The following is a 64,180-nucleotide window of genomic DNA, read 5'->3' on the forward strand; positions in this document are numbered from 1 at the left end:
ACCAAACATCTCTCACCTGAACCATACAGCATTGCTCAACACCAAAGTGCAGAGCAACACACTCTGCTTTGGTTTGTTAAGGTGCATCAAAGCGGATGGAGGACAGATTCCTCACGTACCCATTTGTTCACTTGGCAGACAACTCACAGACCTGCAGACCACGGTGCTGAGCTGTGGCTTGAACACTTCCCCAATGCAGAGCCAGCAGCAGCAGGTCACTGCTCTTCCTTGAGATGCTGGAGAACTGGATTTGCACCTTGTTGGAGTTCCTGGGGAATGAACTGATGGATCCATACAAATCACTGCTCCCTTCCAAAGACACAGCCTCTAGCAGAGTGTGCACAAAGGAAAAGGCAAAGCCTGTTATTTCAGAGATGCAGAAGCAAGGGAATAGCCAGAGTCTCAAGGAATTGTGCTACTACACACACATAAACCCACCAGAGAGACAGCTCTTTAATGACATGGTGCTTAATCTCTAGCAGCATTCACAAGACAGGTTCTCTGCATGCAAAGTGCACTCACCACGTTTGTGCACCAGGGCAGAGGGAGGTTTGGTTTGCATCACTTGTGGTACCCATATGAAACAGGATCATGTTCACTGCGGCTCTTTGCATTGCAGCAGGTGAGGTCTCTTTGTGCTGACTGCAGTAGGAAAGCTAAAATCCTTGTGAGCTCCCTCTTGCCAGTGCATTGGGTCACTTCTGCTTCTGCTCCCCCCAAAGCCAGCGAGGAACAAACACCTTCCCTACAGAGCAGCCCCAAGGCTGGGATCTGGCAGGCTCTGCACACCACTGTTCCTCTTGGATATAGGGATGGGTTTCAGTCACCTTTTGCTCCTTCAAATCCTTTGAGTTATTCCTCTCTGTGAGCAAGGACCCCCAAGCATCGCTCCCTGCTATGGGCCCTGCCTGCAGAGCCGTCAGACTGGGGCCTCCATGGGTGCTGGTACCTTACTGGAGGGGTTCCAGTGGCACCCAGCACTCAGAGCATCCCCAGCACCTCCAGCTCCCTGCAGCCCTGACCCTGCCAAATGCTTCACCTCTCGCAGCACCAGCATGGATGTGGGATACAGGGGTTCTGATGCAGGGAAACCTTTGGTCCAAGCCCTCTGAGAGATGCTGGAGCTGGGTGGGAAGCTCCACAGCATCCAGGGATGCAGGCAGCAGAGCTTTGGGATCGCATCGGCAACGGTGATGAAGCAAACAGCTTCCATCCAGCCTGTAGGAAACCTACTGGCAGGAAAAGGATTTCATGCTTTGAGTTTTCTTTGCTCAGTGACCCATTTGCTTCGCTGAAGTCAAAGAGGGAAGGAAAAGGATTCATCCACTCTACAATCCCCAGGATTGATTATTTTTGCTGCTCTTTATGTGTTGACACAAACCATGCTGGAGAAGGTGAAGAAAGTATGTTTATTTCTGCTTGAAGACTGATTACATCACTATCATGGGTAATGTAATAGAATAGCTTTATACCCTCGGGAGGAATCTAAGAATAAATATGAAAAAGTAAAAGATTCTGTTTCCACTGTCTCTGTAGATGGGAGATGATTAAGTGCTGTATTTACAGGGGAGTTATCATACTCTAGACTCTGTGCTGAATAAATATTATCTTGAAAGGCTAAAAAAGTCCATTGAAATCGTTTAACTCACCACAAAATTGGAAAAAAAGCCCCAAAAATAATATCCATGTGTTTGTCCCAAGCGAAGGTTAGTGACATGTTAATAACCGGATCCCTATGGGATCATTGTCCAAGAAAGGAGCCTCTCCCTGCTCTCCAGGTCCCCTTGCAGAAGCAGCCTCTGTGGTTTGCCTTGTCTTGACTGATGGACTACTACTGGTTCTTCAGGCTGCAAGACACAAGTGAAGCATAAGTCACTCCGTGGTCCAGAGCTGGGCTCTGTGCACTTCCAGCCTTCCCAGCAGCATCCATCCCGATGCTCGTCCCATCAGATGGTGTCACCTCCCACCCACTGCTTCCAGCAACTGGAGCTCCAGAGGAACCAGCACTAAGGCAGATCCAAAGAGAATGGGTCCTAAGGGAAACCTGCAGCTTTCCTTGCAATGGAGCATGGAATATAGAATAATGGAATGGTTTGGGTTGGAAAGGAGCTGGAGATCATCCAGTTCCAGCCCCTGCTATGGGCAGGGATGTCTCACACTGGACCATGTCACCCAAGGCTCTTGAACACTGCCAGGGATGGAGCAGTCACCACTTCCCTGGGCACCCTGTGCCAGCGCCTCAGCACCCTCACATAAAGAACTTCTTCCCTATGTCCAACCTGAACTCCCTGTTTCAACCTGAACTCATCACCCCTTGTCCTATCACTGCAGCCCCTGATGAAGAGATGGCTAAAGCCAATTTTATGTGAGGGATAAGGAGACTTCAATGCTAAATAAAACATATGGAAACTCTTTGTATCTAAAACATGTTGGCGAGTTTAAGGCCAGTTTTGTGTTCTATGAAAGAAAACTGCTGTAAGAGGCTGAAGGAAGCATACTTTCTTTAGGTCCTCAGCATTGGTGAGCTCAGAGTTACACTCTGGGCATCAGCCCATTGCTTGTGCTTCACATTAAATAATCCATATACCAACACCACGAAACAAAGATGCATGAGGCATCTCGGGGCTTCCAAACCATGACCAAACCAGAAGGTATCAGAGATACCTCTATTTGCACTGACATTAAAAGGGAACAGAGACCATTTAATCCTATAATGAGAGAAAGTATTACACACTCTCTCCTCATAGGCAATGTAGTTATTCAGCTGTTCTCTGGCACTGAAATAATGACAGATTAAAATGCCTTTCAATTCCATATACCTTTTATAACTATTCATCTTCTGGAGTTATTATCTCTCTAAAGGCTTCTTTACATTGTAGGCATCAGTCACTATATGCTACAGAAAGCACATGGAATTTGTTACTGCTACCAATAAGAGTTGCATTCATCAAGAGAAGAATAAAGGCATTTGGCTTGGTTGTAAAACACAGAGTACAACTCAAATATTGACTACCAGCTCCTGGAATGTACTGGAAATCTTGCATCAAAGAGTGCATTGGGTCAGGCTGAGGATGTACAGAAGGGAACTCAACCTCCCACCACTGAGGATGGGGCTGGAAAGGTCCAGGGGGAACAGGAAAAGCACAAAGCAATGAAATAAAACACAATTTGACATAAAGAAACAACAAAATCTGACACAGAAGTCAGGCCAGGAAGCACCAAAACCTTCCTCTAGTCCAGGAAATAGCCCCCAGGAAACATCCATCATCACATCCCACAACCAGGAGCTGTCACAGGCTGTACATACTTGTTTACTCCAGCTAAAATAGGTTGAAAGCGCAATGGGATTGCAGTCGTGGTGGAGGGGGACACTTCTCCGGGTACCACAGTCACACTGCTGTGATGAGCTCTGATTTCTGACATCATAAACATGATGCCAATGAGACATCTGTGCTCTCAATCAGGAAACAAAAGGGAAAAGCCTTGCCCAGGCACCAAGCCTGCTGTCATTTGCTCCTCAGTAAACCTGGGCTTTCACCAGGTAAAGGGCTGTGCAGAAGGGTCTTCAGAGCACACCCTCCAAACTAGGAAGGACCATTCTCAACCCCCAGGAATTCACTTGGACTGAATATTTCACTCCTATCACAGGTTGAATTGATTTTAGCCCAATGCTAGCTGCAGGACTGGGTTGTCTTCTCTGCAGAAGCCCTAAAACTAATCAGAAAGCAAGAGTTTGAAAGGGAAGCCTAGACATGTATTAGCATCTATGAATGTGTAAATGAGTGGTTATGAAACCCCAGAATATATTTGTGAGCTCTAGATGTGGCAGAGAGGTCTGGCTGATCAAAGAGACAAAATAAAGGCGAGAAGACAAAATTCCTCTGTATGGAGGTGGGAATCATCATCCCCATAGAGTCAGACTCTTAATTACTAGGGCTGGAGCTCAGCCTCCAACTGCTGACAGCCAAGAGGGTGGGGGACTGCTCCCAACTCTCACTCCCCAACACATTATTATAGCCCAGAGATGGCACTTACATCAAACGTGGGTCTGGGCTCTGGTGCTCTGCCAACAGCATCTCTGTTCCTTTCATCCACAAGCCCCTGAGGAGCTGCTTCAGACCTGGAACCAGAGCCTCTGGGGCATCTTCCCCAGACACAGCTCCTCTCTCATGGGTGCAGTGATGAACACAGCATCCTGTCCCAACCCCACACCTGCATGTGCTGATCAGAGGGCAGGGATTGTGCAAAGCCCTAAGTTAGCATTCACACACTTTGACCCCAGAATCAAAGCAACCACAGCAATGTGGGGCTTTAGCTCTCTGTTGTGCATTACAAATCACTGTCAGCAGTGATTTGGGAACTTCACCCTTTGCATAAACCAGGAAAGAGGGAAGTTTCTTTACTTCACAAGCAGTAAGGGAAGAGGTTGGCATGTGATGCTCTCCTGGTGTTTCAGAGATAACATGAGCTGGTGTTCCAGATGCCACTGGAAAGGGATCAAGTGATGGTGCCTTGCACCTTGCTCCTCATCCTGCTGCTCCCCTGCTCACTGGCATGGAAAGCAATCAAACAATGGTTCAAGCATCTCCACACATTCATAAATCCCTAGTTAAAGGTTTAGGGCTCCTGCAGATATTCCAGCATCCAGTCCCATTCCAAACCTGTCCCAGTGCCCAAGCTGGGGCAGTGCAGACATTCCCATCGGAGCCTGTGTGCCCATTTGTGATGTCTTAATGGAGAGATTACCCTGTATCCAGCTCTCATCCCAGTTCTTGGCTCTGTGTCAGGATAAAAACCAAGGATGCATTCCCCTTTATTTTCAAATATATGGCTTAAAGTACCTGCACCTTGGATTAACAAATGGGAGCTCATAGACATTATCTTGCTTTGCATATTCACTGGCCTGAGGGATGAGAAATACCTCACTATCAGCCACCTCCTCCTGCATCTTTCATTCCACATCCCAGCCAAGACACTTTCAGTTTCCCCTCTCTTTTCCCAATCTTCTGCTCAGACAAATCCAGTTGGAAGCATCCAGGCAAGCACTGAGCTGCAAGGGAAGAGCTCAGCTCCAGGGTACCCAGCCTTGATCTCTGCTCTGCTACAGGAGCACCATTGGTGGCCATGAGCAGTGAAGGCCCAGATTATATAGGCTGCTAAGCAGCAGTTCAAGGGCTGCTGCGTGCTGGGTTATTTAAAGCTACTCCAACCATGAGTTGCTCTCTGGAGAGCTCTCAAGGACTATAATAAATAGCCACAACTTGACTCATTCCTCATAAACATCCTTCTCTCCTAAAGCAGCTTCTCCGAAGACTCATCTGATTTTGGTGCTTCCAGCCTGTGATCACCTTCCCTCCAACCCATTCCCAGAGCAAAATCCCTGCTCTTCACAAACTGATCCCCCTTCTGCTTTTAATCTTTTAATTAGATGAAGTATGACACTGACATAAAGTGGTTTGTTGCCTTGGCAACCGCAATGCACTGGTTTCAGACCCAGTTACAAGGAGTTGGACAGTCTTGACACTAACCAGCAGTAATGAGAACAGCCCAAGCCAGTGGGTGAAACGCTTACAGGGGTAGGTGGAAGGGCTGCATGGGGGATGCACTGAGATAGAGATGATTCTTGTAGCTAGGAACATGAGCTGTATCAACTGCTTTACCTACCCAAATTCTACTGCTTGCTATGATCACAAGCGCCCTGTGCAGCCTCCAAACACCATGTACATCATTGCAAACAGAAGAACTCTAGCCATGAGACCCCATGGCTGCATCTCTGGGTCCAGCCACATTCAGCATCACCCTGTTACAGAGCCCTTGGACCTGATTCAGGATGAAAGATCTGGGTAACTCATCCCCTCAGTCCCATCGAGAGGACAATGAAGCTGTAAATGCAGCCTCAAACAAGGAGAGTAAAATCTGGTTACATCCTAATTACAGGGTGGGAAGAGCTTTTGTTGTGCACAAGCCCAAGCTGCCAGTCTATTGTCTCCCATGCTCCTGCACTTCCTATAGGCCTGGGGAGAGATCTGCCCTGTGCTCAGCTACTTGGCCTCACAGAAAATTGTGTAACAATGAACAATGGATGGAGGAAATGGAATAATCGGAGCAATTTCCCATAGAAATTGGTCAGACGAATGCCTCTAATTGGCATTCCATTATTACATTTGTAGCATCCTCTCTTTTGAATGTATTACTTTGTTTCCTCTGGTGCTCAATGCCCATGAAAATCTCCGGGGACCAGATTTAAGTCATTATGAATAAATGATAAGAAACTAAATATAGAAAGACTGATAAGAATATTAATTTGCAGAAGAGGAAGGTCCTTCCAATGAAAGCAGAGTCCTGTGCTCACTGGTGTTCCCTGCACAAGCTGGCTTGATCCATCCCAAGATGAAGCAGAAACGGGGCTGTCTAAGGGTGGAGATGACACTCTGCTAATTGCAGGAGCCTGAACAACAGCAGCAGAAGGTGTGGGGATAGAACAGGATGTGAAGCTCCCTCCTGACGCTGAAAAGCATCAGTGCATCTTTCCTGCACATCTCTATCTGCTGTCCGGGAGGCTGCTGTGATTTGACAGGAACTCCTCTATCCTTTGTAACAATACCAATGGCAATAATAATGCAAACTCAAATGGATTGGCAGGGGAAGGATAAATTGCAGCCTGTGCCCAGGCAGTTCTCATTGCAGGTTTCTGATGGGAAGAGCTGTCAGTTCTGTTTCCCAATGGGGGGAATCTGTTGCAGTGGGTAAGGACCCCAACCCGACCTGCAGCATCCCACATGCTGTGCATGTAACCCAGTGGAGCAGGGATACCCCATCAGGGAGCTGTGCTATAAGAGGAAGGGAAACAGAAGCAGGAAACTTGCTGAAGGTCCTTGTTGCTGGTTCTGATCATCCTGCCTCATCTTTCAGACTGTCCTTAAAGGCACCTGAAGTACTTCAGTAACTAATGACACCTTTTATATTCCTCTTCTCATCTGGGCAGTCCTGAGATGGGTTCCCAAAGCTCACATGTAAGTGAATTAAGAGAGATTAGTTCATTAATCTACTCTCTGGTGCCATGTATCTTTATCACTTCATTTTAATAAGTTGTACTAATTGACAGAGCAGACTCCCTCCAATCTCAGACTCCAGTAACACATAATTGCTCTAAATCACAGCATAAACATTTTCACTTGGAAACACTTCATCCCATTATACTCCCCATGCAGTGTGCAACACATTGCTCTATATCCTGATCCAGGCACAGACAGACAGGGAAAGCAGGAAGATACCCACTTGGTCTGATGTTTGGAGCCCTTCAGGTGTGCGTGGTACTGCTCTATGGAGTTCAGGGTGACGCTGCAGATGTTGCATGTGTAGCTGCGTTTCAGGCCTGCAAAGAAAACCCAGAGCCATTAACAGTGTTCCCTTTACAGTATCCCATCTATTTACTCTCCCAAGCCAGGGTATCCATGCATTAGGGAAGCCTAAAGGGGTATTTTAAAGAGGTTCAAAGGCAAATCCCTCCAGGAGCCTGTGGTCCCTGCAGCATCTCATCACTCTCCTGTGAATTCCCATAGAGCATCCCTGCTCTCCCACTATGGAGCACAGGAGGCTCAGTTCATTCCTCTGGGGGGTTTTGTAGCAAGCACAATGCAGAGAGAGCAATTCCTCATTAGTCCATTTAGGAGACAGAGCTTAGGAACTTCATTTCCCCCTGCAAAGGGATGCACTGTGATTTATCCACTGATCGCAGGCAGCCTTGTCTGAAGACCAGAGCTGGATCAGTGCAGGTACAAGGTGGCCTGAATGCTGGAAGCACATTCCTGATGGATTTACTCTTGGCTGCTGTACCTGTCTCAGTCCCTACCCACAAGCAGCCTGCACTTGGCTAATTTTAGCCCTTTGCAGCTACAATAACAAACAACTATTTATACAGCCGCTGCTCTTGCTGCTGGCCAACTGAGTACCACTGAACTAGAAATAACAGCTCAGTGGCTTCACAATAGGTGTTGGGTTTGGTTTTGGGGGGTGGTTGTGGGGTTCTGTTTGATTTGGGGTGTTTTTTACCTCCCACCAAATACTCTGGGCTGCCTCTGCTACTTCCCATTTCATTGTTTGTTTGATTGCCACAGTTAGGAGTGATTTCCTAAGTAACTACACTGCCTTTTATTGTATCCTGATGCAAATTGCAGGGGACATGATCTAAGCTGCTGAGCAGGTTCCTGCAGGAGCAGCCAGGGCAGTGACTGTGCTGGGCACAAGTAAAGGTCATACCCATAGAAGGTTTATCTCCTGCTAGCAAAGAGGAGGCAAATGGCATCAGCAGCACTGAACCAAGCCCCAGAGCATCAGCAGTGGGGACCATGGCCTGTACTTGGCTTGCAAGAGCTGCAGGACCATCAGAGAAGCCACAACCCACAGCTCCCTGCATGGGGAAAGAACTGGGTCTGAGCAGCATTCCCCTCCTAAATCACTGCTCTGCCTCTGGGCACAGATTGCAGGGAAGGAAAAAACGCAGGCAATTAAGGAGATTCATGCACATCTCAAAGAGAAGCTGCAGAGCAGTTTATAACCAAGTCACAGAAACAGTCTCCGAGTACATTGACTGCAAAACATCCGAGCTGAAGGACTCAACCCAACCAAACCAGGCTCTTCCCATCTCGGGGACATCCAGCAGGCAGCAACCAGAATGAGAGGTGAAGGAGAAAAGCCATTCCCTAGGACAGGCTGCTGCCCATCAGCTGCTGGAATGGACTGGGATCAGCTTTGATTCCTCTCAGTTTAGATTGGAAAAAGGCACATTTTGGTCCATTTCTGAGGCATTTCTTCTTAGCACCCTGGTGCACTCCTCCCTCCCCCTCCTCTGGAAGGGATGCTGGCCTATTTGCACACTAATGTTCTACTTTGCCTTTCTAGACAAGTTTTCACCCAAACATTCCTGCATTAGCATCACTGACATTACACACACATCAGCATTACCATGACCATTGATGCTAAAGCAATCCCTCTCCTGTCCTCCTAGGAAATAAGGGAATTGCCTATTTAAAGCCCCTGCGGTCAGGTTTTGGCTTTGCACTGATTCCCATCCATGAGGATGTGAACAGATAGTTTCAAGCTTAATTGAAAGGCTCTGCTTAAAAATAACCCGAGTTGGGGGATTCTCAGCACTGGTTGCTGCGCTCCTAGGGAGCGGTTTTAATGTACCATGTAATAGTCTCTCTTGCCTTTCTACAGGACTATTTCTCTGCAGAAATTGCTAGAACAATTCACTTAGAACAAGTGATGTACGGCAATCCTCAAATCGGAGCAGTTTATGCTTACCATAATTAACTGCAGAGGCTGTAGATACACTTAGCAGTGTATCTACAGACTCCCCCCAAAATCACTTTCTGCTGAGCTTCAAGCATTAGCTGCACTGACAGCCCCACTTCTCCAACACCTCATCCATCATCTCTCATGTAGGCAACTTGACCCCACATACAGCGAAACAGCTTCCTTAACAAAATAGTCCAGAAATATTGGGATGAACACTTGAAAATGGCAAGCAAACGATAATGCAGAAGTATTGGAAGAGTCAGCCCTGTTTTGATGCGTCGTGGTATGGTAAGGGACAAAAACCAGATTGCAAATAGCTTGTGGATGCTCTGCTGACTTCATTCTTGGTGCTGCAGGACTGGTTTTAGTCAAACCCTCTGTCCATGATGCAGGGGAAAGGCTGACATGGTGCAGCAGCACCGTGCTGCAGTGTGAGCCCTCAGACCATGCCGCAATCACTGCAAGGCAGAGATGGGAAGGGGGGGGGGGGGTAAGAAACTGGAAATACTTTAAATTAAGGTAATAAGGTTCTAATGCTCAGCAACTAATTTAACAGCACACATTAACAGCAGCCTTATTGAATCTTAATTACCTGTGTAGGTGGAAACGCCATCAGTGATTACAGTTCCTAACTGGGGACACCGATTGTATCCCACCAGCATGTCAAGGCTACTCATGGGGATGAACAAGGGGCACTCCTGTCCCCCCTCCCATGTCCAGCCTGGGAAGGACTCAGGCTCCTCCACTGCAGCCGCTCTTCCTGACGGCTGGAAAATGCTGCCACAGAATGGGCTGGTTCCATGAACTCCCTCGTGCTCAGCAGAATCACACATCTGCCAACGCCAACAGCCCTATTTTAGGTGGATGGAAACAACACCCGGACTGGAACAATGTTGGAAAGACACCAGGAACCACACCACTGTGTTTCCCAATCACTGCCCCGGAGCAGCCACATTCCTGGGGCAGGACAAGGGCTGCATCCAACCAAAGGCGGTTGGATCAAGCATTAGAACCGTCTGCACTAGGAAACGTCTGTGTTCTCTGTTTCCTATCGCATTCCCACAACACATCACCATTCCTTGCCCTGCGTCGTGGTGTGCATTCATGTAAAATTGAATGGGCTCCTATATCCATCAAATAAAATATAAACCAGTCAAGTCATTAATGTCATTCTGCAGAAAGTGCATGAAAAGACATTCCAGGGGAGTAGTTGTTAAATCACTTTTCACTAACCAACAGTGGCAGCAAAGAATGGGAAGTATTTATAAGGCATACAAAGAAATTAGGAGCTGAGAAGGAAAATGAAACTCAGCACTTGGCCTGACATTGCCAGACACCGTCTGCAACTATGGCATTTGCAATGGCTTCAGGTGACAAATCCCTGTGCAGCCATCCCCATCCTGCTTGCTGCAGGTTATAAGCAAGGATGGGATGAAGAAGGGTCTGTGTGTGTCTTCTGCTCATTTTGTTCATTCAAACAGATGGGAAAGAGCACATGGAATCCATGGAATGAAGCTTTCAGTCACTGCACCAGCCTTGAGAGGGAGCGAGTGTTTTGCTGTGGGTTCTGGCTCTGCACCAGCAATCCGCAGTGCCCAGCATCAATTCAGTTCCCTATGGATGAGCTCGGACGGGCTCTGCTGTGAGGCCCCTGCAGAGCCCACCTGCATCAGAGGAACCAGAACCCTCAGCACTGGGTGATGCCAGATGTGAACCAGGACCTGACGGAGCAGGGATGCAATTCCCTCCATGCCAGGCACAGGCTGCGGGAAGGCAGGAGCTGCCAGATGGAGCTGCTTCTGCTCCTTGTTGCTGAACAGGCACAAGCTGTCAGGGGCAGAGCTCAGGATTCAGGCTTGGCACCACAAGCTCTTTATGACCTGCTCCAGGATGGGCTGGATCTTCCTGCTCTTTCAGGCTATCTCCATGAGCTCTCTCCTAACAAGTAGGAACAGCAGCGTTCCTTGGAGCAGGGATCCTGGACCAGTTCTGCTGGAGGCTTGGGAAGCCACATGAGGATGCTCAAAGAGATGGCTCTGGACCCTAGGTGGTTGTGCACTGCAAACAACCTGCCAAGCACCCTCTGCTCCACCAAAGCATATGGGATCATGCACCTACATGGACCACAGCATCAACTCAACACTCGCTGCAGAAGCAGTGTTGATAGTGTGTTATCTCCCTTTGGGGTTGTTTTTTCTCCTTCTCTTTCTCATTTCCAAGAAGAAAATAAGACTTCAAACTCACAGGACGAGCACTTGGCAAGAAGAACCGATGCTTTTGTTTCCTATAAATATCAGTTATCCCAAAATACATCTCTATTCTTGCTCCTCCAAATACACATTCATATTTATCAATAAATATTTTATCATAGCCATTATCAGAGCATCAAAGGCTGCTGAAATGTTGTACTGCAAATGACACGGCTCGTTCCAGGCTCACACAATGCATCCAATGTTTGTCTCCCACAGCAGTCAAAATAGAATGAATATTTAAGTTGTGATGGGGAGAGCATGGAAAAGGAATGAGTCTGTGTTCTAGTGCACACCGAGGCAGTGCAACAAGCACAGGGGCAGGGAGAGGGGCTGTAACCTGCCATGGGAAGTGGTGTTCGGACAAGATGTCACTGCCAGCCTGGGTACCACTGAACTCAGCCACTGTCAGCATCCCTCTTGGAGTCAGACATGACTTCATCTGCCAAGGTAAGGCTGTTTTCTTGCACAGAGGCAGAGCTCATCCTATGCTGGCTATTGCACACATCTGCCTTTACATCTGTAATGATGGGCTCTGTCCTCCCAGTGAAGTTGAAAACCAACAGGGGCTGATGAGTACACACAGCCCTCCAATTCCAACTCTCCTTCGGCACAAGCTAAATGAATAAAGCACTTCACAACTGATTTATTTACTGTTAATGACAACCTCAGCCACTCTTGAGCTTGGCACAGTTCAAAGTACTAAGCACTTCCATGTTATTGTCCTGGGTTTTATTTCCCTGCATATTCTCAACAGCGGGCAGTGACTCAGCCACATGAATCATTTATGGCATTGTGAGTCACACTAGGTAGCACATGAAGGATCTGGATAACCATTACAGGGTTTATTTCAGAGCAAGAAATGCACAATATGCTGCATAGTCATTAGTATTTACAGGGAAATTATTTCATTTAGCAAGGTAAAAAAGAAGGAAGGTAATTTTCAAGTGTTAACACAGTGCTGGCAAACCAGACCTCCTCTCCTGCATGATGCTGAAAGTCAAACCTGCACTTTCTCCCCTGCCTACTTCACATGCATTGTGTGCACACGGGATTATAATCAAGGCCATAGAGAAAACTTCCAACAGGAGGCTCGTACCTCTCCTCCTGCAATCACACCTCCATGTGAACAATGGGCCTAGATCAGCACTCAGCCTGAGCCCCGTCCCCAGCATGGTTCCATCAGCAGGCACGGGGTGATGGAGCTGGTCCTTCATCAGCACCAGGCAGGACTGACCCCTTGGAGTGACTGGGGATGCTCAGGGGCTCTACACAAGGGGGTCCTGCAGAGGTGCAGGGTTCAAACCTGGGTGATCCTGAGGTGCAGTTCTACAGGGAGCCCTCTTGATGGGGCTGGGGTGGACAGAGGGATGGACGGATGGATGGATGCATGGATGTATGGATGGATGGATGGATGGATGGATAGCCAGATGCATGGATGGATGGATGGACAGATGGATGCATGGATGGATGGACAGATGCATGCATGGATGGATGGACAGATGGATGGCTGCTCTGCCTTCAGCAGGAACACAGAAAGCTTGTGTTTAACATACCCATAGGAAATGCTCAGTTCCTCTTTGCTGCTGCTGACCCAGGGCCATTGCACTGTTTTACAAGCACTGATTAAACCACAGAAGACAGTTAATGCCCCGCTCTCCATCAGAGAGATGAAAGGAGCGCACTCTGCCTCCAGCATCATTCAGCCCCATCCCTATTTCCCTGCAGGGCTGAGCGCTCCAACATGTTCTCCTCTAGCTCACAGGGGTAGTCCACACTTGCTCAAGGACACAAGTGAGCACTAATGGAAGGGACTATTTTAGGAAGAGGCAAAGGAGATTTTGAAGGATGCTTCTAAACCATCAGACTCTTAGAGCAGGGAGGAGCAGCAAGAACATCACCCTCTCCCCAGCATCACTTAACCAGTGGTGCGCAAGGGCAGCATCACTACCATCACCGCATCCCATGGCAAGCTCACCCCAGTGCTCTCACCTCTCAGCTCACCCAGGTCCAGGGTCTTCCCCAGCTGCTCCAGGAGGTCAGCCCTGGCCGCGTTCTTCTTGTGCTTTTTGCCATCGTAGTGCTGCTGAGCCATCATGGGGTTGTTGAACCAAGCGGCACAGAGCTGGCAGTACCGGTCCGAGTCCCTCCGCTGCGGTGGTGACGGCACCACCGGGGCACTGTCCGTGTGCGGCTGCTTCAGGGGGTTCAGCGTGGTTCCTATGGAGGGAGATGTTCGGATGTGAGGTGTCAGCACGACCCGAGGCTGAGCCCATGGGTCCCACTGGGTGTTCTGTGTGATGCTGCTCGGACATGGACCGTTTCCCATCCAACAAGCAGCATGGAAGGGTAGCATGTCCCCCACCTCTTGCATTAGCCTAGCTGGGAAAGCAGAGTGCTCTCATCGCAGTTACACATCTCCTCACTGTTGTGACTAAACCTGCTAAACTTATCCTGCTTAAATTGCTACTTACTGCCAGCAGAGAATAAACAAATCGTGCAAAGCCATCTACTCCTCAAGACAGAGACAGGTTTATCACTATCTAAGGGTTCTTCTTTTCCAGTTGTTCTCAGAAAGAACAGGGAATGCTGCAGGAATTGTAACTCATCACCGATGGAAAAGAAATGATTCAATAGTCAGTCCCCTCATTCCAGTATCTTCACACTGTGGATTGATAGGCACCAGCAACCCCGACCTTGATTTAATCCCATTGTCCTTCAAGAGGCCATTTGGGAACACAAACACCATCCCCGCATGGTTTCAGAGACAAATGGGTGATTTACACTATGGAGCCAGAGTTTTCCTGCTTTGTGCAATGTAAGCACAGCAAAACAGGCTCAAGTAAAAGAAAGTTCAGATAGATACAAAAATACTCAACTTCATTATCTCACCTGATTGAAAAATTCCCTTTTATGTGCTTTTCCTTTTCTTTTCCAGCCTGCGACCTAAATAATGAACAAACCCCTCCCTCTGCCATACAAGAATAGGCAATGTTTTAGGTGGTGATGAGGACCTCATCCCTCTGCTTTGATCAGGAGGCCCCGTGTTGCTCCAGCTGAGCCCTGATGAGAGCTGGGTTGGCAAGTGATGAACCCACCTTGGTACCTGACACCGGGAACGGCAACAGAGAGCAAAGCAGGGATATATTTAGCTGTACAATTAGGCCTGAAGCTCACTGTGATTGACTTCAGGGCTCAAGATAATTAATATTGGTATAAATCTTCTGCTGACCTGCTCGGGAAGAGCCATCGATTAACTTCCCTCAAGGAAATTGTATCTTACATCTGAAATTACTTCCAACCTTATCAGTTTCAGGGGGATGATAAGCGTCTATTGTTTTTGATGACAACTGCCAAGGTCTGAGAGTATGAGGGCATCTGGACTGTTATAAACAGCCAGTGCTTACAGCAGCCTGGGAGCAATGTGATGTATTGGACTTGCTGCTCTGCAAGGCCCCAGGCTAGAGAGTTAAATCTATCAGATCCTTTGGTCAGCTTTCTCCTTGTTCATATCCTCAGCTGCTGCCAGAGGGGAACCAGGGAGGCTGCAGCTGACAGAGCTGGTGGTGTCCACAGGAGTTATATCTCCCACTTGCTAAAGGAATCTGACTGGAGCATCCTTCAGGCATCTGCTGGACCAGCGGCCCCACAGCAGAGACCTGTGTCACCCATCACTCCCAGCTGGGTTTCCTTGGCACTCACATCCATATTGTCCTATAAAGCCACATTCCTATACTCCCTTTACAACTATGACCAGTGCTAAGGGGCGCTGAACCCCTGGCAAGGGATGCAAACATCCCATGCCTCCCATCTATTCCTCTTCGGGAGGATTTGGAAGTTGACGACTACACCAATGTGGAGTTCTCATTTTGATATGCGCTACAGAACTACAACAGGACAGAAAATATCCTCATTCCCTGAGCAGCGACACGAAAATGAATAATAAACACTCACAAAACCACCTAACGTTAAAAATGTTTCTCCATCGAAAACACAAACATAAAAGCTGCTGGTTTGACTATTTAAAGCATCTCAAAATGCTAAATAGCTCATGACAGTCTGCCTTACGTTCCCTTTTGCTGTGGGAGGCAAGTGAGAAAGTCTTACTTTGCTGCAAGAAGCAAAATATAAAGTTAGAAACACTTTAGCACTCTGGCAATGAACTAATGTTTGACTTATTTCTTGCAGGCAAAGCTCTTTATTCATAGCTGCATTTAAATGGCACCCAGCGTTTTAGCATTGCCACTCTCGGGGGCTGAGCATGAGAACGTGACTGAGCCAGGACCAAGGGGTGCGGGAGAAATCCCGTTGTCTTTGGAACACAACCTGGGACTAAGGGGATTCCAGCTGCGGCTTGGATGGATCCTCATGCCCAAGCCTGAAAGCCATTGACTCTGTCCCTGTCACCATGCCTGAAACACAAGCCCCACACTAGGAGCTAAAGGACGAGGTAGAAAAGCCAAGGTGACTTTTCCTGCCAGCAGAATCATCCCCTTCTTCCTCACCTCACTCCCAAAGCCAGTGCGGAGGGACCAGTTCCCACCTTCCTGATGTGGTGATGCCTGCAGGTACCAGCACTTCCATCAGTGAAGGCAGCAGCTATTCCCCCCACATACACACTATTCTTTGGGTTATAACTCACAGCAATGACTGGATGCAAGCTGACAGAAGCTGCTGGAAGTGACTAGAGACAGCAGTGATGTGAAGCCTCTGAGGGCTACAACCTTGTGCAGCAGGAGCATCAGAGAAGATCACAAATGTTTCTGTGTGGTGATGAGATATCCCTTTCCTATTGTGAACAAACCTGATTGTTCAGGCACTTCTCTGTCTCCTGAAAGCACCAGCAGAGAAATGAGAGCTCTGCATCTCATTAAGATGGCAAAATTGAAAGGGAAGGTGCAACTCCATAAGGGGACTGTGAATAGATGTGATTTGCTATGGGACTGGTGAGACAGAACCCTGGAATACCAAGCAGGGGCCTGTTTGGAGGCAGAACTCATCCACATGAACCTCCAAACCCTTACAGGATGCAGCAGCTTAGAGTGATCAGAAAGAGCATCTGGGTTACCTGGTAGGAACGGGGGACACAGGGTAGGATGTACACTGATGGTGCTTTAGACACACTACAGAGCACAGGTTGCTCAGAATTTAGGCCTGATGGTGACAGGAGGGAATCCTGCTCTTCCCTTCACACACAGCCCCACCAACCACACAAAGGCTCAGCACAGTGATTTAAGGTGCAGAATACGCTCCTATGCAAGGCTGAAACTCAGGCATCACAATCTGGCTCTCATTACCCATTTACTTGCCTATTGCCACTAAAATCCCTTTTCAGATTGACTGTGTTTAATCTCCTCCCTAACAAGAGCACTCGGGGAACTGGGAAAACATTTTCAGCTTTCTTTTTCTTTTTAATTACAAGATGATGAGAGCTCTAATATTTGTAGAGAGCTTCTCTCACTTGTTTTGATCACACATGAAAGTTAACACAGATTTTACTCTTAAGAGTGCAGGGCAACACCATGTAAAACACTCAACCCATTCAACCACCTGAAGGATTATGGTGTCATGATCACAACAGCAGCTTGATCCCTTTTGAAGGTGCTAACCCATCAGCACCCACTGGCTGCCAGGATCAGCTTCCAGGTCCCTGGAACATCAGAAGGGGCTGGAATACATCAGTGAATGGCAGCACCTCTGGATTGCTGCAGGTTAGCAGTTACTTACATCCTTTCTGCAAGTCAAAGGCAGAACAAACCATTACTCATCCCAAAGTGCCATGTCCCTGTCCTGCAGCTCCAGCACCATCAAAGGGGCTCCAGAACAGCACCCAATAGCCTTTTAGCTACAGCAGCCAGAGCAGTGAGCACTCCACCACCAGCACTTCAACCTCCATCACACAGGTCTCAAAGCTGGCATCAAAACCTAAACAGGCCTTCTGGCAATGAGGGCTGTAAGGGTGATGTATGAGAGCCTCTGGAGTAGCATTCCATGGAAGGAAAACGGGTGGATAATGAATTCTCCCATTGAAAGCAGCACAGAAACCACTCAAACCCTATACAGCCTGGCCACGCTGCTGTCACAGACACATGTCCAGGACTCAGCACACCAGAGCCTTCAAAGCTCTGTCCAAGGCACCGGAATCTCCCCAGTACCAGCCATGAAGGACTGGGACAAAATCCCTATGGAAAAACACTGGGTGACCCCGAACAAAGCCCAGAAAAAGGCAGTGTCCAAAGGGCACATCTGTGAGAAGCACTCAAGAGCCAGAAGGTGCTTATTAATGTATTCCTGCAGCTCAGCTTCGTCTTCCAGATCAAGTGTCTGGGAGAGCTGATGAGTCCTTGAGTTACTCTTTCCTAGTGATTGCTGCTGCTCAAGAGCCCATTACTGCGGGAGCACGTGGCACAGCTCACTTGGAGCCTCTGGGAGGCTCATCCAGATGATGAAAACACTAAATCCACATGGAAAACCTCTGCCCATGGGTTGTCCGACTGCCTCCGACCTGTGGGGTCCTGCAACCAGGAGAAAACAGCGAGTCTTTCCCTACTGGTAGCTGAATCTGAGTCATTGACTTACATGGGAACAGGTCCATGGGCTGTTCCCTGAAATCCAGCACGCTCAGAAACTGGCCTGGATTGAAGCAGAAAGCACAGGTTTTGTGATGGAGGAGAAAACCTCCCGCATTGGAGGGCTATGCACAAGGGATGGGGTTTGGAGCACTACCGTGATTTAATCACATCTAGGATACATGCGCATCATGTTGGGAAGGATGCAAAGTGCAAAGCTAAATCCATACCCTGTTCTAAAGGGTATAGGACAGCATATAGATTCTAAAGGAAGTGCCCCTGGTAGTAACACTGGAACACATCTGTCTGCAGGACCACAGCCCAGTTGTCCTGCTTGGGCAGCATAAAGAACACTTTGTTCAAGTATCCTCTAACCCCACAACCACCAGGGAAGCTCTGTTTCACTGTATATACGTGGTTTGCAGAGACTTTCTGGTTAAGCAAACAACAAGATGGTTAAATTATCCGATTCCAACATTTGGCTTTTTAAATGTGAAAGTTAATAGGTTTGCATTACTGGAATCACCGTGGAGGAAAGCATGAATCCCCATCTGGGCAAGAATCAAAAGACAATCAATCCAACAGGTTTTAAAGACGAGATTTCCCTCTAAGGTGAAAGCAAATGGCACTCTGCTCTGTACAGGAACACGAAAGGCTTATTAAACACCTTAGCTGAGCTGTAGAATAACTGCTGATAATTAAAGTGAGGCTCAGTTATTTGTGCTCAGGGGACACATTGTCTGCCACCGAGCAAAAGGTTCCAGGAGCATGGAGCCAGAGATAGGGCTCTGGCACAAAGGCCAGCCCTGGCTGATGAACCACTCATCTGTGTGAACAAAGCAGACAAGTAATGAGCATCGATGATTGTTAAAGGTTGTTATGACAGCAACACAAAGGAGGAGCTGCTTCTGCCCTTAGTCATCACCCATGTGCTGCAGTGCTGATGCTGGACCCCCCTGCACCTACCTGTGCCCTTTAGTGCTGGTTGCTCACCCAGCAGCAGTTTTAACCTCTTGGCATGGATTTTCCCTTGGTAATGCGATTCAGCCACCACTGCCGAGGTAAAGGACATGTTACATAGTGTGCAGCATTTGTTCTTGTCCACCGAGTCACCATCACTGCCCTGCGTGGAGACAAACACAGACAAAAAGGAGGTGCATAAGCCCAGCAAGCACAGGCACGGAGAAAGGAATCCACATTGTTATGCCAAGGCCATGGTTTACAAGGGGTTTCCCTTCCTTATCTCCTCTGGACTCATTCCTGCTTGGCCCCAGCATTGCCTTGGACTCAGTGCCTCTGCTCTCACCCAGTGCAGGAGCTCATCTCACATCCATGAGACTCATCCATCACATCCTGCCTGTCTCCAGCCCTTATCAAGTGTCTGCTCCATGCAGTACCCAGCCTGGGCTGCCTGTCTGCTGGCCCCTGCAGAGGAACCAGGTTCATACCTCACAGCATCATCTGTACCAGCTGCTGACAAAACAAACCTGAAGGCAAGAGCATCCTCGTGGCATGCACCAAAGACAGGAAAACACACTCACTGCAGGGTTTGCACTAAATGAAAAAGGACCAAAGCACCTAAGCCCACATTTACATTCTGCTCCTTTCCTAGAGATGCGTTTTGGGCTCTGGAATGCTCAAAATAGACAATCATTAAAGTCCAAGACACTTTGCACACAACACATCCCAGAAAGTGATGGTGCACAAAGCAAGGGCCGAGCTGCAGCCGTAGCCCTGTTTGAGGATCTGCACAATGGGACACCTTGGTGCAAAGGGGACCCCATTGGGAGATCCTTGGTGTCAGCTATGAGGTGATTGGAACTTTTAAGAAGTCACAAATGTCACCATTCCTTATTTCAGTACCAGCAGGAGGCTCTTGCTGCTGCAGTGGTACCAGTCAGGACCATCCTTCACAGCTACAGATCACTGTGTTTGTACTGGTACAGTTAAACCCTGATTTAATGAGGATATCATCTCCAACCTTCATTATGGTTATTCTTGTAAGGAAAACAGCCACTATTGCTCTGCCCAGCGGCAGGGCTGAGCTGAGACCCTTCTCTCTAAGCAGACCCTATGAGGAGTGGTCATAGGGATGCTGTCCCACCAGCATCCTGCACCCACTACCAGCACTGGCCCATGTCTCACCCAGGGCACCAAGCATCTCAATAACACCCAACACCTCCCAGCACCACCACCACTTCCCAAGCATAAACTCATCCACTGGGATTTCTCCCTGCTCCAAAGGGGGTTTTGGCTGGATGCAGGCAGCAAGGAGGAGCTGAGCAGCCAAAGAGAGCCCATCGACAGCCTCTGGGCTGAGCATCTGTCAGTGAAACATCCCTGCTGCTGCCAGCTTACAAACAGCTTCCACATACACAAGGGTGCAAACAATGAGAAAGCAGGGGGGAAAGCATGCTCACCCCATTAGTCACAATTAATTATTCAATCCGTTGCACAAAGGAAATAGGAATCACATTTAGGACCAGAGAGATGTGGGTTTACTCTTCCAAAGATCCCAATACCCTTTCCAAAGGTAGGGAATTACCTGCTCCTTGCAGGTGGTTCTCATTCCCTGGGCAAGATCCGGCTCCTCTGCAGAGCAAAACTCCCTCAGTGACACCTGGAGACAGCCATAGGCTCTCTTTTGTTTGCAAGCAAGTGTTCCAACTGTCTGTGTACACTCACAGCAGCAACCTATCTGCTTTAGGAGCTGCAATCTTGCTTTCACAAACGTCGTGCTCTGATTCAGACACAGAACAAGGAGCCCAGCTCCTCAACTCCCACTATTTGAGGTCATTTTCTCTCCCCAGATAAGCCCAGTTAGAAAAAGCCCCGATTTCCATCACTTTTTCTGTTGTTAACTGCAAACCAACTTCAACCTCAGGGAGGAATCTCAAGGGGTGATTAGTGCTGTTCCGAGTGCAATTTGCACTCCTTTTAAATAGCTTTCTCTCAAGATATTTTGTGTCTTCAAAGGGAAGTCACTTGAAAGTTAAGAGCAGAGTAAAGAATTCCCAGACTCTATTGATCAACGGCGGTGGTAACATATGAAAGAGCCTCCAACAGACCTTGTTTGAAAAGCTGATACACTTCGGTGTGGATGCACCAGGGGCCCTTCCTCTGCCAGCTCTGCTCTGCAGTGACACTTTTCCCTTTACAACTTGCTGTCCCACATAGACTGCAGTTCAGAAATGCAATTAAAAGACTCTAAACCCTCTCAAACACCCCAAAACCTCTTGTGTAGGTCCCAGGGTTCACAATGATCCACAGTTTGCTCTGCAGCTCATCCAAGTCCACCCAAATCTCTGGGTGTCTTGAAGCCTGGATGGGGATTCAGCCACACTGACAGGACAGAGACATCCCCAATTCTCACTCCCAACCTTTGCATGAAACACAACAGACCAACAACAGCCATTCTTCATACACCAAATGCTGCTCTTTGCCTGCAGGATGCAGATGTTTGAGCTCGAGTGTTATTCAGCATTGACCCAAGGCTCCTGTACCACCCAAGCTCCCTGCAGATGCTGTATCCTGAAGGGTAATTATGCCTTCTCATTTGTCAGCGGCTGTTTTACCAGCCAGGGGAACCCAATCCGGGTGTCTTTTGTCACCCGCTGAATGACACCGTGTTGACAGGATTGTGCAGCCAGCTGGTAAAATCACACCCATTAGCAGCCCTGTGCTGGGGCACAGGGCTCAGCCGACCCGCACCCGAGCTCCATAGGGATGCTCTGCACCCATGTGGCTCCCATCCAGCTCCCTTCAACTCCTCCCTTGCTCCCACGCCAGCTCAGTCTAAAGCAGCAGCAGTAAATAGGCACCAACGTCTCAATTTAGCTTCCATAAAGCCCACACAAGCAGCTCTCTAACCCCATGCTGCATAAAAGCAGCCAACGTGGGACCATTTGTTTTGACAACCACCCCTTCTCATTAACCTTTGTGGATGTGCAGCACTGATGGGGCAAATGGCTTCAAACTGGAGCACTATGAGACACACCAGAGACCAAGCACCTATTTCCCAGTGCTGACAGTGCTCATCTTCCCCCCTCTCCCAGCCCTGTGTGATCTATAGAGCTTCCTTGTGTAATATCATAAACTTCAAAGCAAGTCTCATACATCCAACAGAATTAACTTGAGTTATTCAAATGCCTGTTAACAAGCTGCTAAAAGGCATAATCCTCACACAGGACCAGGCAGTTGCAGTCCTTTGCTGGATGCTCCTTAAGCAATCCTTAGGAAAAGTAAGGCTTTTGATTCCACAAATCTGCTGTCTTCATTCCCTAGGCTTTACCAAGGAGGAAAGATTATCCAAACCCTTGAAATGTACCGATCTGGAACACAGCCCTGCAAACTCTCTGCTAAATGTGAGTTGATTTCTGCTGTGAAGGTGGTGATGCTGTTAAAGAGCTATTTTCTGTACCACTCTGTAGGAAATTTAGACCACTTCCATTTTGGAGCCTGTACTGGTTTATGGCTATCTAAATCTGAAGCACTCACTGTGTCTCAGAGCCCCTGAGGACCCTATGTTCTCTAAAGACAAGCCAGGCCTGAGTTAAGCCAGCGTGTGTTTGACAGGGTAAACGTGTCCTATGGACAGAGGCCTCTGATGGGGTACAAAACACATGGTGAGAGGGCTGGCCCTAAACCCAGATATCTCATCTCAGTTTCATCTGCAGCATGCAGTGAGTTCTGCACCTGAAGATGTAAAACCTGCTTCTGTCCTGATTGGGAACTGAAGCTGAGCCTCCCAAAGCATCACGTGTACCTAAGAGGGGCACAGCTCTTGGCTTAACCCCCTGCAGCAGCACATGTATTACCCTCAGCAGCACAACCCAATAACCTGCTCCCTTCCCTCAAACAATCCATCCTTGCTATTCCAACCCCTTTCTTTTAGAGAAAGATGATGCTGGTTCAAGCAATCGAATGCCTTTAGTACAAGTAGGGCTAGAAAGAGCTTGAGGGCTTTTCTCCCATCCCCAAAACCACATTTCACAGTGTACCAGAAACATCCATGGTGTCTGCCCTGATGGTAACTAGGGATTCCAGGATTTAAAGGTAGTGAGAAAAGCCTGGTTAAAACCTATTCACTTGGGATACGAGGACACAACTCCTCATTTCGGTTGGGTCCTGACACTGCCTGCACCTTGTGGGGTTATTTGCAGCTGAAATGTTAAGAGGAAATGTAATATCAAAGGTCACTCCAAAGACATGAGGTTTCTCCCTTCCCCCACAAGAAAATAAACCCATAATGAACAGCCCAACAACCGAGTCGTTACCCAGTGCAAGACTAATTGTAGAAGCCTCCTACTCCTTACTGTGAAAGGATAACGGGTGTTGTGGGAATGCAGAGTGTTTTTATAGTCCTCAAATAACAGCAACAAGCCTTTTCCTCAGTGAAAGGTCAGGCAGCAAATGCTGTTCCTGAGCCTCTGGCACTGATTCTACAACTGCAGCAGCTTCTCACTGTTGCCTTTCACCAAGGAGATGGAGTCGTTCGGCTATGATGCGTTTGAGGGCAATTCGGTTCTCCATCCACCGCATCCTTGTGCTAAGGTGGACGTGCAGCTCTGTGGTTTCTTGTTAGATGTAATGGATTTCATTAGAGCACCATGTTCCAAGTCTATACGTGTGCATCTACCGCACCTTTCACACGCTGTAATTAATAACTCCATAAAAATACTGTGAGGTTCTGTTGTTAAGGGGTAGATTGCAGCTGAATTACCCTGTGTGCAACATAAAAGTCCCACTAACATTTTAATTACTGCATGAAGCAGCTATCAGATTCCTTTGGCAAAACCTGCATGTTTCTCCCTTTAATTAGAAGGTACCTTCCTCAGTATTGAGAGCATTAAGGCACAGTCGCATTCCCGTACATCTGAAACGGTTTGGATGCTATCTGCTGGGAGCCTCATCAGCAGCGTGCTCACCAGCCCCAGACTATTGGAAAGAGCTGAATGAATAATTCACTGTGAATCAGTCCCTTGTAAATTTAGCCTCTTTTTATTGCCTGACAAATGGCTCTGAGCTGGTCCAATTTCCCTGTGTTCACTTGTTTATTTGAACGCAACCGAGGAACCCAATTGCCAACTTCTAAATCTGCAGCCTGACCACGAGCCTTGTAACGGGGCCTTTTGGGTCCGTTTCCATCAGCTCCCAGAGAAAACCAGTCAGAAGAGAGACCAACCAAAGATCATAGAATCACAGCATGGTTTGGGTTGGAAAGGAGCTGGAGATCATCCAGTTCCAACCCCCTGCCATGGGCAGGGATGCCTCACACTGGACCATGTCACCCAAGGCTCTATCCAACCTGGCCTTGAGCACTGCCAGGGATGGAGCATTCACGTCTATGGGCCTCAGCACCCTCACATAAAGAACTTCTTCCCTATATCCAACCTGAACTCCCCGTTTCAGTCTGAACCCATCACCCCTTGTCCCATCCCTACAGTCCCTGATGCAGAGCCCCTCTCCAGCATCCTTGTACCCCCTTCAGACACTGGAAGCTGCTCTGAGGTCTCCTAACAGCTTCTCTTCTCCAGCCCCAGTGTTCTCAGCCTGGATCCATACAGGAGCTGCTCCAACCCCTGAGCATCCTCATGGCCTCCTCTGGACTTGCCCCAGCAAATCCTGTTCTTTCTGACCCTCCCCACTCCAGTACACATTGAGCTGATGCCTGTATCTGCTCAATGCAGAGGCCCTGGGGCTTGCGTCTGCTTGAAGACAGTAAAAACAACCAAACAATAGAAAACCCCAACAACAAGACCAGGTTGGAAGGGGCTTAGAGCAACCTGCTCTAGTGGAAGGTGTCCCTGGATGGAATTGGTCCCTTCCAACACAAACCAGGCCTTGATTCTATGAACAACTGAGTAACTAAAAACTCAATTACTGTTGCTGATGCACACAATATTTCTTGTAGGGTTTATTAAAACTCCTTTCCAGTTACTTAGTGTTTCAGCTAATCTAAATGTTACCTCTGGGTACCTGTGTCTGTAACGGAAAGAATGATGCAGCACAAAGTCAATGATTCACAAAGCAGCTGAGTAAACAGGGACTTCAGTTATACCCACGTTTTCTGACCGGAGCTTTTTAGCTGGACAGCCTCCATCTATGGGATGCAGCATATAATAGAGGCGAACTTTGCTGGCGTGTTTCCGACTCTGGAGGATAAAGGAGGAGAAAAGAGAAGAAAAAGGGAAAAATACAGTTACAAAAAGCAAGAGGTTCTGTGGCTGTGCATGAAACACCCATTGCAGCAAGACTTCACATCCCCTGACCTATGCATCCAATGGGGGAGAAAACCTAAGGTGAGGAACTTTTGCATCTCACAGAGGCTCCCAATGGTTCTGATACCTGCCATTAGCAGGATGGAATGGTCCATCCTCGTGCTCTGTGCTGTATCCCTGCAGCCCCTGGGAGATACAGCAGGAATAAAGGCAGAAGAAGAGCAGCATTTGTTATCAGGCCATTTCCATAGAGGGAGAGACTGAAAAGATCGGGGTTATTTAGCTTCAGGCAGAGACAGGATGGCATCATGAGGGACCAGATGCGCATACACAAACCAAAGTCCACAGTTCCTGCACTTCCAGAAGAATATAATATATAAGGGGTATAAAACTTCCCTCTGCAGGAAATGAGCCAACTGACAGTGCCAAAGGTTTGAAGGAAATTTCTCCCACAAGTAAATTACCAGATAATTGTGCACTATGGAATCTAATGCTTTCCTGCAGAGAGGGATGAGGACCACATAGATCCCAAGCCCCTTCTCCCCTCTCAAGCATTCCTAAGGGAAGTTGAGCAGTAAAAACCCTTCCAGATGATGTATTTATAGCAAAGAAAAGCTCTCAGGGGCCTTGTAAAGGGATTGAGCTGAGGGATGCCCAGAGGACTCATCCCATGAGGGATACACCAGGTTTCATGCTGCCTCAGGCACAAATGGGGCTTACCCATGGATTAGGGTGATGGAGATGTCCTGGTCACACCAGCACTGACAGACAAAGCAATCATGGGACTTGCAGAGGCACAGACATGAACCTTCAAACCACTAAAGTTACAGTCAGCTCTTAGAGTAGATGTGAGGAGGGGGAAAGACTTCACCTCCTCAATGCCCACATCCAGAGCCCAGACATGCACAGCAGCAATTCTTATGCAAATGTTTGCTCTGAATCTCCATTTCTGATTGCCTCACAGCACAATGGCACTGTAATATTATAATTTCAGATCACAGATTTGCAATTATAAACTATTAAATTACCATTAGCATGTTCTGGAACATTTTTTTCTCTCCCTGTGGTGTGAACTGGGAGCTAAATTTGCAGAGAGCTATATTTGTCTGCATAGATGTGACTACGCAATAATTGCTTTTAATGGAGCAAAATCAGTCAAGATAAATAATGTCAAACACCTTTCCCTGACTTGTCTTCCTGCCTTTAGTAAACATGACCTGATGCAGTCAGAGCAGGAAACCCCAAAGCTTCAGCTATCAGCCATTAGCAGTGATGTGTAAGTAGGAAATGATAACAGCAATGCAAGGGATAGGTGTGCAGAGTCAGCCTGGTGGAGTTCCTGCTTCCTGCCTCAAGTGATGCTCGAGTGATGCAGCTTCACACAGAGAGAGCAGGAAACTGGTGATCCCTTGGGCAGGGATGGGAGAAGCTGTGGATAGAGGAGACCTTTAAGGACCAAATGGGAGAAGATGTGGATGGAGAAGAGTCAAATGCATCTTAAAAGAGATGTGGCCAGAGCTTTTCAGCTTCATTCCCTTCCTGTGATACCCCTTGGAGCAGTGTTCTTTTCCACAGCACTCAGCTGGGCCATAAATGATGTCCAAACGTCAGCATTAAAAGGCAGCGAAGCTTCAGCCGTCTGTAAAATACCTCTCACCTTTATTTATGCACCTGATTGGATTTATGAGCACTGAGGTAAAGAAGTAACTTACATGTGCCATGATTTACAACTACACAGCTCCTTATGCAGCCTTATTATCCTACAGTTATAAAAGCAAAGCTTAAAACCATCGCTAGCCTTTGCAAGTGTGTAGCGAGCATCTCATTCCCTCTCGGGGAGCGGAGGTAGCACAGCCCATTTGTCACCCGTTTTATCTCTGGTATTTTCTACATTTACATGTGTATTTATCATCCTAACACCATGGCAAGAGCACAGTGATGATTCCTGGTGTGCTGCTCGCAGCAGCCCTGTGGGTTATCTCTTCCCCTCCACAGAGCAACTTGAAAGCTGCAGCTCAGAGGCAGGAGAAGGGCAAGTGGCACAGCTCCATCAGCAACCAACACCCAGGTTATCACAGATACATGGGGAGAACCAGCCAACAGAAGAGCCATGTACAGGAAACTGGGATAAAGTGGGATCAGGGCAAATCCAGCTCCCGTTTGGATCCATCTTACAGCATGGACAAGCCTTAGCAAAGACAAAACCTTGACCCCTCTGTAAATCCATGGCCTGGAACAAGAGCACTGCCCTCTGCCTATGCATCAACAGCCACCACAATGTGCACTGAGAGAATAGTTCTATGCCTGTGAATATCACTTCTGTAGCTTTACAGAGTGCCACATTGCAGGCATTTGCACTTGAATTGTCTGGAAACAACCTCTTTAGAAGGCAAGAAGTTTACCTTAATACTTTATGCTTTCTAAACAACCCTGTCTATGCAGGGAAGCTTAGGAAGAGCCTGTTTTCACATAGCAACTGCAGACTTCTGCATTGGGAACTCATGCGCTACTGTAAGACGTCTCATCAATAAAGGTAAATAAATAGATCATTTCTATCTATATCAAATCTACCGTACTGCAGAGGATGGTGGCAGAGGCAGCCCAGCTCTGCCAATTCAACCTCAAAGCATAAAGAGGGCAAAGCAGAGCCACGAAATGCAATTTGGGTTGGCATAAATCGAGTTTTGCAGCATGAGGGGAGACAATCCAGTCTCTGTGGGAGCGCCGGCAGCTGCCAGGACCATTGGGAGCCATGGACAAGGCTGGTCTCAGATGCAGCAGCCCCACTCGAACTCACCATGGAGGCTTTGCTCCCTGATAGCTTCTCTATGCATTTACCCAGGGAGGGTTGGGATCGTCTCCCTTTACAAGGCCAGCAGTCCCCAATAGGTTTGTCAGACAGCACAGACAGGGATGCTCCATCCCCGCCTCCCATCCAGGCTGCTGCTCCCACTTTGCAGCGCTGATTTAAGCTGACCTGACAGCCTGAAACACTCGACCATCTTGTGAGGGACTTCTACCTCCAGCCAGGTTCAAATCAAGCACTGCTGCTGCTCTCCTCACGCTGCGCTTGCATCTGATGCAGGTTCCCTATCCCCCATAGTGCCCTTTATCAGCAGCATGTTTCCAGCTGGTTTGCTCACTGTCCCCCTCCTCTGTGCCCTGTTCTTCGGTCAAAGAGCAGAGACCCACTGGGCACAGACAGAGGCATGGGTGGGAGAGGAGGGCAGCCCAAATGACTGTGGTTTCTCTTGGTTTGTCATATGTTCTGGGTTGGATTTTAATCCTTTGAGCTTATACTGTGTTGATCTGGTTTGTATTTAGCTTCTTAATTAAACTGCCATGAAACACGCAGCCACATGATTACACCAACTTCATTATCTCTATCAGCCCTATTTGTAATCTCATCAACAGAGATAAAGTTATTGCAGCTTAGACCTGGTTCTCTAAGCCTGATGCTGAATACAAACCTCACACCCCTCCTGAAGCTACAACTCAAGTCCCTCTCCAGAGCTGGCTTTGCTCCAGCTCCACACATTCCCCTTCCTCCTAGAACCTCCCCACATCCCACAGAGGATCAGCACGGATGCCACCGAACCCATGGCCAGCCCTTTTCAAGCACTTACACTCACATCACTGGACCTGCCGCCTCAAAAATCAACACTTCAGATTCCATAATCGCTGCCTAAAAACCTCCCAAATCCCTGCTGGAACAGCACCAATTTGTGCCTCCTTCTGTGCTATAACATCCTCAGCTTTTGTTTTAATAGAGGGCAGAAGTATTTTCAGCTGACGCCTTCCCTTTTTGCCTCTTCTACCCACACGACCAGCACACGCTATTGTGGCGATCCCCATTGCTCGCTGCAGAGACAAGCTCCCGTCTGTTATTCCAGACGCTGCTGGGTGCCAATGTCCTTCTCCCTTTGTGAGGTTTTTGCAAAGCCTCATTTATAATTTATGGTCATTTCTCTCCGTTTCCCCCTTTTTTCTTCCTCTGTGAGTTAATTTTTAAGAGGTGTCTGCTCGTGCACCCAGAGACGTGTCCCTCATTCCCAATCACACACAGCTGAGATTTCGACCCCATCAATCTGTCCTCTTCAAAGCAACACAGAGGATTATCTGGTTGGGATGCTGGTTTGCTTGCTTGTAAAGGCAATTACTGCTGATCTATTTGCTAGATCATTGTCTCTCAATCTGTGATCCCTTCCTGCTCTCCAAGCTGGATCCCCTCACTGGATCCTGTGGTGTCCCGTGTGGCCCCAATGATCAAGATCAAATCTTAATCATTGCAGTGTGAAAAATGCTAAATGAAGACTTCAGAAGCTCAAATAAACCAGATTAATGATAAATGTTGCTGTTGCTTCAGCCCCCTTCACAAGAGAAGAATCCCATCTGCTATTCCCACCTTTGCAGTGTGTGTGCCACACGAAACGTGCTTCCTTGTGGAGAGCTCAGTCCTCATCCCAAAGCAGGTGAATGACACTGGTACCCAGACAGATGGCACCACAGGTACCTGTAGGTGAGGTAGGACTGGTGCTGAAATAACACACAGCCCTATCCACTCACAACTGCTGATGCAGATGGATCTGAGCCTGGATGCAGGCTCAGCTCCACAGCTCCAGGCATGAGATACCTGCACAGTTCTGGAAGGTACAGGAATGTTCTGCCTCAGGAATCACCATTTCAGCTCTGGGATCTTTAACTTCACTGCTTCCTGTATTGATTTGGACTGTATTCATAGCATCACTTGTCCTACACACTGCTGTGTACCCTGCAGAAAGGGAAATAACCTTCACAGCCTGTGTCTGGAGCAGCAGGGCCCAGTACCCTATTCCCAGTGCCCACGGACATTCCCCCAGCACCAGGTGTTTGTGGGATTCTGCTCCTCCCCAGACACACTAAATCTCATTTCACATCCTCTCATCTCTAATACAGGTGGATCTTACACCAAGATCAATGCCAGCATGGATTTACCTCTCTATTGGAATTCATTGATTTTCCCAAGGCAGTGCAACTCCCTGTGAGCATCCCAAGGGGAGAGGGATGCAGGGAACAGAGCAAGAAGGATGAGAACCTCCCATATGGGCTTTGCACAAGCCTTGCAGTCGAGGTTCCGCAGCTCTTGGGTACCAATGCCGACATGGGGATGAACTTTGCTGCTGGGACAGAGCTATCAAGTGGGAAACAGAGGAGTTAACACAAACACAACGCCTCCTCCACATGCAGCAGCAGCACGGCCCCTTGTTCCCATTCTATCTTTGTGTGTCTGAGACAAATCACTTTGAAACACGTCAGCGCCAGTCACCGGGAGCACGGCGCGTGGGACGGCTTTGTCACAACACACACCGTCACTAAAGACTCTGCTTTCAAACACCTGGAACCCACATGCAAACACGGGCTACAGGTTGCAAACACTGAAGGGAAGCAAGAGGGAATAGCTGGGATATTGCCCTCCTGTACACTGGAGTGGAATGGGAACAGCTTGGCCCATCCTGAGTAATAGCATCGCTTCATTGCTTTTATTCTACATAGGCTTAATGTGACATCCCCTGTGCCTCCCCATTACTGCTACCCCAGGGTCTCATCCCTGGTGCATTTTACTGCTGCTCTGAAAGTCCCTTTGAACTTCAGCTATTTTTAGCCAGAAATGGGACTCTGCACAGAGATTCCCTGCAATGGAGCTGTACCATAGGGCTTTATCTGCTCGGCTCTTGCTGCTATTTAGCAATAGATTTTGACACTGGGAGCACATTAAAACTAATGTTTAGCCATTAACGTCGACAACAGAGTAGCAATACAGATCTTAGTGAAGTAGCATTTAATCTACACTGGTTTCCTGAAGGAGCTAATGCTGCCCTGGTGAGTCTGTGTAGAAAAGGGATGAGTCAGGACAAGCACCTTCCTATAACACACTCACATTCACGTATCCCATACACTGCATTCACCTCAATGCCTTTTAATCGTTGCTGTTAGCACGACATGAACTGGGTACCAAGGCAATCTGCAGAAGGTTTGTGTGCCCATATGACAACCAGAACACCTCCATCACACAAAAAAGGCTTTCTTTAGCCTCATTTATTTCTCCTCAAGCCAAGGTACCAAACACCAGCACAACCTGCGGAGCAGCAATGTCTGAGCAGCCCCTACAAACTGCATCACACCCCAACACCACAGTAAAGCAGATTCTCAGCATCACAGGGAAGCACATAGGAACAACAGGCAGGATGTCCCCTTCACCTTCATCCTATGAAGCATTCACTGGTTACTGTCACCAAAGGCAGCCAAACCTTGGCAGGTAAATGCCAGCCATGGCAGAACACAGGGCTGGTAGATGCCGTATTGCTTTGGTGCTACAGCAGGGTCCCTGACACACCGGAGCCCTGCATAGCCTTTATTCCCAGCAGAAGAGCATCCTTTCCGCTCCTCCATCCTGGAAAACGCCTGCAGCATCCTATGCACTGAATATTCCAGCTCCTTGTCTTCCAGCACAGCATTTATTTCGTTCAATAGAGTATGTGCTCTTGCACTGCATTAATATTTCAGGCGCAGGATTGCCTTTCTGAGCACACACATCTTGATCCTTAAGGCGCTAACGTGCCAATAGTAAACAGCGCTTATGATTCCTTCAGACAAGCCATCATTTCACACAGTTTCCCAGGGAAGGGCAGCCCAACTGGAAGCACATTAACCCGAGCACACTCCAGCCCTGCACAGACAAGGAGTATTGATGGAGCTGTCGATACCACCTGCTTCCCTGTGGGCACAGGGTGAGACATTCCAGAAGGCTCTTGGCTTGGAGCTATGCAGAAGGGCACAGCCCTATGTGTGCTCTCCCCTGTTTCCTTTGCATCTGAATACGCTTTTCCTCTGCCACTCAGGCTCCACCACAAGCCTCAGAGCATCATTCCCTCATCTCACAAGGTGCACAACACCTGGGCTTCTCTTCCAACAGACCTGGCCTTTTTCTTTGCTATAAATGAAGAAGCCAAGTACCATCTGAACACCTGAAGCAATAGAGATTACAATGGAGAAGTGTTATAGCAGCTTAAGGAGGCAAATGTGGTGATGGATATGCAGCTCAGGATGGGATCCGAGAGCAGCTTTGCATATCTGGTAATTTTCCTGCAGGATTTTCAAGGAGAAACTTGAAAATAAATGGGAACATTTTCCTAATGGCTGTGAATGGCTGCATAGAGAGAGGAGGACTCAGAGCTAACTGGGAAGGCTTAGCTTTTCAATTTACAGAGCACCAAATTGACTGAATCAAGCTCTCCCAAAGGCAGAGCTGGAAGGAAGAGTTAAAATACAGGTGATGCAGAGAGCATCCAGCAGCAGAGAAGCTTCCTGCTCCCAGGGAAGGCAAGATGCAGGAACACAGAATAGGAAAACCTCATCTCTGGGACACAGATTTTCAATTGCATTGCAGCAAGTGCAGTACATTTCAGTTTTCTTCTGCTGTTCCTCGAGCTCTGAGGCACTTCCCAAGTCACTGGTGCCCTCTCTGACCCTCTCCGATCCATCCAGCACTCTTCCTAGGGCAGCAATCACTGCTGAGTGTGTTCAGCAACTGGTGAAGCAGCCACATAACTGCAGGAGCTTCTGATCACAGGGCAGCAGCCTCAGTTACTTCCCTGCAATACCTCCAAGGGATGAATGGCAATTGAATAATGATGCTCTGTTGACAAAAGCCACAGGAGCCGGATGCAAGATGCAGCACAAGCCGCAGCTCCAAGACCCAGCCTTTTGCCAGGCTCTCCCATCTCCCCAGGTAGGGCTCTGGGAAGGTCCTACCTTCTGGGTTATCCCACAGACAGACACCATTTAAAGACAAACCCAAAGCAATCCCTTCATGTCAAAGCTGTGCTAGAAAGACACACGCAGCTCATGCTACCAAAGCAGAGCAAAAAGGCTGCGAGATACTCCCCATCCCTGGTGCCAGCACAGAAGGTACCACATAGACCACTGAAGAGCATCAGGAGAAGGCTGATCCCAGCATCATGCTGATCAAGTGTCCTGAGGAAAGGGTCTGCCAGCCACAGGCAATGGAGGGGGCTTGAAATACCTCCACCAGACAGGGACCCTTTGGCCGGGTGCAGGCAGCAATCACTGCTGCATCGCTCTGCCCTTTTTGTGATGCTTCATCTTATCAGGCATCCTGTTTCCTCTTCGTTATTCCCAATGGAGGGAAGGAAAGCCAGTGTTCATGAGGAGTGCTTGGCACATTAGGCAGCACAGAGAGCTATTACCTAGCCATGATTTCATCAGGAATCCATATTCAGATGCTTCATTCCAGTAGCAGAAATGGGAAGGGAGTTTTCTGATGCTTCAGGGGACAAATTAAGAGATTCATTTGCTTTAAGAATTAAAATATTCAAACACACGATCTTTGGGGCATTGACAACAAGCACTAAGATCGGCCTCATCTCTTACTTACCGCTGCGTGGAAGCTAACTGCTATCTCTAAAGCAGCCTCCTGTGACACTCAGCATCACAGTATGCAAGGAGCTGATTAAGGCATTTCCTCATTTGGGCACCTGCAACTTCATTAGGATCCAATCCCAAAGCCAGGTACTTGGATCAGCTCTGCCCTAAGGTGAATCCTGGGCAGGAGAAGAGCACCTGGCAGCTCCATAGGGATGGAAAGGAGAGCAGGGGTGCAGCAGACACAAAGCACATAAATAAGGTTGCACAAAGCACATAAAATAAGGGCAGTATTCTGCTGTACGTCAAGCTGGAAGCAGAAAGATGCTGCAAACATCCCGATTCCTTTGTCATTTTCCCCTGCACTTGCCCTTGGAAATAATACCCCTTAATACTGCGCGACTGCCATCAAATGATGTTTTATTCCTGGCAAAGTAGTGCAGAAGAAAAGAAGAGTTATTGGTTGATGATTTGGAGAAGGAGATGAGACAGTGATTGGAACTGACGATTCCTGTTTGGCAAGATAGAAACATCCCTCTTTCATACGCTGTTTCCCTCTATTTTCTTACAGAGAAACGTCTTATTCTGCATGCACAAAGGAGCCAAGATCTCAGTGCCTGGCACAAAGGCTGCAGATCTTGCTCGGCTCTGCCGGAGAGGCAGGAGATCAATTCCCCTTCCCTGAGCTCCGGCTCAGGAAGGGCAAGGGCACTGCTGACCACAACATGCCATAGGGGGATGATGTGTTACCAGCTGCGATTGCTGGTTCCCAGTACGGCTGTGAGCAGGGTTGTTATTTCCCCTACAAAAAGAACCAGTTTTGACCATTGACTGCTTTTTAGGAGATAGAAGAATAAAGGTGTGAAAATCATGGCCAGCGACTTTGGAATAAGGAAGAAACAGTGAATTTTACATCACTGCTATTAACTCACTGCCTTGCAGCAAGGGCTGGCAGTGCTGGGCAGGAGGGAGCTTAGGTACATTGAGCACCAGTTTTGTGCAAGAACAGGCATGTTGTGAATGCTGGTGTTATAAAAGTGAACATTCTGACCACAGACTCGGCCTGCTCAAGGGAAGAGAAACCCTTACGAGCAGTGCCTGGCAGAGAGAACAGCTTCCAAATGCTCCGACCAAATCCCTGATGGAACAACTTCAGAGCAAGAATCATTTGCATAAGTTATTCTCCAATAGTTGTCCATGATCAATGTACATGGGGAATCACACACTTGTCTGGTGCCTGGCTAGGAAAAGAGCCCAAGTTCACCCAACAAGTGACTCACTACCAATTGCTTGCTCAGGTCTCTTGCACCGGGAGCTGCAGGGTGGTTTTCCATTCACATTTGCAGTCAAAGCACATGGATTTGGAAGCTTCCCCCCAAGGCTCCATCCAGCAGCACCTTCATGCTCCAGGGCATTCCCTATTCTCCCCATGAATCCACCATCTCCATCCCTCCTTCCCGTTAGGACCGTTGGGTAATGATATTACTGTGCCCAATGCCTACGGTGTCTGCTGGGATTTCATAAGGGATGACAAATGAGCACAGCACCTGGAAACACCACAAACCCGTGTTGTTTGCCACGTCTCCAAAGCATCTGCTATGAATTAATGATTCAGCTCGTACCTACAGTTACAGGCACGGAAGGAAAGGGATTGGCTGAGCCCCCCATCGCTCACCACCTCTGCTCCTGCGGCAATGCTGCTGCCTCCTGTAGACTACACTTGGCACCAGCATTGCCCATTCCCAATCTGGAAGGTGTCCCTAAAACTGCAGCCTTCAGCTTGCGGTGCCTGCCAGGGATCTCTGCTGCACACGGAGGGCAGCCAGAGGAGGGCTTAAAAGAGGTGGCTGAAGAGATTCACCCAAACAGACGTGTAAAGTGCCTTACAAGGAACCGTGTGTTGTTGTTTGCATTGCTTATGAATGTAGTGCCCCAGCCTTGGGTACTGTACAGTGATTAAAATCCTTGTATGGCACCGCTGGCCTCAGTGAGACAAATGTCTCTGTCATGTACCCATTGCTAAACACTCGAATCAGAGCACAAGTCTGGGGAAACTCCATCTTCCAGCCCTCTTAGCACAGATTGTGGCTCTGTTGAAGCGCTGCAGGCACTGACAGGCTCCGTGTATCCAAAAGCTGGGGCAGGACACAGCTAAGCCGCAGCCTCATCCCTGTCACTGCTGCATCCATCACTGGCCTCCAGGAGGGATTGGACCGGACATGGGTCCGTCCCCTGCACAGCATCACCAGAGGGGACAGTTCTCTGCTCCCTACACAATTAATACCCCACTAACGGTGGCTGATTGCACCCAACCCTGTGCACAGCCACCACACAGACTGACCCTGCACCCTCTTCTTCACATGAGCATGAATGAGAACGTGTTTGTTCTGCTGGGTTAATGCTCAGGCAGCCCCTCACCACAACAAGGATTTACCCCCAGCTGCTGCAGAATGGCTCCATGCACATTCCCTATGCCCATGGAGCAGGAACACGGCAGGCAGTGGGTTCCCTCTCACAGCAGCACAACCCTCAGTGATTTACTCCCTTGTTTAACAGGGATGTATTTAATTCTGTTTTGAAGATATGCACTGCTGTTAATTGCTGTTCTAACACGTCTCTAATGATATATCCTAATTATTTATTGCTTGCCTACCTCTTAAGTGCTTAAATACATTCACAAATACTAATCTATTCTCTGCACAATCAGTGATTCCTACTCAGCAAAGCACAGTGCAGCACGTTTAATATCAAAACTGGTTTTGCTGAGCTCTCCTTGCTCACTATTGCCTTGAAAACTTGCTCCCAGTCACATTCAAACTGCAGACTTAGGAGGAAACCACAGCCATGCAGCATCATTTACAGTGCAAGATGCCACCGGTAAAGGTAAGTGTTTGAGTGTTGAGTTTTCAGAGAGGAGATTCATTGCTGGTGGAGTGATCTGCTGGGAATGTGGTAGCTGATGCCACCTTGTACAAGAGGCAGGTGGAAAAGGCAGCGATGGGATATTATTGGAGGTTATATGGAGATTACGGACAGATACAACAGAGGTACCAGAGAGCATCCTACCTCGTAATGGGCCACGCGCTGGGACTCGGATATTAGCTGAGCGCTGCACACTTTGCAGTAGCTCTCAGTGAATAACTCCTGGTCGATGTCGGACGATTTCATCTGTTCACGACAGAGGGAAGAGACAAGGAGCAGAATCAGTGACACGAGGCAGCAGAACAGGATGTGTCTGATGAGGGTCCCTATAGAGACACAGGCAGAGCCGATTGGTTCTTGTCACCGACTTTATAGAGCTGCAAATGTGAAGCACAAATGGTCCCCAGAGCATCCCCACTCACAATGTGGTGTCTCTGGGGTTATGCACAACCAGCCTGTGCCAAGTGTTCAGTGCTCACCCAGTGCTGCTGGACATCAGCCCCATCCCCACCTGTATCCAGGAGCATCCGAGCCCCCTTAGATTCCTGCACTGCTCTGCAACCGGTTTGTGTGTGAGGCACAGCTGCTCTTCTCCATTACCTTTCATATCTAGGAACACCACGTGCATAACCTGCTATAGGGTATATCCCTCAATGCTTGAAACGTGCTTAACCATTTGCTACACAACACGGAGGGGATGATAACACAGACATCATTACAACCTGGAGGAAGGTGGGTTTAAGCTCTGCTGCATTTCTCAATTCAGACAGGGAGGAAATTGCTGCCGTGATTCACTGGGCTCCAGCAGCTGTTTAAATACCTGTGTATAAATACCCTGCAGCTCCCAGCACTGATGCTCGCACTTCCAGAGCCAGCTCCCCGAGTGACCTGCTCCACAGGAACACTTCAGTTCCTGTCACACCTTCCTTGTGCAAACAGACAGCAGGTATCCAGCTCTGAAGTGGTAACCAAGGTGTGTATAACAGAGCCAGAAGACACCAGAAGTAGCTGCATAGACAGGTTATTTAAAACCAAAAACACCCCAGTGCCAATCAAAATAGAGGCTGATGCCTTCTGACTAATGCCAAGGTAGAATCATAGAATGGTTTGGGTTGCAAAGGACCTTAAGACCATCCAGTGCCACCCTGGCCTTCCCTCAGGCTCAGAGGATTAGATGCTCTGTGCACATCTGCCGACCTGGAGCGGCTGCACTGAACCCTGTGGATGTTGTGATGTCTGAGTCCTGACAATCCCTGCACATCTTATGGGAACAAGCAGCTGGATCCCCCAGAGCCTCCCCAGCTCCAGGAAGAGGTTCGTTTGGGTGCTCATGGTCTACCAGATAAATCTCAGTGCTCCTCTGCTGATGGCCTTGCTCTCTGATCCGGCTTGTTTCCTCTTGCTACCTGCCTGGGTTTAATCTGCATTTACTCTGTCTAGAGAAACACTATGTGAAGAAACTGTCAAAGACACCAAAAGACCCTTTCTGGAGTACAAGAAGTGTTGCAAAACTGCATCAGAGGCAAAATAAAGCAGGTGGGAGAAAGGCCATTTAATGCAACAGACACGAGGCAAACCAAAGAATCTCATCAAACCTCAAGCCAGCATCCAAGGCAGAGACAGGTAATATCACCTTCATTTGCATGCAGTTGCAATGCTCACAGTACAAACTCTCCTTGCAAAAATCAGGGCGAATCAAAAGCTGCTCAGTATTAGCTTAGCCCTACATGCTCTGATAACAACTCCCCAGTCTGCTGTGCCCCAACGTATGTGCATATGAAAGGCATTGTCTTGTCCCCCCTTTAGAGTAGTAGGAGCTAATCAGGCTTATCGAGGAACAGGATTTTGTGTCTTTTCTCTAAGCACTGACTTCTGATACAGGTGTAGAATTTGTCAGCCTCGATATTGCCTGCTAGGTTGTATATGCTATTGTCACTGCACAAGGATGTAATGCATCGCAAGAGGTGAGCCCAGTTATTGTGCTGACAATGCGAATGCTATGCAGCATGATTCACATGGAGTTATTCAGGTTGCCTAATAAAGACTCTCTGGAACAGCAGACCCTCAAGTGATGCATTAACACATGACAGGAGCATCCCCATGTACAGACCTGCAGGTGGACAGAAGCTTTCCATGCCCAGGATCCCTGATGCTTGCTAGATGGGGAGCAGAAACCAAGTGTCCTCCCCAGGCTCAGGATGCTGGCAGAGGCTTTCATCACTTGTCTTTGCAAGTATTCCTTTTCAACAGTGATGGAAAGGCTGAGGAGCGAGGGATGGGGATTAGGGAACAGCAGAATAAATGGAAGCAAAGCCTCCTTCATGCTTTTGCATGAATATATTAGGCTAAACTGTAGAGAGGATTCAAACATATGTAAGCTTAGCTACTTAAAATAATTAGAAAGCTCTGGTAACAATAACTGCTTCAGGAAAAATTCATTATGGAGGGCTTGACAAAAATAATAGATTCACCTTAGCAAGGGAGATTTCCACACAAGCAGCCCACTACCAGCACCCGTTTCTACAGGTCACCCTTGCAAAGCTGCCACTAAAACCAGGGCAGCCTGAGAACAAGTTTAAACTCAAATCCCAGCTATTGCCTAGAGAAAACAGCCTCCTTCCTGTCCCACATAGATGCAATAGAAGAGCAGGAGCCTCTTCCCCTGCTCAGCAGCCTCCTAATTGTGTCTCTGCTGCTGGGGAGCCCTACACAGCTCATCTCAAGAATGACACTAAATTTGGCTGGGGTGAACTGCTGGCTCTGAATAAAGCATTTACGTTTGGTGACTGTTCCTTTGCTTTCTTAAAATACCTTCTTTTCTGTGCTCTTCCTCAGATACCACACTCGAGCAGCGCATCGAAAGGATGCCGAGCTAATAAGCAGTGAGACGAATGCAGGGACATGGGGCTCCCCAGGCTGTGTTTTAAAGCAGGATCTCACTGCCACAGCCCCCAGGCTGGCCCTGAGTACAAGGGCACAAGAAGGATCCAGGGCTGATGTTTCTCTGGCCAAGACCCTGTTACAGTGCAAGAACAACATGAGAGTCCTCTCTGCTCCTTACAAAGGGGTTGATCCAGAGATGCTGCAACAAGGCCACCGCAGGCTGATGGCATCTGTGCATCGCTGCAAGGGCTCCCCTGTGCAGAAGAGGCAGACTCTAGACACAGAGCCTGGGAGAAAGAAAACATCTTTGTTGTGTGGGTACATGACCTAAAAACAGCGCTTCCTACAGCTCCAGAAGAGCTTTCTGCCCTCCCTCCCCTTTGTCTCGTTTTGTGGGTCAACACGTGCAGTGATTTATAAACTTCTTCTGCCTACAAGTGTCATAAAGGGAGCTCATATGCAATTAACAGTTATATATTTCTCCTATGTTCTTCATTCCACATATATTTCCCCATTCCACTCTGGTTCTCCCTGCCTACAAGTGCCTAACAGCCCCTACAACTGACCAGCCTTTGGCTGAGCCTCCTGCACAGCCCATCACTGTCTAAAAGCAGAATGGAACGGAGGGTTCATATCCAGGGCTCTAAAGCACCAGGATGCTCCAGGAGAGCCACAGATGCTGCACAAAGAGGGATGTGTTCCCTGCACGTCCTCAGAAGCTTATCTTGCAGGGAGCTGATGCAATGCACACCCTGGCCACCAAGGTCTAAATATCCCCAGCTCTTGGTCTCCTCCTCAGTGGGAAACACACAGTGAGGCTCCCACCACAAGCACTGATCACTTTGTCTCCCTTCAGGAGGGTTTATTATTGCCTTTCGTACTGGCACTGCAGTGCTGAGGCCCCTTGTCAGTGCTTCAGATCAGTAACCTCTGCACATGTCAGCTCAGCATCGCCAGGAACAGCACACTGAGTGGTGAGAGGCTTCATTTGAAATACTTTGTGCCATATGGCTACGATTCTTCTCAGCAGTTTCAGTGACTACAACAGCTTAATGAAAATCAATTTGATGGGGCTGACTCCAGATTTTGGCAACCGCTAGAAAGATGCTAAGTTACATTAAATTCTAGAGGTCAGCAATGCACATATTGACATCAGAGACATGCTCAAAGCCAAATTCCTTTTCAAGACTACGCTTTGAATCCCACCGGACACTGGCACACGCTGAACATGTGCCTGTGACAAAGGAGAGGGTGGAAATGGACCTGCAATAAGTGCTGGGGCAGCAGAAGCACTTCAGGACCTTAGGTAGGTGCTGATGGGTGCATCCACAATCACTGCTAGGTAACTCTTCCTATCCCATTTCTGATTGTTGTAATCTCCTTTCTGGCAGTCTCTCCTCCACAAGCTGCTTCTATTTTTACTGGTATATACCCCCCGTTATCAAATCCATCACCCAAAATCCATTTTGAGCAATGAGCTCAGTGAATAGGAAAAGAAGGGGTTTTAATAACAGGAAATCCACAGCTAGGAACAAAAAGTTCCGGAGGCCACAACAAACATGAAAGGAGAAAGGGGTTTTCCCAGTCCAAGTTTCATGTTTTCCATCACTTCCCAGCCTTGTTCACTGTCAATAATTTCTGTGTTTCAACAGCAGCACAAAGCCATGAAAACCCTGAGGAGCTGCAGATGATTTCACATCATTTCAGGGTAGGGACGGTGCCTTTCCCATGCAGGCTGCTGGCAGATGGGTTGCAGCTCTTCCGCTCACAAGCACCTGCAGATCCCACAGCACTTGGATCAGGAGGGGATTTATCAGAGGTAGCAAATGAAGGATCTAAACCCAAGATCACAGCGAATGGGTGTCTGAGCTTTTACCCTGCATGCCTCAAGCACATGGATGCAAGTTACAGGCAAACTCAGCTGCTGCAGCCACAGACCTGCATCCCAAATTCTGCCTTACCCAACCAGGACCCTGTAGACCTATAGGACTTAGGGATCATAAGCTGCATCATCCCTTGGTCTGGCTCATCTATGGCATCACCCACGTTGCTTGTTCAATCACCACTTGTGATGCACACAGGTTCACGTTCCCATTGTATAACTCAGGACAAGCAGCACCATCCCATAAAGCACCAGATTCTGCAACTCAATTCCTCCCAGTCAAGAGTAAAGAACAAAACTATGATCCCACATCCAATTTACTCCCAAGAGCCTTAATCACCTTTCCAGAATTAACAGCATCCAAACCCTTCATGTTAGAGCCCTATAGAAGGGGGTGACTGAGCGAGTTTGGGAATGCCAAACGCAAACAGCAAGGCAAGAACTAAGCATCCTGGTTTGCACGTTATGGATTGTGTGTTGCTTGCGCTGCTGTCGCTCAGCCATGGATGAACACCTCGTGTGACGCTTCCTGGTTCCTTCTGGTGTTTAATTTGTCTTGCAATAAAAAGAAGAAAAGTCCTTGCTAATAATTAATGTGCTTTCGGCAGCTCTGTCGCTGCACTTACAACCAGGCATCTGAAGCAAGGCAAAGCGCTGCCTTTTGAAGTGCCTTATTTCCCAGCACTATCAGCACTGTGACGGATGGGTGAGTCTGTTCCATGAGTGCAGCTCTCTCTCAAGGCAATGGCAGCAGCAGCAAACAGGAGCCCACAACAGCCCCAATGCAGAGCATGGGGAAAAGGGCAGGGATGGGGCATCCCCCCAGAGGCGATGACTGTGCCCATCAAGAGCTCACTACAAGCACAGCTTGGGAGGATATGTGTGCTATTTCCCTTGCTCCTGCCAAACCAAGGATGCTCCGTGTCCCTCCAGCTGTGCTGCACATCTGCCACCTCCACCATGCAATTCTTCTTCGGTTTGGGGTTTATCTACCCCTTCCCTATCCCCTCCATCCTTGAAATCCCCTCTAGAGTGGATTAGCTTCACTTCTGCATTCAGCCTTTGATGCATTTTGACATGCGTTATTGGAGCCTTGAAAACCAGAACAACATCGCGTGTGGTGTGAGCCAGGGAGCAGGAGTGATCCCGCACGTGGCTGCTGCATGTGGCAAAACACAGAGGAGAGGCTGTGGAGAGCAACACGGAGGAGATGGAGCCTTAGTGCAGATGGGTCTCAACCTGAGCACCCCAAACACCAGCTTCACCCGGCTCCCCCAGCACGAGCAGCCACATCCTTTGCTGGGATCTAGTTCTTGATGCTAGTGCTGAGGTAGGAGCACTCAGAACAGTGTCCTCTCAGTGATGATGCTTCTGAGAGGAGCCTCACAGCTCCCACACTGTGGAGGGAAAGATGATTCCCTCTGGGACTGAATTCCCCTTGGATCCACAAGTGGGGTGGGAAGCTGCAGTGTTCCCATCTCCTCACCAGTGTCACCAGCTCATAAATAGAACCAAAGCAACAAAAAACACCCCAAACTGAAGAATATGTCAGGAAAAACAGCGCCTGGGGCAGAGGGAAGCCAAGAGGGGCAGATGATGCCCTAAGGCACAAAAGCAGCATGGCCAAGGCTGTGGGTGCTCAGGATGCTCTGCATCCCTTAACACAGACAGAGACAGAGCTTGCGTGTAGCAGTAAAATCCAGCCAGTGCCTTTTTGACCTACTGCCTGTCTGAGGAGAGAACAAAGGGCAAGCTGAGGAAATTACAGGAGCAGAGATTTAGAGAGCAAAGGAAAGAGTTGTTCCTGCAGCAGAGAGCAAGCTCTCCGTGCCACGAATTGCCTCAGGGGGTGATGAAGGAAGGATGCTGCCAAGTTTAAAGGGAGCTACACGGCAATTTTGAGAGCAGCACCGTTCCTTCCCTATAAATGTGTGTATGCAGCTACACATGTGAAACGTTCTAATTATTCACCCCACATGAGGATTTAATTGCAAACGGGCTGACTTGAATAACAATATCTTTTTGAAAGGGAGATGGATGTATTGTGACTGCTTTAATAAAGTTTGTAGGAACTGAACGAAGAGCAATCACATCTCATGCCTCAGGGCATCAATTCTGCATCCTGCACACTTCAAGGACGGGGCTCTGATGCTCACTCCAGTGCAGATGGAAGCTGTATGAGGGGTTCAAACCAACCCATTTGGGCTCTGCAGAGGCTGCACTCTGAGATGGAGGGGGTGATGAAGCTGCATGGCAGAGAAGGACTCACCCGGACTGGGATGCTGAGAGCTGGAAGGAGATGCCCTGGCCTGGGACATCTCTGCTGCTGGTATCTCCCTGCAGAAACACATTCCCCCCAACTAAACCCTGGCTAAACCCCATCCTGGGAAGTAAACCTGGTCTGACACAGGCCAGCACGAAGCCCTGGCACCTACTCCCTTCAGTGCTCACCTCCCATCGCTCTCCTCTCCACCCTTCATCCCACCCCCATGGCACACGGATGTGCCCCAGCCATCCACGAGCTGCATCCCAAAGGATCAACCATCCATCCCCCCCCAGCCCTGGGGACCCCGCACGACGTCGGGAGCACAGCAAGGCGCCCGCCGGGCTGCATGTGCAGAGCCGCGGTCACCATGTGATGCTCGCGGTTGCCATGGAAACGGTGGTTTCTCCTAAGAAGATTCATAAATAGAGCCGGAGCATCCCCGGAGCGGGGTCTGCGCTGTGGGTACCCCCCTCACCCGTCCCTGCCCTGGGGTCAGGGCCAGGCAGGAGCCGGTGAGCGGCTCCCGCACTGCCTCCCTCTGCAATCACAAGCAGGATGCCACGTTTATTTTTGGCTAAGCAGGACCTACTTTTTGCTGTGGCTCCCTAATAACGTAGGAAACAGTGGGAAGCGAGTCAAGCCCAATCCCGTGCCTGCAGCTCGTAGCCTCTGGTACTTTGCATAATCAGGGCTTGTCACTCCCCATCAGCTTCAGCTCGGAAACCCAAGAGGCAAAGCCATGTAAGGTGGCAACGAGCTTAGAAGAAGCCTTCAGAGAACAAATCTGTCCATCACCCATAGGGGATTATTTTAACACACTGGATTCCTTTATAAAATCCTGCGTGCTGGCCTAGCTGAAGTTAAGCTAAAGCACCTCATACTAAAACCAGCTTCAGCCTTAACAGCACCAACCCTGAATCAGTTTAATGTCACTGCTTGATTCCCAACAGCACTAAAAGCTTCCTGTCCAGCAAAGGTTAACAAAGTCAGCAATAGCAGAAGCAGAGATGCTCCTGGTTATCGTCACCATCACCCAAGTCACACCAGTGTGCTGAGCTCCTCTCCCCTCTCTGGGCCAGGCCATCTGCCCATGACACATCCAGTACCTACCAGCCAGAGCTGCCTCCTCCAGTCCCACCCCATAAGGATTTATAGGAGCCCAGCTTTTCCTGAGGCAGCCAAGCAGGGCTGGCCAGGAGCCCTCGTGTTTGTGATGATTGATGGACTCTGCTCCCTTCAGCTCCAGCTCCTCTGCTCTAGCAGAGCTTTTGTAATCAATGAGATGATTTAGAGACAAGACACCAGGAATGCAAATGCCTTCTAAGGCCCCTGGTTAGCACGGAGCAGCTAAACCCCCGGCCTCATTTAATTGCACATCCGAATTCCACCTCCTCTAAAGGGTATCAGCAGATTCCATTAAACTTCCTCATATCATCGTGTAATCTGTCAATTAGCTTTGTGTGTGCAACAGCAACCAACAAGGAGCTTTATCTTAAGGCAAACATAAACCACTGACATCCTTCCTACAGCCTTTTTCTTTGCCCATCCTTGATGTTAAAAAGAAAAGCCATAGCCCTTCTTTTGTCTGGATCTGTTCTCTTCTAAGCAGCAGGAACGTCTCCCCTCTCATCCCTATGGAGCAGAAGCATGCTGGAGTTCTAAGTTTTATGGCATGCCTGCCTTGTATTTGGGAGCATTTCAACAAGACACTTGGATAACTCATCCCTCAGCTCCCCTCTGGAAAACCAGCAACAAAACACAACACTCTTCTGGCCCTTGCCAATATAGGAGCAATGAGCAGTGGTTCAGCAATGTGGTACCATGTACAGCTCCTTTGGAGACCAGCTCCAAGGTCTGGAAAGGTCTCCATAGGCTGGGGGCTCCTGTTCCTGCAGTATTGATTAGGCATCCCCACTGGTACCAAGAAGCACCAAAAAGGCATTAAAACAAGCTGATGTGTCTGATGCAACATCCATTCTCAAAGTGGGTTTGTAAGTTATCCTTCAGTCACAGCCATCAGGCATCCTGTCTGGCTAGAGGGGGAATAAGGCTGAAAAATGCTTGTCATATGTTCTGCAGAGCCAGAAACAACCTGTGCTTTGGCAGGAGCAGGAAAACATCTTTGTCTCATGTGTGTATAGATCCCAAACCTCTGCAAAGGTGCAGACTCCTCCATAAAGAAGCAGACTGAAGAGATGTCTCAGCTATTCCACCACAAGCAAAGAGGGCAGGCCCTGGCAGTAGAGAATTGCTGAGAAACAGGAAAGCATCCATTGGGAAACACCAGATTCCCAGAGTGAAGCATCACTTGGTGCAATCAGAGCCAGATGAGAAGGAAGCACTCGTTAAAACATGACCTATTCCCGAGCAGGCTGAACAGGATGGGGTTCACCACGGTCTGCCTCAGGCAGACATGGTATGGAACAACCCCAGGACCAGTGACAGAGCTCACTCTGAAGCCATAACAGAGCTTGGTAGCTTGGAAAAGCCTGGGATAGGAACCAGCTGCATTGCAGAAAGAGGCCATGAACCTCCTGAAGAGCTCCATAAACATGAATTAGTGAAGACAACCGTAGATGGCACCGAGGACTCGGCTCCATCCTGCTCTGCAATGTTCATTCCTTGCCCGGTATCAGAGCACTACAAACCAGCTCCTCACATCCCCACACATGGAGATCCCCATTGAACCCCCAGCCTGCACCAGGAGCATAGGGAGGACACAGCCCAGCACCTCCTCATGGTAGCACAGAGACTGGAACCTCCGGTAGTTAAAGAGAGAGCAGAGCAGGTCCCACACTCTGTGTGGCTCCTGTCCCTGCCAGGCTCCCATGAACCACAGCCACGTGCTTGGAAATCAGGCGGATTAATTACTGCTACAATTAGGAGCATCATGAAGCATCTCTGGTGGCAGGGAATAATATTGCCATAGACTTGCATAATGGTTTGGTGTTTCCCAAGGAGCCACAGTCATCATCCCGATGCTCGCACTGGTGACACTGCAGGATGCAAACCACCACATCCATTCATCACCTTTCATTTGCAGTCAAGCTGAGCTCTGGCTCTCTCTGCCACTGAAGCCAAGGCTCTGGGAAGCTCAGAGGGGTGGGAGACAAGGAACAGCCTGGGATGCACAGTAATGGGTGAGAGCAAGTGGGGTTCAGCCTGGATCTGCCCATAGGAACAAGCATCCAATGCACAGGGCATGTGTGCACACACAGACACCAGAGCAAAGCCCCACTGCACCCACCCCACCATGCACAGAGGCCACACAAGGTTCTGCCTCTCTTACCAAACCTCACGTGTGCCTGTTCTACACCAAATACCAGAGCAGCTTGCTCAGCATCCCCTACAACAGGGGGTTGCACTGATTCATTTCTGCCTTCCAAAGCAGCTGGTGCTCGGTCCCATCCTGCTCCTGGGGTTTCTGACAACACACGCTGGTGCTGCAGCTCCAGCAGCAGCTTTCCCCCTTTTCTCCATCTAATTTTGAATATTCCCAGCTTGCTGCTGGTGCCTTCCCTGTGGCTCCATCCCTCAAGGCAGCTTTAAATACCAGCGTCTCACTTTGCCACCGAGTCCACCCACTGTTTTTAAGCGGCTGGATCAAATTTAGGAGTGGTTTTAAGTTCACGGTGCAGCTCCCTGCATCTCCCAGTATTGATATTCCTTTTCCAGAGCCAGCTCCATCACAGCCAGCTCATGGGCATGCTGAGGCCTCCTTCACTCTGTGTCATCACCCATGAGCAATAGGGATGTGACACAGAAGCAAGGAGACCAAAGGAGAGGCAAGCGACACCTCCAGGGCCCCAAGTGCAGAGGCTGAGAGCATGGAAAGGTTTATTTATACTCTCCTGCCTTAAGGATTTGTTTCACTCACAATCATGTATTGGCAAGAAGCAGGTCCCAGCTTAACTACATCTTCTACCTCATTTCCCCTTTAACAAGACACAATAAATTCCAAAGCAGAACTATATTAAGAGGAGCGATGCTCTTCCACCCTATTGCTTTCCAAATCAAGCTCCCAAAAGCCCTGTCAGAAGCTTCCCGGTTGCATTTCCAAACCTGCTCCCCCTCTGTGTGCTGGAGGAATGGATTAAAGAAGCCTTTTCAAGTGCTGCTGCCCCTGAGCTGCTCTGGGGCGAGCTCAGCAACCACCACCTGCATTCCCGTTTCCCTCTCATCCCACAGATGCCAAGGGCTGATGTGGCTTAGGGACCGACCCAACCTCCCTCTCTGGCCCATTGAACTTTGCCTTGGTGCCATCAGACCCATAAAACCATGCAAAAACCCCCAGGTTTGCACAATGGGGAAAACACCTTTAAGGGGCAAGCACTGCACCAGCGCCCCCATCACCACGTTAAAGACCCATAAGCCACCAAGCATCTCATAAGGGGCAAGTTTGAATATTGAGAATATTCATCTCCAACCATTTCTAGTTAATGGAACAAAGCAAAGTGTGGAGAAAAAATGGGAACATTACAGTAAAAACAACAACAAATTAAGGTCTAACACAATTAGAGAGCAATTAGGGATCTATCCTCTGGGAGAGCTTTGGAACTCTGGGTCTTTCTCCACATCTGATCTCACCACAACTTTATTTCTTCCTTGTTAATAAAGGAGGCAGCAAAAGGCACAGCTCCCCCCAGCAAAACACATCTCCTGCTCTGCAGGAGCAGACGTGTTCACACCTCGGAGCTGTCAGCACAACCAGGTGCAAAGACAGAACAGAAAGCACTGCCTGTGTCCTGCCAAGGTGACCAGAAACACAAAGACACAAATGCTCTTGTGTAAGAGCAAGGCTGAGCAGGCACCAGCAGAGCGTGGATGACCCTGGGAAACACTTGGTTTTCCTATACACGGCTCCCACAAAAGCCACAGCCCATAAAAATATGTATTTAATGCTTCTCGACTCTAAATTCACCCACATACCTGCCTATAGAGATAGTTGATAGAGATATAGATATAAGGTGATAGAGATATAGATATAAGGTGACAGAGATATGTGATAAGAGATCTATAGAGATAGGTGACAGACATAGGTGATAGAGATATGTGACAGAGATATAGATAGGTGATAGAGATATGTGATAGAGATATAGAGATAGGTGATATAGATATGGGGATAGGTGATAGAGATATAGATGATAGATATAGGTGATAGAGATATAGATATAGATGATAGAAATATAGATATGGGGGATATAGATTAGGTAGATTAGATATATAGACATATAGATATAGGTGCCGCATGACCTGTTTGTGGCCAGGCCACCCCAGCAAGCCTGGGAAGGAGCATTGGGCACATCCTTCCCTAGAGGGTTGAGACACCAAGTGTGATGCCAACAAAGTGCCAAAGAAACTGCAGGAGAACCAAAACAAAGGGGCAAAAAGGCACCGTCCCATTAAGCCAGTGCCTCTCTGGTCTGATGCATGAGCTGCTGAAGGTCACAGATGCAAAGGCAGCACAGCAAAGCCTGGCTCTGTTAAACCTGCCTTCAGGAGATGCAGCCGCAGCAAAGGCTTTGTGCAGAGCAGGAGGCAGCTTGGTGTGGATGGAGGAAAACCATTCCCTGCAGCATCTGCGCTCCCAGCTCCAGCTCTGTGTCAGCAAGGGGTGTTTTTCACACAGTGTAAGGAATAATAGAGCTTCCAGATGTGCTGCTACCTGCCCAGAAGCTGTCAGGAAGATGAATACACAACGGAGGGAGGTGGGAGCCTTGACCTTCATCATTTTTGGTACCCAAATCCACCCTTGGGAACACCAACGGCCCTGTCTTGGCCTAGAAATTGGCCCAGTTCTGAATCTCCCAAACCAGTTCTGGAGCTCAAGTCACACCTCCTTCCTTGGGAGCTTAACCCAGGTAAATGGGACACTTGGGTCTGACTGGGATCAACCAGGATCAGCCCCAGGAGCCCCATTCTTGCCATTTCCAAGGGGTTTCCATAAGCACCCCCTGGCTGGAGGACACCTTGTGATGGGAAAGGGTTGGATTAGAGCCTCAGGGGTCTGAAGAGAGGTTGATTTTTGGTCAGAAGTTCCTTCTTGCAAAGGAATAAGTCCCAAAACTCCCCCCATTCCTGCCTATGTTTGATGGGGAGGATGAGGGCTGCTTGGTGGTGATCTTAACCTGGGGATTCTTCCTCCCTCCAGCTCCTTGCAGGGAGGGATGTTAAATCCATAGCTGGACCAGACCGGCCATCAGCACTCCCAGGTCAATCCCCAGGCCTAAAGAGATGGGAATGAGGTGATACAGTGCCATGCACCAAGCCATAAGACCCTCAGACAGAGAAAGCTGGGAGCCAGGTACCAACTCAGCAAGGATCACCCCATGGCACTGACTGCTGCAAACTGGAAGCAGCAAATAACCCAAATCCAGGCAAACATCAGCAAAACCTCTCTATACACAGACAACACCTCCCTAAGAAGCCAGTGATGCTGTGAGCAGCGAAGAGTGGCAGGGGTAGAATATGTGCCCTATAGCAGCACTCCAGCTCCTCCGGGTTTTCCAGCACAGGAGAGGGCAGAGCAGGGCAGCTAAACCTATGGGAGCAAGGCTGGATGCGGGAGGAAAGTTAATGCAGCTCAGAGCCGAGCAATGCGAGCTGGGCAGGTACACACAGAAATGCCATGCAAACCACTACGTACAGGCAAGGATTCATTATCTGGAGTGACTCAGGAGTGATTAAGAGCAACTGAGATAAGATCAGTTGGGAAGGGTGGAAATCAACCTGAATCTTGGAATAGTCCCACCCCAGGATGCTCCCCAGGGACAGGGATGCAGGAGGTACCAGAGCCTTGGGATGAGGAGGTTTGGAATCGACAGGTCTACACTGCTCTGAGGGGAATATGGGATTCCCACCTTCCGGCTCCTGATAAAATCAGGGGAAAGACCCATTTTTGGTGTATAAAGCTCCTGTGCTGCCCCCCCCACCTCCAGGAGATGAGTCACTGTCTAGAACCTTGAGCAAAATACCTCTTACAAGATTATTTATCGGGTCCCTGCCATTCCCCACCCGCAGCACAGGGCAAGGAGAAGGGGCTGGAGATGCTCCAGGTCACTGTCCCTCTCCTGTGGGATGCCAAGAGCCCAAAGCTGAAGCCCCTGTGCTCAGCATCCCCTGTTCCGAGCTGTCCCCCCTCCCAGGCTCACCTCTTGGCTTCCAGAGCCGGTTGTTTGCGTGGTGCAGATGGATTACACGTGCTCACGTGAGAACCAGCAGCACAAGCTCATGTGGAAAATGCAACCTGGGTGTTTTAAGTGTCTTCTCGATGCTTTGCAAAGCTTGCTCTTCACCCAGTGCTGCAAGCTAAGGTCAGCATCGGAGGAGGGCAAAAGGAGCCTGCGACTGCCCAAAGGGCAGCATTCAGAGCATGTTTAACACAAGTAACTAATGGGGCAGTGCCCAGGTCCAATGGATACAGATCCCCAGCAATTCAGATGGCTCAAGGGTCAGTGAGTGGAGATCTTGCATGAAGCCCAAAGCAGCAGTCACCTCACTCATGCTGCATAAGGAACAGCTTCTGCTTGGGCTCTCAGACCTGCAGACAACTCCAGCGCAACACGTGTGGTCGTAGCCCCATAGGGGTGCACAAACCAACCCCTTTGGCCGGTGATGAGCAGGCATGAAGGCCAGCAGCACCCATGGGTGCTGCAATGAGCCAGGTCAGGGCTTCCCCAGTGACAGCAGCCCCAGCGCTCAGCTACCACCCTGGAAACCTGCTTTTGCTCCCTAAGGAACACTGACAAGGGAAGTTCTCCAAACTTCCCAAACAACACAGAGAACAGCCTTGTCTTCCTGCACCCCCAGACACCCACACTCACATCCCTCAGCCCCACAAGCTCCTGCTCCCACTCTGGACCGTGCAGACACCAGTGCAGCATCCATTCAGTACAAAGCACCCGCGTCCCCACTGACTGCCCAGCACAGGGGGTGCTCCCTGCACCAAGGGGCCGGCCCGGTTGGTGGATGCAGCGCTCAGCACGGGGAGATGCCGTGATGCCCAGCACGGGGCTGGACCACTCACCCACCACACACCGGTCACCTCCGGCCTCCCGGCTGGGGTGACACAGGCAGGACAGGCACCATCTCCCCGCTTGGACACCGCTGCATCCCCATCCGATCCCAGCCAGCGGCGGAGCTCTCCTCCCACCGCCCTCCCGCAAGCAGCGCTCGGAACCGGCTCCCGTTCCCCGTTAAACTTTCCTCCAAGTCCCAGCACGGCTCTGGCCGGGGCGGCCGGGCCGGTACCTTCGTGCCGCTGTCCGGGCCGGTGCTCCGAGGGCAGCCGGAGGCTCCAGCGATGCTACCGGGCAGGCTCCCGCAGGAGCTCCGAGCGCCGCGCTGCTCTCCCCGCAGCCCCGGCCAACTGCGCCGGGCAGGCGCTGGGCGATGCTCGGCGGCCGCTCCAGCTCCACCCCTGGCAGCAGCGATTGGCTCCGCTGCGAGGATGCTCCGGTCCCAGCAGCCTCCCACAGCATCCAGCTCCCGGTACCAGCGAGAGCTTCCCCAGGACCGGAACGGCAGGGGCAGGGATAGGCCGGGTGCTGGGCAGGTCAGGGCAGGGTTGGACACAGCCTCAATGAGGGCACCTGAGAGGGATTCTCCTCGCTGTGTGTGCTAATCCGATTTGCAGGGCAGAGGCTGTGAAGGGTATGGAACACGTTTACTTCCATACTTTTGCAGATGACGCACTTAATTTAACACCCTGGATTTATGGAGCTGAGGGACAGCGGGAGGCAAGACTCCCATATAGGGATGAGGGCAGGAACAGCTTGGTCAAAGCAGCAGCTAAAGGAGAGCAGATAACAAAGGGAATGGGACAGGCTCATCTTCAGCCTAAGGATACTCACAGCCTCCTGCACACCGATGGGGTGCACAAGTCAGAGAAACAGAGCCCAAGGCCAGGGGTAAAATAGGGGAGGGCAGTGAACAGGGGATGAGGAAATCTGATCCCTACAATCCCTCATACAGCACCACGCACACACACCCTAGAGCCTATAATACAAAGCCAGGTTTAAACCAAACCAATCTCCCTATCCTAGAATCCAGCAGCAGCTGAACCTAGGAAGAAGGTGGCCTTTTGCTTATCTTTAGTGCACAGCATCCTCCAGGCAAAGGCACTTCAGAACTCAGGCTGAAAGTGCTGAGAACCAGGGTGCAGCTGAGCACAACCCCATGCACACCTTCCCTCTTGAGCTGTAGTATCATCCCCCTGCCCTCCTTTCTGCTTATAACAACTAAGGAGGGCAAGGACCACCATGGGACCACAGAGGGTTTCTGTCTTAGCTGTGCTGAGCTGGCAGGCGCCTCATTTCCAGCACAGGAACCTCATTGCTTGCATTAGGTAAGCAATGGGGATGTAAAGGAGCAGGGAGGCTGTGCTCCAGGTGACATTTCCAGGCTGTGATGTATATGCAAACAACAAGCACAAAGGCAGTTAATCCAGCACTGCTCCGCCTCCCTCTGCTCCCATAACTCTCCCAGCAGGAATGAGGGTGCTGGGTCTCTGCAGGGAAGGGAAGAGGCCTCAAAGGTCTTTGCAGCTCAAGGCAATAGGGGGTTGCAGAAAGGCTCCTTTATGCCTTCACTTCCACAGCCAAGTAAAGCCAAGCATCCTCCATTCTCCTTCTGAACATCTGGCTAAGCAAAGTGATGAGAGGCCCCCCCCTTCCCTCATGAAAGAGCTCTGCTCTCTAGGTATAACCTAGATAACAGTGCTCTATCTTATGCAATACACCTCATTGGGAAGTGTGTGTTACATCCATGACAGAGCAATAGCAAACCTGACCTGTTCCTGGGTGGGATGTCTCCAGGCACTCATAGGCTAAAGGGATACCTTTAAGGAGTGAACCTGTTTAGGTTGATTTCCTTCTATCCAATGCACTCTGCAGACAGCCTTGGGGATGCTGTGCCACATCAGCGGCTGCATTTGCACTGCCAGCATCTGGAGCATCACCCCCATGCTGAAATGGGCTTTAAATCAGCATCTACCACACAACCATTAGAAAGAAAAGACTTCACCAGCAATTTCTCCATCCCCAGCTTAATCCGGTCGACAGCAAACTACCCAAGCTGTGATGCTGCATGATCCTGCTTGGCTCTTTAGCTGTAATAAAACCCAACCCCACAACCGATAGGGAGCATTTAAGCCTCCAGAATTGACACAAACTTCTTGGAGCTGCCACCTGGAGCCTCAGATGCTTCAGTGTGAAAAAGGGCAGATCAGGCCGTGTTTGCAATGGTGCAGTTGCCATCTGGGGATAAGAGACTTCCTAAATCCCTTTCTTGCTCTCATTTTAGGATTATAGCATTCCCAGGAGCATCCTGCGCTCCCTTTTAATGGCAGCATCAGCACAAGAAGTGTTTGGAATAACTTACAAGTTAAATCCTTTACAGAATGCACCCTCTCCCCATCAAGCACACATGGAGCCTGCTCCTGACACACAGGGACCAGGGCTCCAAAGCTCCCAGTGCTCCCTAAGGACTCTCCTTGCAGCATCCCTGCAGCAGGGCCCCATGTGCCAGCCCTGGGGCACACACATGAGGCTCCCCATACAAAACAGCCCCAATCACAACTCTCTCCTGCAGAAAGCAATGGTGAAGATGCAGCTCCCGCTCCATCCCAGCACGCTGCCAGGGCTCAGGAATGTGTTTACTGGCCCTGAGCTGGGCTAACTTTGGAACAACCTAAAGCACATCAAAACAAGGAGCTGTAAAGCAGCGGCTGTGATTGATTAATCACAGTAGTGAAGCTGACGGGTTTGATCATTTTCAAAAGCTCTTTAACATCTTATTCTCCAAAGGAGAGGTTACAGCAGCCTCGAACAAAGCAGAGCACAGACTGGAGATGTTTCCTCCCAGGAAAGGCTATGGACAGGCTGGGAAACAGGAGATCAAGACAGAGGAGCGAGCTTGGAAGGACTCAGCACCTTGGGCTTGGTTGGAGGAGTTCATGTGTTCATTACGCAGGCTGAGAGCCCCCTGCAATGCTTCCCTACCCCAGCCTAAAGCATTCCTAATGAACACTTGGCATTCCATGCTTCCAGGCTGGTGCAGTGACCCGGAGCCCTGCAGCAGCCTTTGCAGTGCTAATGCAGGCTGGAAAGACAAACACGACCAGAAGCCCCAGAGCAGAGAGAGATACAGCCTGCAGGTGTGAATAAAGCCTTCATCCCCTTCATCTTCCTTCTCAAAGGTGCTACACAGCTCATTAAATAAGTGAATAACTATTAAAGCCTCCAGAAATAAACAAGATTTTGGCTCAGCTCTATGTTGCTTTGCTGCCTTGGAGAACACAGCATTACTTTGGTTCTCCTTTGTGCATCAGCGTCATGGAAGCGCAACCTGTGGCATGATGTGATCAGAGATAAGTGAGAAGGAATCACAGTGGAATTAGCACTGGGTTTCTCACAGACAGGCCCTGCTCCTGTGTGTGCTCACAGCTCGGTGCTGTGCATCAGAGCATATCAAAGGACACTGCAAAACCAGCCTGAGCATGTCAGACCAGGAGCAGGGAGGTGGAGGTCACCTTGTCACACACAGCGGGGAGCACTGGAAGCGGCTGCATTTTGCCCTTTAAAACCTCCTTTCTATCCCATTCCATTGAGGTGATGGACAGCAAAGGGCATCATCATCCCCACCCTTCCCACACCACCACTCATCACACATCAGCCTGTGCATAGTGGAGAGAGGAGAGGTGATGCTCTACTGTGCAATGCAGTGAGGTCTGCTGCTCCCCACATCCCATTTCCAGTTGAGCAGGGACCAGGTTGATGCAGAACACAAACCAGCCCTGGCTCATAGAGCAGCAATAACCCTCCTTGTGCCCAGGCAGTCCCTGCTCCTGTGCGACAGTGCAGCTCAGGTTCTCCTCTGACACATGATGCCCTTTAGACTTCTCCTTCCCTGACATTCAGCAGTGAAATCAGAGCAGGCAGCAGTGGATTATTGCAAACCAAAGTTTGCTGAGCGTGGTTAAAGCACTAAATGCTTCTTCATTGAGCTCTGCGGGCCCTTCTGCCTGCTTAAAAGAGCCTGAACCAGCGGCTGACCCTTCCTCCATCCCACTGTTAACACACGGGATGTCCCTGGAGAGCTGGCTTTGATTCCCTCAGCTCATCCTCAACCGCAGTTTTGAATCCTGGGGATAACAACAGGCCGAACTGCAGCTGCTTCCCAGCATCCCAGACTCCGGGAGAGCATCCTTAGCTCCGTGCATAAGAATCACAGTGCCCAGGGAGCTTAAACAAAGAGCCCCAGGCAGTCCCAGCCTGAAACACTGGGAACGACGCCAGCCTGCACAGAGAGGGGGGGAAACGTTTGGAAATGCGATTTCCGAGGTCACCTTTTATCATCCATAGGCACAGCGCAGAGCTTTTGTCAGCCAGAGCCAGCACTGGGGACTCCCTGCAGTTACAAGGCAGCGGTCCCCACTTTCAACAGGTCTTTTCCCACTGCGCATCCCAGACTGAGGGGAGCTCACCGGGGTTCTTGGCAAGGGAATTCAGTCCCATCCCCAAGCAGGGGAAGGTTTGGGTCCATTAATCTCAAAGGCTGAAAGAATTCCATACAAATCCTCCCGGCAAAGCCTGGAGGATGCAGTGAAGCCCAGACTGAGCCGTATTTCCCCTGTGGCTCCCCTGATGCCGGCTGCCAGCACACAGACAAGCTTTGTGCCTCACTAGGCTGAAGCCAGTGAAGTGTTTAAGTCGACAACAGGAGCGATGCCACCTCGGCTGACCCCAGCACCCATTCCTGCAGCACTGTACTTCCCAGCAGTCCCCATCTCCATGCCAGGTCTGCAGGCTCCTCATTCAGTCCTTCACCTCCAGCCTATCCTTTATCAGTGGATTCCCAAACTCTGGAGTTCCTCCCATCCCCTCTTACCTCCCCAGCACTGAAGCTGCCCTTGCACAGGGAGCTGTGGCACCAAAGGCAAAGCACTGGGATGGACCCCCTCAAGTGGAAAGCCTGGCACAGAGATTGGCTCCAGCACAAGGGAAAACATGGACCTTAGCCCAGGCTGAGCTGCAGCTTGGAAGCTTGCACACAACAGCCTCGCTTGGCCTGTAGCTCACTGAGCATTGCTAACGCTCCAGTTTCCCTCTGGCTTAGAGACACTGAGCCCAGTGAATGTGAGTTAGGCAGGGACAACACGTGGAGCAGATCAGACACAGCTGAACCCCTGGGTGGCAAGAGAGGTGAGCAACAAACCCTTACCTGCCAAGCATCCTGAATACCCCAATGGCAGAGACCAGATGTGAGCAGAGAGCGGATGGAAGCTGGGTACAAGGTACCAGCCTGAGCACAGGCATAAAGGTGTGCTCCCTGCTGCAGCATGAGCAGCAGATGGGGATGAGGGGAATCAGGCCAGGGGCTCTTATGGTCTGCCAGGACAGCCCATGGTTATGAGAGATACAGAGCAGCTGCAGACACAAACAGGAACCTTTCCCCTTTTCCCCTCCCCAGACCTAGGCCGGTCATCCTCATTAAACCTGGGTGCTAATTGCTCAAATAGGTTCCATTTACCCTGCAGCTTGTTACCCTACATGGGCTGCGGCTCAAAGCAGGTGATGGGGCAGAGCATCCTGCAGACACAGGCAGGGATCCCAGAACATGGGATGGTGACAGCTTATGGGGGATGTCCAAATGCCCCCCTGTGGCAAGCCCAGTGGGTGATACCTCGGTCAGAGGTACCACTTTGCTCTGCTTTGGTCTGTGTATGGCCAGAAAGGGAATGTCCCTCCCAGAAGCAAATGACTCTGATTTGAGCCATACAACCCAATGGCAGCAGGAGTCATTTCCACACCCAGCCTAGCCCACTACGCAGGGTGCTGTTTGTCTGCCTTACTATAAATAGTCCCTAGCACTGCTGAGCAAGGATTAATGACTTCTCTAATTATACCACCAGCACTTGGTGAGGGAGGAATGATAGTGTGCAGATGTCTGAGCCCACTCACCCTGCGCATCGCTGGGTGGCTCCAGCAGAACGTACCCATTGATTAATCCCAAGGAATAGCAAGTCACGAGTGCAGCAAGGCAAGGAAAGGAAAGGTGTTGCTTGGTGTTAAATAAGACACATCTGCAGAGCATTAGCTACTGCTGGTTACTAGAAGGAATCCTATGGCAGAGCTGCATTTCCATGCAGATGTCATCTGTGATTTGTACCAAGCACACAGAAGACCTGTTTCATGTCAGCATCCCCACTAAGCCTTGCTTTTAAACTCATTTGCCTTATTTACTACGTAGCTGCTTGCTTTGGCCTGGTGCAAAGGAGCCTTTTTCATGTGCCTGCACTAAGCAGGAGCAACGAGCCCCATCCCTGTGCCCTCACACAGACCCAAGCTGCAAACCCAGGTCCCTTTGTCCAAACATTCCTCTTCCACATGACTCGCTCATGGTGCACACAAGGATTTCTGTGGAACCCCACTGCTAATAGGAAAGCACATCCTGCAACACCCAATGGCAGATCCAGCCCTTCTTCTGTGGTTTAAGTGGCCCCATTTTATGATACCACGAAGAAGATGCAGGTTTTGGGGGGAGAACACAGTATTTTGGTGCCAAGCTTGGCTTCCCCTCACTGCCCACTTCCAAGAGTACAGACAGAGGCTGAGCCCATCCCCATATGGCAGCCTCAGTCCTCCTCTCCCAGGCATCACTTTGCTCCTGTTCCACCACCCCAGAAACACCTGTTTCTGGAGGTTAACAAACACCTCGAGGAGCAAATACCACCCTGGTACCTGGCTCTGTCTCACCCCAGCACCCACAACACGACCGCAGCATCAGCCCCTAGGTGTGAGGATGTAACCCCAACCCCTGAACTCCCCTCACCCACCTGCCCATAGCCCATGAACACGAGAGAACCACCAACCTTCCCCTCGGTTGCCAAGGTTTCTCTGTAGAGCTGTGTATATTTATAGTGCCCCTTGCTATGAAACCCGAGCAAAGGGAAGAGCAGAGAGGCAGCCCAGCAGAATTGTCTCTCAACAGAATGTGTTCAGTGTTCCACGAGGCGTCAGCAGCTCTCTGAAGCCTTTTCAGTGCATCCTGCCTTAGATGCTAAATCGTGCTTCAAAGACACTTTAACTTGGAGGGAAACAAGACGCAGATCCTGAACGGTGCCATCTGCAAGCAGGAGCCGGACCCATGGGAGGGGAGCTGGTGATGGGGAGGAAGGAGCTCCAAAGGCCACTTAAACACAATGAAAGGTCACAGGGAAATCACTGCCTTCTTAATGAAAGCATTGCCTCCAGTGCCAACGTGCCACAACTCTGGTTCCTCATTTAAATTGTCTTTAAGCCCTGCTGCAGGCCTCATAAATTAATGATTTTGGTTATGAGCGCCTGTTCTCCACTCAGGAGATGCAGAGACGGGGCGAGGAGGAGCAACACACGGAGCTAAAATAAGGATCCAAATCACAACACGTCGCTGGGGCTGCTCTCCCTTCTTCACAGGGTCTGGATTCAACGTGCTGTACCCACACGGCAAGCTGTTTTCTGCCTGTGCTGGTGCCTGCCCTGAGGGATGCTGGAAGAGCACGAATGCTCTGGCACGTTACCGCAGCTACGTGTCAGGCTTTACAAGGGCTGATGGTCTGATCCTGACTGGCTTTGGAGAGGTGCTGGAGATGGTGCCAAAGGGTCCTGCTGCAGTGGGGTGGTACCATGGCACTGCGGTTACCCTGGCCATAACTGTGATTTGCTCTTATGCCATAGGAAGAGGCAAGAGGTGCCCGGGGAGCCCCACTCCCAGCACAGGGCTCCCATTGCAGACTGGTTTTGTACTGGTGGGGAAAAGAAGCCACAGTCTCAAACATGACACCAGTCGTGCTCATACTTTTAGGGGAGGCTGAGCCATGAAGCAGCACACGGACTGCAGCTCCTTCCCATGGCTCCCAGCAAACACCCAAGTCATGACCTGGAGAAGGCTCCAGGGAGACCTTAAAGCATCTTCCAGTGTCTAAAGGGGCTGCAGGAAACCTAGAGAGGGGCTTTGGACAAGGGATGTAGAGACAGGCCAAGGGGAATGGCTTTAACCTGCCCGAGGGGAGACTGAGATGAGCTCTTAGGCAGAAGCTGTTCCCTGTGAGGGCAATGGGACACTGGGATGGGTTGAACGGAGAAGCTGTGGCTGCCCCATCCCTGGCAGCACTCAAGGCCAGGTTGGACACAGGGGCTTGGAGCAGCTGCTCCAGTGGAAGTGGTCCCTGCCCATGGCAGGGGTTGGAGCTGGGTGAGCTTTAAGGTCCCTTCCAACCCAAACCATTCCTGGATCCTATGCCAGCCTCTGGGCACTGCGTGCCCTGACTGCAGCATCCCCCTTTTCCCAAGGGCCCTCCGGTTTTCTGTTCCATGCTCAATAAAACCAGCAAAGCTCCCGTTATTTTGTTCATTCCTAACTACTTTATCAGACCACAAATGACAAATCAAAAGTCTTCTCCTCTCCATCCTCCTCCAGCATTGAAACCGCTGCAATTCCTGAATTTTCGGGTGTTTTTGTAAGTCTGAGAAGCTTCAGCAGCCGCAGGCTATTAGTGAAATGAATAAAGCAGCAGCTTGCGCGTCCAGATTGGGTCTGCCATCAAGAGGCACCATCCTAATTGGAGCTGGAATGGCAGCTCCTGACGGCTGCCCCTGGCACTGCGGCACCGGAGATGCGCAGGGCTCGGAGCCGGCTCCTCCGCGGCATCCGGACGGGGCACGAACCGCTCCACACGGGGTGAGCAGGGAGGAGGATGCGCAAGGAGCCGCTTCCAGACTCCGAGCCCTGAGGAGCCGGCCCGGGGGCTGCAGTTACCGGTAACCATAGGAAAAGAGTTAAAAGAACGGGAATAACCGTAAGAACCGAACCGCCGCAGGATGCGGAGAGAGGCGAGAACAAACCCCCCCCCCCCCCCCCCAAATGTGGGGCTGCGCTTGGCTCTGGGTCCCCAAAATAACGGGGGGGGGGGGGGAAACACGGGGGGAGGCGGGGCAGGACACGCCCCCTGCGCGAGGAACGTTTCCGAGCCGAACGCGCCACCCCGCGGCGCGAGAGGGCGTTTTTGGGGAGAAAAACCCGGTTTTGAGCACCCCCCCCCCCCCCCCCCCCATCCTCCTCCCCATCACCAAGCGTTGCCTTGAGCGCTGCAGGGATGGGGCAGCCACAGCTTCTCCGTTCAACCCATCCCAGTGTCCCAGCACCCTCATAGCGAAGCCGGCCCCTGCATCCTGAGTTCCAGGGTCCTGCTCGGTCCCAATGTGCTGCTCCAGCAGCATCCCCACCTGTTTTCCCTCAGCACAGACACTGCAGGAGGAGCTCCTCTTGTTCATGAAGTAAGGTGATCCGCAGGGAATCAATCCTGGACTCCATCCCAAAGCGGAAAGCAGGAGCAGATCAAGTTCTGCACCAGTCGGGAAGATGCAGCAGTGCTTTTCTGAGACAGAACCAAAGACATTTCACTATCTGCAGCAAACAATGAGCCTCGTTCATGTTTTATGTGCTGCTGTCTTCCGTTTAATTCAGCCTTGTAATTGCAGAGACTCTGGTTTCTGGACTGCAATCTGATATTTGCACAGAAGCAACACAGGTATCCTGTCATTAAGGTCCTTTTACTCTGAGGAAACAGTTCAGGTATTAAGAGATGCTTATCAAGGAGCAGGACCTCGGTGCCTGGCTGGAGCTAAGCTATCCTGCCTGGAGGAGCAGATAGGGATGGGCACATCCACTATGAGACTCAGTGAAGCAAAGTAGGAGACCAGGTTTCAGTTCTCCCATTGCGGGACCTTCTTGACCTTGCACATCTGCTAAGGCAAACCCAGTTTCGCAAGGGTGGGAAAGCATTTTGAGCACAGAGGTCAGCAGAAACAATGTGGAACTTTACAGCCATGAACAGAACAAGGGAAGCCATGGCCCGTGCTGTGCCGGGACTCACAGAGCCCTTCTCTGAGGAGAGAAACAATAGCTTATGGCTTGCCAGGGCAGTGTGAATTCCAGACTGCCACCTGGGAATGGTCCCTGTGCTGCCAACTGTGAACAGAGCTTACACAAACGGAACCAGGCACAAGCTCCTGTTTGCATCCAGGATAAAGGCACAGTTGCCACCGAAGGTCCAGAGGGGATGCTGCACTGTGCTTCCAGATACAGGACAATCCTGTCCCAAGCCACTCAGCATCACTGCATCCACTGCGCATTGGATGCGCTTAGAGCAGCAAGAACAGCCCCAGTCACTCCTTCTACCAAGGAAAGCACAGTTCCTCCTCCTCCTTTCCCATCCCTGCTCCTTGGCCCCAATCTCACCACCTGGAAGTCAGTTTGTCATCCCAAGCTTTATGGGTGGGGATTCCCACATCTCACCACGAAGGTGATGGATAGGATTCTGTACAGGCCACATTTGGTTCGGTTACTGATGATGCACATTCCAGCTTTGGGAAGCCCTCGGAAGCCTGGTGCTCAGCTTTCAGTTCAGATTTATATCCAGGAGAACAATACTCTCTGTTATAGGAGGGCTTCGCTCTCCCAGCCACACCAGTAATTCCCAGCAGCTTTTCCCTGTGCTCTTTTCTGGCTCCCCACTCGGACCCATTGTCTATTGTTGCACAGCTGTGGAGCGTAACAAGGAAAGCTGTGTGCATGCCTCATCCACTGCAAGGGAGCTTCTTTATGCACTGAAATATCAGTGCTCTGCTCTCTTAACCCCTACGGTGCCATGCAGGGTCTTTACAACACCCCCTTACGAGGAAGAGATTCAAAGCGACCACCAGCAGCACTTCAGCATCCAGGACACTTTCACCATCCCTGGTCCCTCACATCCCTGTGTGGATCTAAGGGAGCAGATCCCAACCTGCAGCACTGACGGCAATGGGAGCTGCTGCCTTCATCCCTAAGAGACCTGAGTTATTCCGGTTATTGCAACACTTAGCAAGTGTTTCACAGCGAGGAAAAGGGCTCCAGGGAAATGCTTCCCTGTGAGTAAATGACTGTGAGGAGCTGGCTGCAAACACAGAGCTTGGAGCCCAAACAGCTCCATGTTACCTGTCATGAGCTATTGCCAGCCTCAGCCTGAGAGCACCTGAAGTGCTGCTGCTTGGGCAACAGAGCCCAGACCCTTCTCTAAAGGAGGGGAGAGACTGCAGCCCTCTGCTATCTGGAAAGAGCAACACGCAGACAAATCACAGAGCTTTTCTTAATGCTGCCATGATATACAAATAAGAGGCTTAAGTATAATTATAGGTTGTATAATCAGTGTGAATAAAGAAATATGTAGTAATTGATGCCATATTTTATAAATATCCCAACTGTTGAAGAAACTGAAAATGTTTTCAAAAGAAATACTTTAGCGTAATGATTATAAAGCCCTTTAATGTGAGGGAGCTGCTTTCTGAAGCCGGTTTTAGACTCAGTCTCATGAACATAAATAGAGTTAATTGCCCTTCTGTGCGAGCTGGATGTTAGCACATTCCAGCAGAGTGTGCGTTTTCCAAAGTGCCAATTCCAACACATTCCACCCCGTGCAAGTTCTGCCTTTTTATGCACAGCACATAAAACACACACACATCTGGGCAAGGGCGAAGTTAAGCGCTTCTAGTAGCGAGCATTGGAAAGAGATTGAGACATCAACTGCTTGCCCATATGGTATCTGGATGTTCAAGTGTAAATGTGGCTCCTCCACATTCACCCCACAAAGGGAGCGTGTTAATGTGCCCAGGGGGAAAGTGGGGAATGGGAAGCAAGGTTGGGAGAAGGGCTGCAAATGGCTCCATCTCCTCTGCCAGTCCTGCTCTTATCCCATCTGGACCACAGCCGTGCCAGTGAGGGGGATTCCCACACAGCCTCCAACACATAGCCCTGCACTGGACTCACATACTGAGTTATACATGAGAAGTGTCACAGGGGTTGTGCTGTCCATGGCATCAGGCTCTTTGCTCAAGAGCAGGGATGGCTCTGGGCATAGGGCAAGGAGCATCCCCTGCTGCTGGCTGATGCATGGGAAAGGAGGGAGTCCTGCACCTCCATAGCCACACTGCAGAGCAATGATGGGGCAAAGCAGGAGGAACTGGGGCTCTCTGTCCTCTGCCACCCAGGTTCAGTCCATCCCTGCTTCCCTACAGCTCCAGTTCAGCCCAAGGCTTCCCCTACCATAACCCATCACAACCTGCTGCATCCCATCACATCTCCTTGCAAAGGAGATGGTCCAGGCACCTCCCTCCCCATCAAGGCCGCGTGTCTCTCGCATGCTCTGCCACAGTCAGGGATGTGCTGAAAACAGCCTTGTGCCCACTAATTGCTTTGGCATGTGGGCAGTGGGAGAACAGCCAGGCTCTGCATTGAATTAAACCATCACTCCCTCTCCTAGGAATCACCCTGCTGCCTCTGTGCCTTCACAGTAGCCTTTCTGCAGCAATGGCATACCCCAAGTGCAATGTCTGGTGTTCATCAGAGCCAGTTTCCCTGTTCCCGAAGGCCACAGGATAAGCCAGGGCCTTGAT

The 64,180-nt window shown here is 49.7% G+C and overlaps 1 protein-coding gene across 1 annotated transcript; it reads right to left on the reverse strand.

The window, feature by feature from the left end:
• Nucleotides 1-1,390: 1,390 nt before the first annotated feature.
• ZMAT4 (zinc finger matrin-type 4) lies at nucleotides 1,391-52,060 on the reverse strand. The gene is made up of 7 exons (XM_034070490.1): nucleotides 51,963-52,060; nucleotides 36,826-36,927; nucleotides 25,183-25,272; nucleotides 19,085-19,241; nucleotides 13,542-13,769; nucleotides 7,279-7,375; nucleotides 1,391-1,847 (listed from the first exon to the last, which is right to left on the reverse strand). Exons 2-7 carry the CDS (start codon nucleotides 36,925-36,927, stop codon nucleotides 1,832-1,834), a joined length of 690 nt encoding a protein of 229 aa, XP_033926381.1. The 5' UTR covers nucleotides 51,963-52,060; the 3' UTR covers nucleotides 1,391-1,831.
• Between the last annotated feature and the right edge of the window lie 12,120 nt (nucleotides 52,061-64,180).

This window comes from Melopsittacus undulatus, chromosome 18 (assembly GCF_012275295.1).
Source record: "Melopsittacus undulatus isolate bMelUnd1 chromosome 18, bMelUnd1.mat.Z, whole genome shotgun sequence".
In the NCBI taxonomy this organism is placed as follows: Eukaryota; Metazoa; Chordata; class Aves; order Psittaciformes; family Psittaculidae; genus Melopsittacus; species Melopsittacus undulatus.

Bases quoted from the DNA above. Each gene is read 5' to 3' on its own strand.
- ZMAT4 (XM_034070490.1), bottom strand. From the start codon at position 36,927: ATGAAATCGTCCGACATCGACCAGGAGTTATTCACTGAGAGCTACTGC. The intron at 25,273-36,825 runs GTAGGATGCTCT...TTTATCCTCCAG, and splicing joins AGCGCGTGGCCCATTACGAG to AGTCGGAAACACGCCAGCAA. The intron at 7,376-13,541 runs GTGAGAGCACTG...TTTTCTTTGCAG, and splicing joins GGACCTGGGTGAGCTGAGAG to GCCTGAAACGCAGCTACACA.